The 72,089-nt window shown below is 35.1% G+C and overlaps 1 protein-coding gene across 1 annotated transcript; it reads right to left on the minus strand.

Annotated features, from left to right (window-relative positions):
* Window positions 1–8,466: 8,466 nt before the first annotated feature.
* LOC149090159 (uncharacterized) lies at window positions 8,467–48,774 on the minus strand. The gene is made up of 2 exons (XM_089232418.1): window positions 48,553–48,774; window positions 8,467–11,560 (listed from the first exon to the last, which is right to left on the minus strand). Exons 1-2 carry the CDS (start codon window positions 48,561–48,563, stop codon window positions 11,056–11,058), a joined length of 516 nt encoding a protein of 171 aa, XP_089088544.1. The 5' UTR covers window positions 48,564–48,774; the 3' UTR covers window positions 8,467–11,055.
* Window positions 48,775–72,089: the final 23,315 nt, after the last annotated feature.

A 72,089-nucleotide genomic window follows, 5' to 3' on the forward strand; every position in this document is an offset into this window, starting at 1 on the left:
TAAAAAAAACCAAAGAGGGTGATTATATAAGTAGTTCCCGTACTCTCTCTGAGTAGTTCTTCTAAAAAACTCCTTATCCGAATACAGCTAAATTTTTAAATATCTTAATGAGACCATGGGAGGGAGGTTTATAAAAAAAAAGTTCAATTTTTTATCACCAGGTGAAAAATTGGCGGTATTTTATTGGATTTTGTATTTTCCCATGGACCACAGGTCCAAGTAGAGCTTATTATATATCAAGTTTCGATGGAATGCGTCCTCTAGAACGGAAGCTACCCAGATCCGAGTAGCGTTTTGTATACCGACGGGTGCTGTATTGGTCTGAGCAGTGTCGGTGTACTGAAACTACTCAGACCTATATACTAGAACAAAATAAATTCTGCATTGCATATGAGAGGGGGGGGGGGGAAAGAAGAAAAATCATACAAAAAAAAACTAAATTATGAACTGGTAAATTATTTTGATCAACCAATTCACACTGAAATCTTTTAGATAACTGATACAATCAGTTTTTAAGAACAAAGACTGAATGAATGAACAACAGGGGCTCTGCCACCGGACTTATCCCGTTGCCGAAATGTCTTCCAGCCCAGCTTTGTGTTCTGGCTGGCGTATTGTATTCAAACTTGGTATATACGCTATATAGACAATGGGAAAATGTAAAATGCAATAAAAACGGGCCACTTTATCACCTGGTGGTCGAAAATTAAACTTTTTTTCCTTATTTCATAAGTCTCTCTACTACGGTCGCACTAAGATATCCTAAGAATTTGGCTGCATTCGGATTAGCAATTTTTCAGAAAATCTTCTCAGAGTACGGGAACTACTTTAACTATAATCACCCTGTATATAAAATTTCTTGACAAAGAAGCAGCGGATGTCCAACTACTAAAAAAAACGGAATACGGAACCTTAATGTTTATATCGGGTGCCGTGGATGAGGTATTATAATAGCTCATATAGACATTACAACAGGCATATAAGAGAGTAAATGGACGATAATTTAATAAAAAAATTGATTTGTTGTACATTCTTTGTTTTTATGCGCACACCGGTGTAAACATTATGCGCCAAAATACCAGCTGTTATGTTTTTACTTTTGCCGCGACATCAGTTCTTGTATATAAGCATCAAAAATCACATTAACTGGTATTTTGGTGCATAAAATTCGCACCTGCACAAAAAACAAAAAGACTGGATCTCTTATAAAGCAAATAATGGAAAAAAGTGTAGAGAACACTATATAAATAATTCATAACTACATACATATTTGCAATAATATGCTAATCTTTTTCTTTAATGTAAAATACCAATTCGAAGTCCCATGGGCACTAAATTGCTGCTCGGGAGATGTTAATGGTGCTCCCTGGGGTAGGATGCATTTTCTTTTTCATTGAGGAAATAAATACTCCCTCTGAGGAACCCCGTATGGCGAATATGATTATGATCCCCGTATGAATATGATTCGCCATACTTGCGTTCCCCAGAGGGAGTATAATTCCGGGCCCCTGGAGAATAGTTCTCCAGAGGGAGTATAATTTCCGGACAGGGGTAAAATGCTCATATCACTATGGAAGTCTTTAAAAACGAAATTAAACATGACTATATGTGAATAACTGGATTTCAATGGAGCTAAATCGGAACATAATTATTGCTGAACAATATATATTTACAGCCTAATCTGTATAGTACAACCAAATATTATTACTGCATTCTCACGGTACACTATAATAGATATTTTAAACTGGTACATTTAGTCTCGAAAAATCTCATTCGAAGAATTTCGGCAAATCTCTTCTTATAAAGACTATTTTTATTGTGGGTATGTTTCCATATAAGTGAGATGTATGTTGGTATATTATTCGATGTGAAATCATGTTGTAAACGACGTGAAGTCACTCGTATCAGGAAGGTCTAATGAATCGTAAAATGGCGATGGTGATTTTCTTCAATGACTAGCGAGTTACTTTCATGTACGTATATAGCTCGTATTGCTCCGCTTTAATCTAGTGGCATCCTCAATATAATCGTTCCACCCCTTTCTTTGTTCATTGTTCGTATCTCCCGATGTTCGGTATGTTGTAAATGATTTCCCGAGAAAAAAAAATGAAATGAAATCACTCTCGAGTCGCATGTAACAATCGATCCATCATCATTTTCCGAATCGGTAATTTGACGATTCGTGCGGAAAATGAGTTGCTTATTATTATCGCTTGGAATGACTCCAAATTAAATTATCTAGCTGTTTATATTATTATTATTACTTTGGAGTCTTGTCAGCGAACGTGTCATGTAATATGGTTGGTGCAACACACACACACACACACGTTCCGATTTATCTGGATGAGAAATGTTTGTAGTCTGTGTGTGTATGTGTTATCCTCTTTTATTGATTATTTTCACGAAACAACATTTAATGGGCTTTCGATCATTCAAACATTTTATGTTTTTTGAACATTTTTGAGCTGTATAAAGAGCGACGCATTCAATTTTCCGCGTTTGCGTTCGTGGTATTCGAGAGACGAGGGTGTTTTTTTTGTTATTTCTTCTCTCTCTCTCAACCTAGTTCTGTCTGTTCATTTCACTGACAGCATTGAAGTAACTTCTTCGACTCGTTCTCAGTTGGTGGCTCGCGTACCCGGATCTGAACTGACCCGTTCTGGCATGGGAACAAATAAAAACCAAAATTGAGGGGAGTTTTTTGAAAACTTTCAAAGTTGAGTTTCATTCCTGAGAATTGTTTGTGTTTTCTTTTACTCAATGTTTAATAACCTGACATTTCACGTGATCCATTTTTGAATGAAAAGCAACTACTTGGCACTACATACTAGTCCAAAAGTCTTATCGGACGTGTGAATACTTCTGGATTTTTTACCCTATATTTTTCGTTCTGTATTTCTTCTCTATATACAAGGCCTATATATGTATAGAGGTCGGTTTTAATTTATGGAGAACATGGATCCTTGACATTCATAACTCGTTCGGTAATGACAAGGAACAATCTTGAATGAGGATATAACTTTTGATGTGAATTATGAATCACTTAGAACCTAGGAGATTTCATCGATTCCAATCTCAAATGTAAATCACATATACACCATATCCATTCTAAACTTCGATATCTAATTTACATAATTTGCTACCTCTAACCACAGCAAGAGAAAATTCATATTTTTTTGGAATAAAATCTGAAACGAAAGCAACATACAAAAATTTTTTAACACACGGATTATGCAGGGTGCGTATCAAACAGAGCGTATGGCATTCTACTGGTGAACCGTTGATCCTAGAGGCATACGTACAATTAGAAAAGAGTTTCCGAATAACGTGTAGTAGTCAGATGTCTCATTCATGCTTCAAGGGCTTATATAGTTATTAAAATAAAAATTAACGTTTTGTACAGTTCCCGTGTGCCCCAAAACCCAATTAGAAAGTTTTTGCCGTATCTCTTCTGATGACAACTGAAAAAATTCCACATTTCTAAGTGCAATTCATTGATATATTCGAATTCAAAAAATAGAGAAAAGCTGGGGGGGGGGGACAGCATTAAACAGAAACTTACATTGCAGTAATTACCACTACGCATTTTTTTTACATTTTCTTTTGCAAAATCTCAAAGTAAACAATGATGGTGATAATCTTTTACTGATTTTCTTCAGTGTATTCTATCAATTTGAGAATACGCTTCGTGTAGGCCTGATTTAAGGTATGCGACTACCTTTTTTGTCATTTTCTATGAAATGGTACTTGAGTGAACTGTAATAAAATTTTTAGATAGAAAGTGTTTCAAAATGTTGAAAAGTATTGTAAATTTTTTATTACCTATGTTATTTTGAATAAAAAGTCATTTTTATGTCAAATTTTAAGCATAATTCATGTAATTCAAGTATTCGAAACGCGGTTGCAAAATATTCTATGAATGAAATATTTTTTGTTACTTTCACGGCACATTTAGCTAGTGATGAAAGTTATGGACGAAAAATTAAAAGATTATATGTTAACCTCATAGATAGATAGAACCGCTCACAACCCCTGAATGATGCAGAGCAACTTATTTCCGTTTCCTCAATAGTGCATTTTCACAGGACACTAGAATAGATATTTTAAACTGTTGCAGTTTTTTAGTCTCGAAAAATCTCATTTTAAGTGCATTCGAAGAATTTCGGCAAATCTCTTCTTATAGAGACTATTTTTATTGTGGGTGTGTTTCCATATAAGTGAGATAGATATATGTCGGTATATCATTCCATGTGAAATCATGTTGTAAACGACGTGAAGTCATTCGTATCAGGAAGGTCTAATGAATCGTAAAATGGCGATGGTGATTTTCTTCAATGACTCGCGAGTTACTTTTATGTAAAGCATAATTGCATATTCTCCTCGATGATGTATGGTGTACCTACGTATGAAAGAATAATTTTATTTGAACCCGTATGGATATTACTAATACCAATTACAACTTATGGTCTTCCCCATCCACATAAGAAAGGGACTGAGATGGCTCCAGTCCAAGTCGAATATCTTACAGTAATTACGCCTATTGCTATGAGCATACTTTGTATCTTAGGCTAGATCTGAAGCCCCGTTCACGCGAGAAATAGAAAAAGCGGGTTTAAAACCCTTTTCAATAATTTTCACCATTTACTACTCTTCATTTCTTTCGATATGAAGGAAAAACTCGTCAAAAGCGGGTGTTAGAACTCCCAATGCTACCGTAATATTTGCACATGTCAACGGGGCTTGAGTTTCCCAATTTTTTTTCCCATGCCCTCTACTGGAATTTTTGTCGTTCTCATCGGCCCTAAACTGTATTTGTGTGACTTTCAATGTGTGTTACGTTCACTTGTTCGTGATATAGCATCATATGTGAGAGTGAAATTTTATAAACTATTTTTTTGGTGCTTGATTATTTTAGAAATATGTGACGTCCATATTTGTTATGAGCATCTTTTTCTCAACCACCTCGCTGAGCATTTCACCTGTTGTAGCGTTGTATTTTGTATTTTAATTTATTAGAATAGTCCAGTGGTAAGTATTTTAGCTCAAATCTCTCACCATTTCATTTATGTCAATTGGTAGAATTATATATATGCATAGAAAAATGCACATAATGCAAATTTAATTTTTGTCGAAACACCAATACCAGTGCCATAGGCAGCTGTAATATGCGGTGTAGTGAAAAACATTGCAAAAGTTCTATTTTTTATATATGAAAAACTGAAAACAAATTAATTATGTGAACTGGAAGAAGAAAGCAGAAAATATGAACATTGAAAATTTCCAAAAGAAATTAATCGAATTCAAAAATGAAAAAAGTCATAGCCAATGTCTAGGGCTCTCATCGGGAGAGGGAACACCCTGACATTGGCCTAACACAGAACGTTTCTGAGAGCATTCCTTGGCCTCCACAGCCTAAATAGATGCTCGATCCTCCGACGTTCTACTGTAGTACCCATTGAATTCAAAAATCAAAAGAAAAAAGCCAAAACGAATGTTTTTTGTCAAGTTGTCACACCAATAACTATAGCTGTTCACTTTAAATATAACCGCCATAGCTAGGCCTTGCACATGGTATGTATTTGCATCTTCTGCATCTATATTATATATTTTTATATTGTGACTGCAACTTTGCTTCTATCTTCAACTTGACAAAAACATTAGTTTTGGCTTTTTCCTTTTGATTTTTGAATTCAATGGAACTACAGCAGAACGTCGGGGGATCGAGCATCTATTTAGGCTATGGAGGAAAAAGGAATGCTCTCAGAAACGTTCTGGGTTAAGCCAATGTCAGGGTGTTCCCAACTGATGAAAGTCCTAGACATTGGCTATGACTTTTTCCATTTTTGAATTCTTATTTGAATTTTTCATTTTTGAATTTTTCGATTAATATTTTTTGCTTTTTCTTTCCAGTTCACATGATTAATTTGTTTTCAGTTTTTCATATATGAAAAATGGAAGTTTCAGTATATATATATAAATTTTTGAAAGCTGTTCAGGACTTTTCACCCACCCTGTATTTCATTATTAATATTATTTAAGACTGAATCCTTGTAATGAGATGATGACTTAAGCAAAAACTTTTATCACGAATAGTAATTAATTGAATTGGATATAACAGAATAATATTGAATATAACAGCCTTTTTTTCACACTCAGATGATTCCTCTTTGACGATGGCTCATATTTTTACATCGCAGTCGAAGGCCAAGTGAAACAAAACCAATAACTACGATAAAAAATGTTTCTTATTTTCTCGCCCCCAGTATCGCAGGCATTTTCGAACTAAACGTCCGAGAGTGATCAGTACTACGGCCCGAATCGGACGCATTTGTGGGCTCTCTAATTAATCATATTTAAGTTGCATTCATGTATGAACATAAAAGGAGAGATACAACCAATTACGCTCATGATTAAGACATGATGATGAATTTAGACATGATATAAATTTTTATGATTAAGACAACCATAATTTTGTTTTATGGGCATTGTATTATATATTATTAACGATTATATCTTATCTTAATTATATTCGATATATTCTTTTATATTGGATTGCTGTATTTTAGTTATATTTAACATTAATATTTTTTATGAGTATCTTTTTTAAGTCACCTCGTTGAACAATTTTCCTGTGGTGACATTTGTGTTTGCGTTTGTATTTATATGAGGTTAGCAATATGCATATTCCTCTCGATAGGCTTTTAACACTTTATTTGGCTACGTTGCTCTCACAAGCAACATAGTTCTCTTATATTTTTCAAAGTAAACGCATTCTATATTTTGAGCTCGTTTCTAAGAAATGAATTTATGTTTCTAAGCAATTACTAAACATTCGATTTTTACTTGTGAGCTATTCATGGAGTTTCTATAATAACCAGCAGATTGCCCAAAGGCGTATGTCTCCTATTTCTTGGCAAATCAAGCAAGAACGATTTTTACCCTTGAACTTTAGAGAGAAAGACTGCGTGGAGGAGACATTGCTGTGCACTCTTCCACAATGACAAAAAAAATGCAAGTTAGTGAACAATAAATTGCATTTTTATACTATTCAAATCTGTGTAAATCATATAAATACAGTGTGTTCCCTGAAGTACAACATTCTATGGTGTTTTTTCTTTAATTTACAATTTTTTTTTTTGTCATGTAATAGCACTCAATCTACCTCATTTGTTTAATATATATATAGCCTCTCAAAATTTTTTCCTCTGGATATTTCAATACTTGCCAATTAAATGGTTTAAATGGTGCTTAGGAACCATATTGAGAAAAGTTAGAATAGCTCTTATGAAAATCATCAAATTTCTCAATAGAAAGTTTTTTTTGTGCAGTCGATGCTCGTTATAACGACCATTCGTTATTGCAACCGGTATGATATGTCCCAAATCATTTCCTATTCATCCAGTCTGACTTTTTATTCTATGTATTTCATCCTATACATCCCTTACAGAGTAGGCCTATATAAATTGAAATATGTTCTAATATATGCCAGAAGCTTGGGTGATAAGAACTTTTCTGAAATTATGGTAGCTGTGGTGGGCCTGGATCAGTTGTTCTTAGCCACACCCCAAAATCAGCATCATCATCATCATCAACTTCGTGACATAGATCTGTGGTTTTTTTTAACATAATGAAACTAAGGCGCAATGAGTGCAATTATAACAGGACTTTAAGGAGATTTGTACAACCCATCTTGGAAACCCCTGCCACTCAGGTCGCATCCCCACAGCTTAAGAACTACTTCTAAGGAGACAACACAGCTGTGGGAAACAGTTGGACTGGGTTTACGGAAATTTCGCCTCCGTCATTTGTCCTCGGCACATTCCGCCTACCCTGACCATGTGACTGACCAAGTGAGTGAGTGAGCGAGTGAGTCATCGTATGAGTGAATGACCATAAGACCGATAAAGTGGGTGCGGAGAATGACCGTATAAGTGACCAGGTGAATGCATACCGTCAATCACTCACTAATACAGATCAATCCACACACTCATTTGGTAACTCATGCGGTCGCTCACTTGATAACGAATATGGTCACTCGGTCATTTTCATTCGGTCACTCACTCATACCGTCATTCGTCCAACCACTTAGTCAGGACAAGCGTAATATCGGAGGCGAAATTTCCATATCTCGTTGGACTGATGGGCGATGCTGTGACGGGAATGTTTCGACGTAGAACCGGGACACGATTGGCTCTTGTTTTACAACCAGACATTTCTTAACTATTCTCAAAGAAATTTCATTTTTTTGAAGGAAAAAAAAATGAAGTTTCTTCGAAAGAGAGATATGATGCAGGACAAATACGATGATACGGGAAAGATATGATGACAATTTTCACCATATCTTTCTTTCCTGCAACGATTTCATTTGGTGGATACGTTACTATCAAACCGATGCCAATTAACGCGAACGGTAGCATCTGACAATAAATTAATCAAATGAATAAGTAACAACATCAAAGGCCACAATTGAAAAAAAAATATATTTATACATTTCTCATGTTTAACAAGATATTACATGAATTTCAGAACAATATCTTTTTGGGGGGAAAAAAATTCCGCAGTGTGTTAAATCGTTGGTCATAGTAACTGCGCCGGATCGATTGTCTGATCACTAAAAAAATGAAAGCTCGTTAGTCCTTCTTGAAGCGACCCGTTTCCGACTCTGGAATGTCTAAAATTCATTTTTGTGGTTGCTGTGGGCGGGTCGCAAAATGCTCCAAATATCAAGGTTGAAAATTTACTTTCCACGCACAGTCATCGAGAAAGTCCATCGTAGAGCAGTTCTGCACTTGTTTTGATCGTTACTGTATTAATATTCATTGGAAAAGATGGGATCATGTGGGAAATAATTGATCTAAGATTCCTGGACAGATCCACTATCCATAGATCTATGGATTTGTTTTCGAGATATTCTCACGGTAACTTAAGAAAACAAACGAGTATGTGCTTGATTGTAATTTTATAGACATCAGAGAAAATTGTTATCAGTGCTTTTTTGTGGTGATGATTCATACTGTTTACATGTTACAGTAAATGTGGTAGATCGGTTATTATGCATTATCGCCAATCGTCTGGGTAAGTTTGATAAATCTATCATTTTCACTGGACATTATGCATAATATCCAAGCATAGTTGGCAAGTTTGAAAAATGCTAAAAACAGTATTCACCATCAATTAACTATAACATCCAAGAGTCGTTAGCAAATTTGATGAATGCTAAAAAAAATTATCACTTTTACTGGTGGTTATACATAATACCCAAGTCTACGTGGTAAATTTGATAACGCCTTTAAATTTATCGCTTTCACCGGTGATTATGCATAATACCGTGGTGCAACAAGTTAACTTGATGAATATGAAAAAAATTCCCAAATGATTCTAGTACGTTTGATAAATATAGTCGGACCCCAATACAACGAAATCCCATTTAATGAATTTTATGGTTTAACGATTAAAATCATGATTTCACGGTAAAAAAAATTCGTTAAATAGAAGAATTTGTTAAATGGGAGTTCGGTATATCGGGATAAGATCGCAAAATTTCCTAAATTAGAGTTCATTATATCGAGGAAGGATTGTTAAAATTGGTAAATCGGAGTTCGCTATATCGAGGTCCGATTTCAGAATTCGTCAAGTAGGAGTTATTCCGGGGGATGTTCTGAAAAATTCGTTAAATCAGAGTTCATTATATCTGATTCAGACTCTAGCTCACACATACGGTCATCTGAATCAGTAGTTCTCAATCTGGAACTGTTTCATGCCCATGGGAAAGACACATCTAAGTACGTAAATATATGCCCTACGAGTGAATATGTAAGTAAAGAGAAAGAAAGAGTAAAACCCCTCTTAACGGTCACCCCATTTAGTGGCCAAATAATAATTTCCCTTTGTATAATAAAAGTATGCATTTCAAACCCCTCTTTTACGGAGGGATTTTTTTTCCCGGCGGTATCAAAAAAAAGCTACGCTCTTACTTCCAGCTAAGAATGTGACTGCGAAACATCATTGACCAGAAGATTCCCATGTTGTTGAGAGTGCTTTGCATAGACCCCCCCCCCCCTTACAGTCCTACAATCAGAAGGGGGCTCACTGAAAGATCAGAGCACTCTCGAATTCTACCCCTCACTAGAAATGTGCGTGGCCCTCCTCCTCCTAACGAGATCATGGCCCGCCACTCAGTCTCAGTGAAGAGATTTTCATTGTGATGCTTTTTATGTGTTTTTTATGTGTAGTGCCGCTATCTACATTTCGAACTATGAGTAAAATGTAATGCCTGAAAATTGTACCGTTATGAGTCTATTACTCTGTTTGGCGAGACTTTTCGCCTCTCGAAGTTTGGAACCACAGAAAACCAACTTTAGCCAACCACCACTATTGCGAAGGTGGGGTTCGAACCCGGAGTGTGTCATTATCACCACTCAACCACCACTGCGCGTGACCTTCGAGCTCCAGAGAGAGACCAATTTTGTTAAAATTTCTGCATACTATCAATTTAGTATCGATTGAATTCAATTCTTTAAGTACAAAGAGTTTCGCTCCTGGATGGGGGGGGGGGGCAGCTGAATATGACAAGGGGAGCATCAGTTGAAAATATAGTCCACAGAGAGCCATCGACTAAAAAAGGTTAAGAAACACTGATTTAAATAATAGATCTTATCCCGATTTATCATATTTACTAAAATACGAGATCGCGATTATGCATAATAACTAGCAAATATGCGGAAATAAGTAGTTTATCATATTTACCAACGACGCTTTGGTGTTTTGCATAATCGCTGGCGAAAGTGATAAATTTAGCGAAATTGATCAAACTTACCATAATGATCGGTGATTATGCATAGTAACTTGGTTTATCACATTTACCGTAATATTTATGATATCACTCATTTGGGGGGGGGGATAAAAAAAACAACAAAATAATTGTCCACGATCAATTTTCAGTTTCTTGAAAAACCACTAGTTGCAATGAATGACTAAATATGAAACACAAAACTGTTTCCGCGATCTCTTTTCTTTTTGTTCTTCTAATTATTGTTATAATCATTATAAAAATTGTCATATGAAATTATAGGACGGGTTCTTGAAATACACTCCGATCGGTTTGGCGTTCGACATGAACTTCAGCGGCAACCTTATCACGTTGGCGACTGCGTGTGGCAACAGTTCGATCACGTTCGTCGGCTTCGGTGCGTAGCCGGGATCCAGGGACGATCCCGAGGCCAGGATCCCGAACGGCTTGGCGTTCGAGAACAGCCTCAGGGGCAGCTTGAATATCTGCGAGGACGGCGTCAGGATCGGTCTGGACGGCGCTGCAACTGGGCCGAGGAACTGATGGACGGTATTCATGGCTGGCGGAAGGGCCATGAACGGGTTGATGTAGTGGATCGGCGACGAAGGGCCCATGAACCTCCTCTCGGCTCTCTTCACTGAGTTTTCGCGATTGTGGTATTTCTTGCGGTGTTGGACCGGGGCTGATGAAGCCACCGACATGAAGCTCACCACCAGGAACAGAATCCATACTTTCTGGGTGTAGGCTCGAATACCGCTAATGGTTTGTGATCTGCAAAGAAAATAAAAAAAAATCCTGTTTTAAAATTTTAAAATTTCTAAACAATTTGAACTTGCTGAAATTATCGAAATTATTATGAGTAAGGCTGGTATTTCACAATAAAATTTTTGGAAAGGTTCTTTTATAAAGTTTCACAAATGCAATCAATAAACGTATCGGTTACATTTTAGCTAATGCTTATTGGTTATTATACTGTAAAAGAACTTTTATAAAACTTTTCTAGTGTAATGCCTTCGGCCGGGATTAAACTATAAAAGTTTGATAAAAGATCTTCTGCAAAATTTGGCAGAAAACAACCAAGAGGCCTATTGAGTTACATTTGCTCGAATATAACCGATACGCTTATTGGATGCATTTTTCAAGCTTGATTAAAGAACTTTAATAACATTTTCATAGTGTGATCCTTGCCTTAGGCCGGTATTACACTATAAAAGTTTGGTAAAAGTCCTTTTATAAAACTTGAAAAATGCAGCAAATAAGGTCACCGGTTGTATTTTCTAGAATGTAACCAATAACCTTATTGGTTAGATTTTTCAAGTTTTATAAAAGGGATTTTATCAAACTTTTATAGTGTAATACCGGCCTTAGAAACGTTGTTAGTAATTCCACTTAGGCAGAGGTGTATCTATGGTTTTGCCGCCTATGGGCCACACAAATTTTGCCACCCTTTTCCCATGGTGCTATAATTCGCTCGTTCCCCCCCCCCCCCGTAAATATGCCTCTGTCTCTTGGTGGCTCTTTTTTTTCACTCATATGCTTGCTTACTCTCTCGGCCCCTCAAATGCTCACACACTCCATACGTCACTCATTTGGTCATTCACATGCTTACACACTCCATACGTCACTCATTTGGTCATTCACATGCTTACACACTGTTTTGGTCATTCACATGCTTGCACACTGTTTTGGTCACTCACATGTTTCCCCGTTCCATAAATTATTCGGTCACTCACATGTTTCCCCGTTCCATGAATTACTCTTTCGGTCACTCACATGTTTCCCCGTTCCATGAATTACTCTTTCGGTCACTCACATGTTTCCCCGTTCCATAAATTACTCTTTCGGTCACTCACAGGTTTCCCTGTTCTATAAATTACTCTTTCGGTCACTCACATGTTTCCCCGTTCCATAAATTACTCTTTCGGTCACTCACTGACCTGGTTCCTTGCTCTTTCAGCCACTGATTTGGTCACTGCCATGCTCAGACACACACTCTATAGCTTACTCTTTTGGTCATTCACATGCTCACACATTCTCACACATGATTGCACACGCTCTAGGTGTTTTTTTGATTACTCACTGACTGTTCCTTGCTGGGTCACTCACTGACCATGTCCTTTGCTTTGTAAGTCACTGTTTTGGCCATTCATAAGATCGCACTTGCTTTAGGTCACTCTTTTGATCATTTGCATGTTTGTGAAAGCGCTTGCAGAGATTCAAGCGCTTTGATGTTATTAAGCACTCTAGGTCACTATTTTGGTCATTCGCATATTTGTAAGCACTCTAGGTCACTATTTTGGTCATTTGCATGCTTTCACACTCTAAGCCAGAGTCAAACTCGCCCGGCCGCAACTGTATTAGTCACTCTTTTGGTCATTCACATGTTTGCTCGTACTCTAGATCCCTGTTTCGGTTATTCACAAGCTTGCACACGCTCTAGGTCACTTACTTGACCAGGTCATTCCATTTGACCTGTCATTCCAGGTCACTCACAAGTTTGCTCGTACTCTAGATCCCTGTTTCGGTTATTCACAAGCTTGCACACGCTCTAGGTCACTTACTTGACCAGGTCATTCCTTTTGGTCATTCACATGCTTACTCACGCTCTAAGTCAGTCTTTTTGCTCACTCACGTGCTTGCAAACTCTCTAGGTCAATTTCTTGGCCACTCATTGACCTAGTCCCTAGCTATCTGGACAGAGGTGGATTTATTGAGGGTTATATATAAATTTTGCGGCCCTTCTCCCTTTCTACTAATTTTATTGGCAACTCCTTCCTCAAATTTTTCACCAATCTGAACTTGCCACCCGGGGCTATAGCCCGCCTCTAAATACGCCACTGTATACGATCCCTCAAAAAATTACGACACTCTAAGAAACCGCTAGTCATTCAAAAACTTTTTATAATTGTGGAAGTACATTTCTGGAGTCAGCGGTTGCAGTCCTGTGGACAAACAATTTGAATCAACCAGTACCTCATGAAATAACATACACAAAAGTGCTACGCTATTTTGTTATTGTTTACGACTATGGAAATAGAGGCTTTGTCCGCTATGGAAATGGTCCTGTTTTGCATGAAGGTGTAATACAAGGTATATGTCAATGAGATGAGAAGGAATTGTTCTAACGAAAATGGACACAAAAAGGGTCGCACGATTTCACTCGTAAACAGCAGGTGTTTCTTATATATTATCCACAAGAAACAAAATATATATACGCATCTATTTTCTTCTCCGATCACGATTCTTTAATGTATTTTTCACTTCTCATGGCCGAAAGATCGTGATAAAGTAATTGTCGTAAGAACGACGCCCTCACAATCTACAGAAAGTGGAATCGAGTTGCAAATAAGATTGTTGGTGCAATCGGTGAACAACATAAATGTTATTGCTTTTTGAGGCCATCCGTACGCAATTTTAGTATTAACTATCGCTGGTATAAGTGATTCGATTTTACTGACCAGCTATTCTACAACAATTGCGATCGTCCAACAATGCAGTGAATCCTAAAAGCAGTGTACTTCAACCGCTGGTTCGCGTACTGGTGCCGGTCCGCGAAATATTTCACCTCAACCTTTTCCAGTCCTATGTGAAATCCACCTCGACATAGGATCCACATCGGCACAACATAATACTTCATTCAAGATATACAGAAGACTGGATGTTGTGAAGATATTTATTATTTTAGATGTTAATTTTTTAAGGAAGGAAAAAACTCATCTCTGCCTCTACCGGGGTTCGACTCCCGGTAGTCTTCTGTATACCTTGTATTAACAAGTGGAGAGCGACATTCATGTCATAATACTTCATTGTTATAACGACCCCTTACGATTAAGGAAGGCCCTGAATTTGGCTTCACAGCAGAACTCATGAGCTATTAAAAAAAAAACTGAAAAGGACAAACATCCAGGGAGTGTTTGTTCTTTTGAGTTACCAATAATACAGCGTTAAAATAATCACATAGCTTCCAAATTATAAAAAACAGTTGCCATTTTAGCGTCGTAAAATAAGACAGGTAAAAGTGGCAGAGATTCACTGCCCTTTACTTTAAACTATTGATTACTGATATGAGAATTTTGTATTATATTTTGTTTATTTTACTCGTTTTATTTTACCTTATTAAAACAATAACTGTTAAAAATTTTGAGGTTTACTTGATAATTTAACTAATATTATCGCTTTCAAATTATTTGTTAAAATCATATTATATTGTTTTATTATGTGGTACATTAACTGGAATCCGCTCACCAATTTTGATTGAAGAATTATAACAGTTGAGTTTTTATTTGATAGGTGGCAGCAAAGATTCCAGTTAAATGATGTTTTTACATTTAATACTATAATACTATACTCTGTCTAGTTATTTCCAATATTTTCTAAAAGTAATATTTTTTTGGTGATAAAATTTTACTTTTACCCGTTTATTGGATATAGACAAAATTATCTAAAAAAGCCACTATTTTTTTATAGTGAATAAATTAACAAAAATTGGACGTGTAGAAACTGATAATACTTCCGCGTATACAGTTTCTTTTGACGAGCAGAAAAAAATTCCCTGTATTGTATACTGCAATTTTTAAATCAAACTCAAACGTATAAATCTGAATGCTTCGAGAATTCCAAACCACACCCACGCATTGCAAACAAAATAACATCCATCATAACCAAAAATTCCGCGCGCACACACACACATTATGCAATCCCGCATGAACTCATACATTACAAAAGGAAACGGGGATTAACCACATGCGGAAATACAAATCCCATACAGTAAAAAAAACAAGAAATAAAAACCCTTAGGAAGCATACTCTGAAGGTCTTTGACCAATATGAATACATAAATTTTAATTATACCTCCACATTGCATAATAATCTGTCTGAAATCTCATGAGTAAACTAATACTACAGCATCCTTAGAAATTATACACGGAACTTATACAGCAATAATAATAATAATATCAGCCTATATATATATGTTATATGCTAGAAATAAAATAATGAGATAATTTTCCGTAATTTTGTTTCGTTCTCTTATAATTATCGGACTAATTTTCCTAAAAATACCTATAGTCAGTTCGTTAACATCAACCGGATACACTTCCCGAACAAATATGTGTATATTTACATTATAATAATACTGTAGTAGTAGAGAGTAGTAATAATAAAATAATAATCCTAAGCCGAAACAAAAGCTGTTCCGATTTTTTGAATATTCGAAATCTTGGATCACGCAAATTTGATGATGATAGGCAACGATATCGTTTGAAGACGCCCCATTTTGCATCCCTAATTAATAGATATTAAATGGCTATTAATATCTGAAGAAAAGTGGTGGGGGGTGGGGGAGGAAGTTGTAGGGGGTACTATTAGAGCCATCTTTGGTCAACCGGTTCGTTTACGACCCGTTCGAACCGTGTTCAAGAAAAAGGCTTGAAACTCTTTTCCTTTAGGTTCTTCTGCAGAAAAAACCGCATTAAGTAGATTTTTATACATACGTCGTTATTATTTAAGAGTTTTGGGGAGTTGTAAAGTTCGGTCTAATCGCCCTATCATTTAATACTTGCCCCCCTCCTAAATTGGAGAGCGATAAAGAGCTAGTCGATAGATTTTTGTCATTCCAGAGCCTAAGTCATCGGCCTATCAAGTCTTATGATCTTTATTGTTATTATTTTGTTCCTTTTTTTTTGTAGAGTATGAGAGATAGTATAAATGTATATGAAGCTGTCACGGCGACAAGTTTTACATTGGTTCTTGTGTGGGCCGTGACCCCTACCCGGTAGGTATTAGGCTCTTTAACCCCTTTGTGTGTTTAGGCTTTTTTTGTTAGCTTCTGTCTTGTGTGGAATTCAGTGATTTTTTTTTGTCTTTAATTTATGTTTGACGTTCGATGAATTTATTTCCTGTGTTTATAGGTCATGGAATGTAAACTGATGCTGTTTATTGTATGTGTTAATGGGTTGTCCATGGAGACTGATGAACTTTAAGAAAATCTATGGTTTTTTATGAATTAGGCTTCTTATGTCTTCGAAATAAATTCTTTTTTTTATGTCGGTCTGTTTTTCCACGATGTACTTTACGCAAAATGAGTCAATAAATATCACGGAATGCTGTATATTATACGGTCATAGAAGAATGACTTACATGTTAATCGTTGGAAATATAGAGATGACAGCATACTTAGAATAGTTCCCTTAAGAACTACACATATTTCTTTTTTTTTTCTTTTTTTTTTTTGCAGCTTGAATAAGGAACGTTTTCAATGATTTGTAATCACGATAACTGTAGCTGTTCTGGTTGATAAATTATCAAATTATTGCATTATTCATTATTAATTATTGTATTACTAGTAATTTTGAAAGAATGTGCGTTCCGCAGTAACTGTACTACATTGTAAGTAAAACAAATACATTATCGCTCTAGACCTTTTTTTTACAAAGTAAAATCTACAGGATAGAATAGTTTTCTTGAAATTTCTGCCATTCTTATAATAGGCTAAACAGGTGTTTCTTCGAATATGCAACTCGGCTTCTTCAGACCAAGAATCAAGAGAAAATACAACTTGCTGCCAATAAGAACCAAAACCATTCTTCATATACATGAGGTCGGGCCAATCGTGTCTTATGATCTTTTATTGTTATTATTTTGTTACTTTTTTGTGGAATCACAGTTGGTATAAATGGGTATGAAACTGTAAAGGTGACAAGTTTTACATTGGTTTTTGTGTGGGTCGTGACACGTACCCGGTAGGTATTAGGCTCTTTTAAACCCCCCTCCCCCGTGTGTGTGTGTTTATACTCTTTCGTCATTTCTGTCTTGTATGGAATTTAGAGATTTTTTGTCTTTATGTTTGACGTCCGAATTGTTGCTGTTTATTATATGTTTATGTGATATGTTCCAGTGGGGTTCAATCTAATGAACTTCACGAAAATGTACGGTTTTTTCTATTGAATTAGGCTATTTATGTGTGGGACAGCCTGTTAAAGCTATAGAGTGTTCTATTGCTATACAAAATTTATGTGATTTTCCTCAATAGTCATGCGTTCTGAGTACACCGAAAAAGAAGGGTTGCTTGGTGGTTATTATATGCCCGTACTGTGGCAGGTCCGTCATTTAGGGCGGCGGGGAGACCATTGCCCCCCCCCCCTTGCCTTACGAAAATACACTAAAAATGATATATATATATACATTGAGTACATGTGTTCCCCCCCCCCCGGAAAAAGTTGAAATGACGGCCCTGTACTGGGGGTTATAAGTATAAGAACTGGAAAAATTTTTTACATACATTTGATAAAAGAAAAAAAATCAAAACACAAAATAATCACAATATAAATTCGAGGTGAATTAGCAGAACAAATAAAAATTAATAAAAAAAGTAAAGATAGAAATATATCATGAAATTAACACGAATACGCATGGCATGTCTATTATATTGAAGGAAATAAAAAGTATATATAATACATGGTGGCTGGATATGAGAGTGCAACTGAAGTTAGATATTAAAACGCAAATTTTAATGGGTAATCCAAGCGCCTGTGTGGTGCAGTGGTAGGATGCTCGTCTTCCACGTGTTGGTTCTGAGTGTGACAGAGCCTGGGCGTCTCTCGGTTCCTAGCACTACCACCATGATGGTTAGCGTGAAGGTATACAGGTTCGAATCCAGGGAAGATCGTCAAAACAAGTTATTTAACTACCGAACCTGGGGGTGACCACCGATAGATGGCGCCTTCATTTCCCACCCAACTACCACTGGTTGAAAATTTCCGTATGTGGTGATATACTGTATGAACGGAGTTGGTGCACTGTAAAGTAGTGGGTAAGCCGTTATATACGCATGCGAGATAATGTGCAAAATAAATTTCAATATCATTCATTGTGAAAATGTATTCTTTGAGTTTGCTTTTGAAATAAGGTAGACTTGCAATTATTTTCATTTGATATGGTATTGAACTGAAAAGCCTTGTCGTTAGGAAAATAAAATATTTCTGGAAAATATTTTTGTGTAAATGTGCATATTTTGTAAAACAAAAAAAAAAGTGAGTTGGATTACATGGATTTACTAAGATGAGCATGCGCAAATGGTCCCGTTTTTTGTACGTAAGTGGTTGCAGTTTTGAATAAATGTAATCGACGAACCGTTAAAACGTCAACATTTCAAAATCTCCAAATCAATTCATCATATTTAATAGAAGGATTAATAAGTTTCAAATAAATAAGAATCTGTATCTGGCAAGTTAGAAATTTTAACACTATTTTGAATGTAAGAATTCTCAAGTGTTATTTTTAGTCCTTTGAATTCACCTATAAATATTTTGGACTTAATGATTGAAAAACAACAGTGAAGAAACCGAATCCGTGCGATATTCGGTATAGGAGGAAGGAATATTGGGAAAAAAATACATTTAGGTCGGAAAAAATTATTTTACGGAAGTCTCTCTCTGAAAATGTACTGCCGGAGGCTACTAAAGCACAGCTTGTTGGAAGAACATAACTAAAGAAGATTAAATTTTGCCTTTCTTGTCTTCGGAGGTTCTTCAGGAGAAGAAAAAAAGACCTCTTTAAGTCACTGAAGGATTCAATGTCAAGAAAAAAATTTGCATTTAAACATCTTTAGTACTTCCTTAGTTTGGAAAAAATCATAGTGAAGGGTCAGGAAGTAGTTACTCACAGTTGAGATAGCACAGAAGAATTGACTATCCATTACGGAGAAAATCTTCCTCGGAGTTTGCCACTGAACGATGATGATGAATATACTGCATTTTATTCGTTATCAGTGAGTGATACATACACCATGATACATTGCAATACACGAGGAATGCTTGAAGAGACCATCCATAATCATCTCTTCATTCTCTCTTAAATTACGAGTTCCAAATTACGACGAAAAAGACGTTTCTTCATTATTTTTCCATCGGTTTCCCAAATTCATCAATTTATTTTATTTCTGCGAAATACGTATTAAAATAGAAGATTTTATGTATTATACACACCACGCGCGTATCGGATTACATTAAAAAAAAATGTGTACGATGCTATCTATATAACGTTGACAAAAATTCAATTTCCGTTCATTCTTCTTAGTTTTTGACACGGACAAGATCAGTGACCGCTTATGGCCAGACTATTCAATCCCATTGCCATACAACGTATTTGTATTTTTATTCGTGAAAAAACGTGATAGCAAAAAAAAAATTAATTTGGAGAAACCACAATGACAAAAACACTAAAATGTCTTTTTACAGGCATGTAAAAAAATCCAGTTTTTTGATATAATAGTATTTGTCAGATTACAGTATGTTTTTTGCTATAAATTCTATTTTTTTATGACAAGAAGAGAATCATAACCAAGAAGGTTTCGGTTTCATGCTTGGTATGAAACGTGCGTTTATTTCTGCGCACCATGTGCCGTCTCGGTGAACCATAGCGGTATATATAGCGCCCTTCCTACCGAGATACATTAGTCTGATGGTGTTCAGACCAAAAAAAATTAAAAATAAATAAAATAGAAAATGGATTCACACTTCATAAATACACCAACATAAAGCGTCAATAACATAAGGAAATGAAAAGTGCGGAAATAAAAGATCTCGCGTTTTCGTCGAGAACCGTTGACCGCACATCAATGTGGTTTTTTTTTAAAGTACTGCAATGTTTTTTGACGCTCGAATAACCAAATCCCATTCACAGACGTAGTGAAAATAAGTGAAAAAGATCTAAAGATCTGTTATGTGAAAAAAAGAGAAGAAAAACACAAATTGTTGATATATGACTATATAATAACAATAAAGAGTGTGTGTATATAGTCGTATACTTTCATAAGAGCCTTCACGAGGGAATGATTTGCTCTATTTCAACTGATAGAGAGAAGCAAATATCAATAAAAGCGGTTCTCGTACAAAAAAAAAGGAGAGAAAAGTGTAAATAGTGATCATTTTCTGTATGAACATGGACATGTTCAGTGATTCGACCTTTGGGTATTGGCCCAATGATTCCACTTTTCCCATTAGTTTCACCTTCCGAGTTTTCGAGAAATCATGCTTTGGTTATGATTGCATAAAACACTGGTATTAAAAACGTGTTAATGGTTTCCTATCTCAAGTCTTTTGTAAAGATTATTTGGTTGTAAGCTTATATACATTTGACGCTCGTTATAAGGAACCCCCACCCCCCTTCGTTCCACGCACAACAAACGTTATGTTGGGAGGTCGTTGTATCGAACGTTTTAAAAAATCATGAGTAATTTTTTACTCTCCTCCGGAAAATTGCATTGGTAAGATGCGGTTTATATCTCATCAACCGTCCGTCGTAGAGGTATAAAAATGCTCACAAGGCGTTCAAAAACTATCCTGTGCCAGTTTTGAGAGTGAAAATACAGTGTGAACAAAATAAAAAAAATCTAAAATTTTATACAGTCCCCTTGTGCTCTAACTTTCAATTAGAAAGTTGTTGCCCTGCATTTCCTGAGCCGACAGAAAAAATTCCATGTCTCTAAGGCCGGTATTACACTATAAAAGTTTGGTAAAAGTCCTTTTATAAAACTTGAAAAATGCAGCCAATAAAGTCACCGATTGCATTTTCTATAATGTAACCAATAACCTTATTGGTTAGATTTTTCAAGTTTTATAAAAGGGATTTTATCAAACTTTTACAGTGTAATACCGGCCTAAGTGCAATATTCACTGAGATATTTTAATTGTCGTTATAACCGACGGTCGTTATAACGAGCGTTGACTGTTATAAGATAGTATGAAGGGTTATATCGTGCACCTGACGCTAGAAGCATGATTGTGCAATGTCCTTGGGGGGGGGGGGGGAGAAAAGAGAACATTGGAAATGACGTTTGAATATTTTCTCTACCCATGTTACTTTATGGAAGTTATTTCCCTAAAATGTTTTGTAACGTGTTTCAATAGGGATACACATTCGCGTTCTGGCAAATCTTAGATACCTAAATAAGGTATAAAACCAGCTGATAAAAAAAAGGGAAAATCAATTCAATTTTTAATTGTTTCAGAGTCAAAATTTTTTTTAATGTTTAAATTTATATTGATATTGAAGTAGTCATAAGTTGGACAATCTAAAAATATGTGTTTCCTCGTTTCAAGCTCATTAAGACTACGATAACTACAATTTTTCAATGAGTTAATACAAATGTCTTGATTTGTTTTCAATCTGACTCTAGGGTTGCCAAAAAGCAAATTGGACTAAAACTCTTTTAAAACAAATTTGGCAGTTATTTATTAGATAGTCCTCAATACCAAAAGAGTTTTTTTTATGGTTCTGTAGAATACTGGTCCATAGCAGATTTGGGTGGTTATAAAAGGTTAACAAAACTTGAAAAATACAACCAATAAGCCTATAGGTTGACTTCGATGGAATGTAACCGATATGCCTCTATTCGATATTTTTTTTTTCGAGTTTTATATAAGAACTTTCATCAAACCTTTATAGAGTAATACCGGCTTAAGGCCGGGATTACACTTTAAAGTCTGATAAAAGAATTTTTTGGTAAGACTTGAAAAATACAACAAATACACTTTTCAGGGTACTAGCTTAGCATGTTCTTTCCCAACTTTTCTCTGGTTTTTGAATTCAAATACCCAAGCAAATATTGCAGTTAAAAACATTGGAATTTTTTTGTTGTGCTCAGAAGAGACGGGACAACAACTTTCTAATTGAAAGTTAGAGGACAGTTTGACCGTATAAAAATTTAGCTATTTTATTTTTGTGACACAGTGCATCTACCCTCTCAAAATTGGTACAGAGTAATTTTTGAACACATTTTGAGCATTTTTTAAATTGGAACTACACCTCTATGAACGGTTGATGAAAATTAAGGACGAATTAGGACTTACGGGACACCCCGTACATTTGAATTTTTAAGGCAAATACATGGTAAAAAAAAAAGTTCCATTTATTTTCTCAATTTCTTTATTTTATATTTTAGAAAGTTTCATCTTTTACTGTCATTTCAATAGTATAAAATACGGCTAAATAAGTTAAATAATTTTTTTATGTGGAAAGAGTTGATTCCTTGTTGATGTCATTTCTTTTAGAGCTGTTGAAATTTCACGCGCTCAAATTTATAAAATCGCTCGAAATTGATTGAGTTGAAAATGAAATTGAAGGTTAAAGCTAATCGGTTTTGTTAAGCAAGATTTCATATGTTTACAGATAACATTAGAATCAAGACAACTGTATATGTGCCAATTTCAATTCAAGATATGCTAACAGGAACTTTTCCGTATTAAAAAAAAATACATTTTTATGGGAGTGAACCATTATACAAATACCACAACAGGCAAAATGCCCAACGAGGTGGCTGAGAAAATTAGTATTTATTTTTTTTTTATTGTGAACCATACAAACAATTTCAATTTTACTCTCAACGGTAATTTAATGGATGTGTCCTAATCATATACAGACAAATTCTGATTTTTTTTTTTGGATGAACATTTTCATATTTTACTTCATGCTCAGAACATATTCTTTAGAACCGGAGGTAATTTTTATTCCTTTCGGACATTCTTCGCGAAACACCCTATGTACTCATATTCGAGTGATTATTCACATTAACATTCAACACTCCACGAGACCACACGTAGAATAAATAAAATTTCACAAGGGACATCTTGTAATATTCTCATCCCTTTATAAACTTACATACCGGGGCATATTTATAATAAGATGAAATATTCGAAGATACAGGCAACACACATGCGGAGCTGAATAATGAATTTTCCAGACATTACCATAGTTTTGCTATAAATTTTTTTACAAGGGATTATACATCCGTTTTCTTTCTTTCTTTCTTATACGTATTTTTTTTTTGTAAGTTGTTTATCTTTGAACGGATAAATACGTCCAGAGAATCGAATAAAAATGGACTTATGTAAAGCTTAAAAGAAAATAAAGAGAAGATTATATAACAAATGCTTAGGCATTATTTTCTATGGTGGGGGGGAAGGAGAAACACCTGCTAAGATGTGTGAAAATATTATCGCAAATAACACGTCACAAAAACTGAACTTTGATGTGTTTTTTCAAGGTCTCTTCGATATTTCTTTTTTTTTCATTTATTGCTGAACACTTCTTAAGAAATGGCATCGTTAAAACGAGTAGGGAAAAAGATTATCGTTGTATACTACACAGTCAATGAACGGAATTCGATCACGACGTTCGCCGAGACGATATCGTGATCAGTTTCACTACGGGATTTAAGATGTAGAGAAGAAACGTATAATAATTTTTTTCTATTTTCTTTTTTGGTGTGTGCATAATAAGATAGGTTTGGCAGCATGTAATCCTGTTTTACATGACTAGATATGACCTCGATGTTAGAGTGTGTCCGAATCCGTATGAAGATATCATAACGATAATGATGATTGTTCAAGGTCGTTCTGCGACTTTGTGATTTCGCCAAAGGCACGCATGGATATGGATGATGACGATGATGATTATTTTCGGATCATTTACATAATTTTTCCTCTTTTTTTTTTTTCACCGGTGCTTTCTCTTACGGTTGTAATGATGCGTAGTAGTGGTAGTAGAGTAGTGTTTAGTAATGAGAGATGTTTATCTCCCCTCGTTTTTTTGTATCATGGTTATACAATTATGGAATTTGCTGGAAGTAACCGTTTGATAAAATTTGGTCCGTAGCTGCGTGCAGTTCAGATCATGAACTGTTGCCTTTCTTAATGATAGAAATACCAACCACCGTATTGAGTATGGCGTACGCGCGAAAAGTAATTTTAACAGAAATGAGCTTGTTATGTGTCCCGAATTTCTGGCGCAATTATACTTTGATTATAGTGATATGCACAAATTCGAAAATTCTCACCTCTTCATTGACATGTCACCAATTTTCCGTACCTTACTGACGAATAGTTATGGTGGTAGACAGTTCAGAACAGAGGTGATAATTATAGACACCCCCCCCCCCCCCGTAAATTCATAAGAATACAGAGCAGCAGTAGTTTTTGGATGCTATGAAAACTATTCTTGTTTAAATAAAATTCTGTTTTCGCAATTAATTGAGCAAAATAACAGAAAGAAACAAAAACATAACCATTGTACTTTAACGTATCATACTTTTAGAATACTTTTCTTGCCACTTTTCCATAAAATGGTAGTACAGTAAACTTCAATCACACTTTTTTTGATAGAAAGTGTCAAGAAATTGTGAAAACAATAATAAGTTTTGGACTTTTGAACCTTCACTCGTATATCTCGGGGTGCCGTAGATGAGACTTTAACAGCTCATATCCCCCCCCCCCTCCTATCATCGCTATGGAAATTGAATGCAGGAATGCATTGAAGCTATGGTTGGTAAAAGTATAAATCTTGGACTAAATTCATATAATAAGCAAAACACTATTGCAAAACATTCTATGAATGAAATGTGTTGTTATTTCCACTGTACATTCAGCTAGTGGTGATGCAGGTTATGAGCTCAAATTTAATGTATGGTATGCTCATCAAAGTAAAGGGGAAAAAGTACCTGAGGCGACCACCGATAGGTGGCGTATTAATGTTCCCTCGTTGTGAAAGTCCCCCCCCCCCTCTCCCCATCCAAGATGGATTCCCAGAGATTGACATTGCTTTCTCTAGACTAGAGACACAGATTTCTAACAAAGCTCTATCGGTAGTAAATTTCCGTATGACGATATAAAAATAGTTGGTGAGCGATAGAAAATATATATAAAAAAGAAGTTGACGTCCAGAGCTTATTTAAGGTACGCCTACACATGGCTTACTCTCTTTAATAGCTAGGAATAAATATGCCGGACTTTTGCTTTTCCTTTCTTCCTTTTTTTTCTTCTCTTCTTGTTCCTGCCACGTAGAACTCAGTTGAAATTGCAGTTACACAGCCTTCACTATACTAAATCTGAGAGACGCAACGCAAGTGCCTCCAATGTGTCGACCACCGGTGAGTCATCACAAGTTTGACGTTCGTCTAGTGCGTGTTGCTCGACTTGAAATATTTTCTAGCATATCCTATATGAGTTCATCGATGGGAAATTTCAGTAGACCACTCAAGTTTTGTGTCAGACATGTAACATACCCGATTTGAACAGCGAAAAATACTTCCTTTGGTTTTTTTCGAAATCTGTCTTTTTTTCCTGCAGCTTTCACCATGGTTTCTACTCGACGAAACCTTATACAGTAGAATCCGGCATATACTAGACCAGGGTTGTGTTAGAATACTGGAAAACAGTTAAGGGGGAAAACCCCATCAAAGACTCCCCGTACTCAGACGTGCACAAGGCCCGATTTTCGCATGGCAAGCGGGACATCTGCTGATGGTTGATGATTTGGACTCTATGATTTTGCAAGCAGCCTGAAAATTGAAACAACCCACAGGGTGCTTCAAAATTCACGCACGTCATAGTTTACGAATGTTTTTTTTTTTTAATGAATATGAACTTTTTTAACAGAAAATTACGAATTCGATTTGTGGATTGAAACATTACCTGTAATAAAATTTTAAAACAACTTTGAATTTACTGTAAATGTTGAAAAGGTTGGCCTCTTTTTTTTCCTGGACGCATAGACACATTTTTCTACCAGATTGCTCGAGACAAAGTCTGCGAGAATTAATGTGTGATATTACATTAAGGATGTTAGTCTCGATTTCATCAATCGTATGCTGATTATTGCATGCCATATTTTTAGGATGTCTCGAAATTTCGTATCGGTACACCACAAAAACCTCATATTGTTCATGAACAGCCCTTAGATGAGGAAAAAAAAAGATGGTGTTAAGTGTGCGCCTGTATTTTTCCTTCGGATTTTTGGGCCTATTTTTTCCAATTCCACTATCGTTCCCAAAGTCTACATAGACATTATTACTCAATTCATGTCACTGATAAACAGCGATCAATAGTAATCCTGGATATAACAAGATATTGCCACACGTCAAAAGAAAGTTTTCATGTTTTAACTGAATTTTTTGTCAATCGTGTCATTACGCGTTGACTTAGGTCGCCTCTTCAACCGGACTTGTAACCCCAGGACTTTTTCTTTGGGGCATGCGTTAAAAATGTGGTATACTACAATAATCCACACATACGATTGATGAACTCAAGACTAACGTCCTTAATCACAGGAGCCCAGCAATTTCTGCTCTTACTTGAGTCCACTCGTATCAAAGTTGAGCTCTATACAAGCACTAAAATGTTTTTTTCTCCCACACCCAAAGGGAGCCAGCTAAGAACTGATTACTGGACAGACCAGACTGGCACACGGCCGGATTATAGACAGTCCACACCAATATGTTAACGTGATATTGTTATCACATCATATTTCCTATATTTGTACCGCATTTTAATATCATTATCCGTTGTTACGAAACGAAATCATTACACGAATTTATGATTTTCCTTCAGTATGTTGGTTACTCCACATCCAGAAAAACGTTAAAGCAGATAAAGGTCGTTAATTTACCGCGCAGCATCCCTAGACAGTCTAATCACGTTAAGAAGTAAAATAAAATAAAGAGAAGAATTTTCCAGAATATCTGCATGATACGTACAGTGCATACGTATATATATTACGTATCCGTACATATTTCTCCTCCTCCTCAATGGGTGAATTGTGAACGTAACGCTGATTTGTGTTGCACGAGGTCGTGATCTCGCTGGATGCTTAGTCAGACCTTCCTTTAGTGTTGAGAGAGAGAGATATATACTGTATTGGAACCAGAAAAGTGGAACCGGGAGGGCAAAGACTATATTACCTGAGAGAGAGATCCATTAAAACTCTTCAGTGCCATCAAGCAGATTGGCGTCTTTTACGTACGCTTTTAACCCCTTCCTCCTTCTTCTTTCATCAACAGGTTCGTTGTTTCACGTCTGAAGAGTAGTCAGTTCAATGTCGGGGTGAAGGACATGCCTTGTGGCAAGGCTATTTGATAGAGAGAGAGAGAGAGGCTACTACTTTCTTACTAGATGGTCGCCATCTCTCATTCCATAATTCTAACCTCTTAAAAGGTTCTATTTTTTTTTTCTTCTCTCTTTTTTTCCTTTCCCTCATTCCTAAATCAGAGATTCATTTATCTCTCATTCTCTTTTTTATCATTTCCTTTCTGTTTGTTTTTCTGTCATAGAACTTATCCTACAGTATTAATTTCGACTTCGATTCTTAGACCACGATTAATCAAAATTATTTTGTTGATTTATACTCTTGTATCCGGACTTCTTGTTGCTCTGTTACGCAAATTTATGCAGATACATACATATACTCGTTTGATAAAATTCCGGATACGCCCATCTTTCGGGAACACTTCGATATCTCCTTGATATGGGAAGAGGGGTGTGCCCGGTCCTTCAACAGAACTTACCTATACACACCCACCTATACGGCACGGAACTTACCTATACAGACGAACCTCGATTATCCGGGCGCGGATTAACCGCGGGTACAGAAATTTTAATTTCATGTTAAGCTCTCTGAAATCAAACATTTCCATTCCACTGATTTGGATTTCTTCATTCTTTTACAGAACTCCCCCTTCCCCATTCTCAGAGCTGCATGTCAACGCGTTGAAAAGTCACCCCCCCCCCCCATATGGCCCAAGAACCGGACATTGTCTTGGGATGATCGGCATTTGAAGGCAATTATAGCCAATTACAGGCGATGCCGGGATAAGGCTTCTCATGTAAGCTATAGGAGGTGTTGGTTGAAATGTATTTTTTTTTCAACAGGAAAAACAAGACACTAGGATTCTGTCATTAGTGAAGCCCAGTATAACAGTAGTGTGGCTACGTAACTGCGTAAATGAGTGTATTTTTTTTTTCTCACCGGAAATATGATAGTCATTTTAAACAGGTTATTTTGTTATACAGGTTTACAGGTCAATTTTGTTATTTTAAATTATTTTTCCCGCCCGGTGGTTTAACCGCGTTTTTCGGTTATCCGCGTGCTTCTTTCCTACCATTACCCCGAATAATCGAGATCCTACTGTAATTATTTTATTAAAGCTATTATCGTGATGAAATCGACGGTCGATGATGATTATTAGGGATGATTCATTCATTCATTCATATGATGAAATCGACATTTTCAGCAATTTGAGGGTGTCTTACTGCATTGAAAGTATTTTAAATTGCGAAAGATCTTGTGAAATCAGGATTTTCAAACATGAGAAGAAAGGATAAATTTGTGTAGTGTGAGCTATACCAGTGTGATGGGCGAACGTTTTTTAGTAGCTGGACAAAAAAAAGAGAAAACATTTTGACAGGAAAAATATATTCTATTTTAGAACTCAATAAGGACTCAGAAAATATATTTTACTATTAGTATTTTAAAATCGGCGGCGGGGCGTAGTTTGCCCATCACTAAGGCATACCATCTATACCAGGGGTTTATACTCCTGCCGAAAGATGTCGTTACAAGTACAATTTTTTATCAAATGATTAACAATATTATCACTGAAGTCTACCAACCTGTGCTTTTGCGCGTTAATATAATCAAAACTTTGCTCTTTAAGTAATTTTTAACATTATTTATTTCTTTTCAACTTAGATTAATTATTTTTTATAATTTTGCGATTGGACCATGGACCTCACAGTAAGAAAACGTGGAACCCTGGGGATCCAGGCGCACCCGATTGGGAACCGTTGAGGTAAACTTAGAGAAAATTTCACGCATCTCTCTCGCTCTCTCATACAGTGGTTTTTGAGTGGATTCGAGGCTTGAAAAAGGGACACCAGCCACTAGAGGGGGAGGGACGTCCGAGTTGAAGTATCGGGGCAGGGGGGTTAAAAACTTACAGTTAATTGTACTAAACATTGACATTTGGAAACGCTCGATTCCTGAGAACCTCGATGCCAGTAAAAATGACCCAGTGCATAATTACTATTAACAGAGATATCAGTGATAACGTTCTTGCTGGAAATGCAGCTAGCTATAGCACACTTATCAATAGCTTAGTGCAGTTTCTTGTCATGAGGAAAAATTGGGAAAAAACAGCAAAAATCATTATAGATGAGTGTTAAACGGTTCCCCCGTATTCAATGCTGATTTCTCCAAACTTTCCTCCGTTTTTTGAATTTGAACATTCCAGCGTATGTTGCACTTTGAGAACGTGGAATTTTTTTGTCGTTGGCCTCAGTAGAGACAGGGCATCAACTTTTTAGTTGGGATTTTGGGCACAGGGCATTCATATAATAAGTTCATTTTTTTTACTTTAATAACTATATAACCCCTTCGAACATGAATGAAATATCTGAGTACTGCACATTATTTGGATACTTTTCTAATTGGAAGTATACTTTTAGGATCGAGCAAAGTATCATACGCCCTGTATATAGAACATTGTAACTAGACATCTAAACAATATTCCCGTAAGTATGACATCTTGAGCATCTCATGAAATCTACGAATGCTCCAGCATGCACGTAAATAGACTCAATTCCCATATTGAACACAGAATTCGTTCAAAATGAAAGGTTTTACAGCTCCAGTCCGGAAACTTTCTGTACAGACGATGTATACGGTTAGAGTTCGTGGAAACTAATTTGGGAAAATTCCTTCCAAGTTACCCTCCACCTACAGCGTTGATCAACAGTAAGTATGTTTAACCAAAAAAAAAGCTGTTATTTTACCTACAACAACAACAAAAAAAAACCAGCAATAACCGCCACCGTCCACGAACTAGAAGACAATGTTGCGAAACGCGGTCTTTATGGAATGGAACTTACCCACCCCCAAACGGCCTAACGAGGTATGACAGAGGCAATAGTCCAAGGTGATGTTTAGCTCGGCACATAAATGTACCTTTATCCCAGTGTTTAACGTCATCGGTTGGAGCATTTTGGTTGATGACCGTAATTTCCAAAAAAATAAATAAAATAAAATAAAATATCTTTTTAAAGGTTGAAGGTGGGAAATATAAGTCTAGCCTATTTTTTATTTACTTCTCTCATATATGATGTGTCTGCTCATCTCATCCCAAGGCGTCTGTCAGGCGAATCTCCTCCATTCAAAATCACTATATATATATTTTTTTCCTCTTCACATTTTCTCTCTTATATTCTTCTTCAAACTTCAGTAAGAGTTAGGCCGCCTTTTAATACGTTCTTCAATAAGAAGAAATAAAATAAGTTTGGGTTATTCCACCGCAGAAGAGGAAAAAGGGCATTTCTCGCATCACACCTTTTCTTATAGCGTAGGTATAGGCTCTCTCTCTCATACATGGAATTGCTTCCGGCGGAAAAAAGTCCAACTAGATGGAGCTCACCTATAATTGCTCGGAAAAATCTTCGGTTCTTTTTCTTTCTTTTGGATTCATCCGAAAAGATGGTTGCTTTTTCTTATCCCCTAAGATTTTTTTAAAGGAAGTTTTTATTTTTGGGGGAAGGGAGAGGAATGTTGTGAATTTTTTCTTTCTGCTTATAGGTTTGTGGGATGCACTTGAAATATCTCGCGTGAGTTTTTCTTGCCGAAGGGATTACACTATAAAAATGGATGGAATCCGGATAATAACCGAAAAAGAAAAACCTTATGTTATTTTTCTTCTTCTTCTTCTTCTTTCTATTTAATGTGTGCTGAATGCGTAACTCGAAGGTTATTTCGTAACCCCACCCTGCGGGGCCGTGTTTTCACCCTTTTCGTATTCATGGGGCCCCGGACCTCGTCGACCAGCCCATACATAACTAGTATTATTATTTTAAGGGGGGAGGGCCTCTTATTGGGATCGATCACGGGAGGTCAATGCTTCAGAGACCAGGAAACTACCGTAACTCATGACTAAAAGAAGTGTTGCGATGTTCGCGGCAATCTGCCTTTGCACAGTTAATGATGAGGTTGAGAGCAACAGTGTAGGAAATGCCTTGTCTCGGTTACTTAAGGTGGCGACATTCTCCGGCTGGTGTTATTTCGGCAGGTGATTTAATGAGCGGAAGTGACTGGTAAACTTTGGAATTTCTTTTTTTTTTGAAATTTTTGAAATTATTTTAAAATTTTGAAATTTCGAATTATATGAAATTCTGGCTATTAATCAGAATGGTATTGAAGGTTAGTAACTTAAATAAAGTTATTTAAAAAAAAAATTGAAATTTAGTTTTTTAATAATTTAATTTTAACTTGAATGAAGTTATTTTAAAATTTTGAAATTTCGGAAGTTCCTAATTTTGGAATATTTTGAAATTTTGAACACTGTTATAAAATTTAGAAATTATTCTGAAATTTATAATATATATTTAAATATATATATTTGATTTTTTAATATTCTTTCAATTTTAAATTTTTTTTCCAATTTTTGTAATCTTTTTTTGTTAATTTTAAAATGATTTTATAATTTTAAAAAAAGGATTTACGAATTTTAGAAAATCTCAAGTTATTAGTTTAAAACCTTTCACGTTATTGTGAAATTTCAGAAATCATTAAAAAAATTTTTTTTCGTGATTATTCTTCAATTCTGCAAATTGTTTCGAAAATTTTGGAAATGACTTCCAAATTATGATTTTAGCAAGTCGGAAATTATTTCAATGATTTTGGAATTTCTGAAATTATTTCAAAAATTCTAACGAAATAGTTGTCTGTCATGATTAAAGCATAACATTTATCGGGCAATGACCAATGAAATCAATGATCCATATGGTTTAGAGTTTTAAATAACCACCAGATTTTTCGTTCATACAAATATGTTTTTTTCCATGTTCTTCCCATGTTTTTTGAATTCCTGAATCTCCACGAAAATATTAATAATTTTGATCGAACTTTTCACAGAAAAATCCTTCGCAAACACACAAATAACTGAAAAAATTTCCAGACATATAAACCTTGGTTAAATAAATACAAATGCCAGGCCAAAACTGGCAAAATGTCTAACGAGCTAGCTGAGGAAAAAAGAAGCCCGTAACAAATATGGATGTCATATGTGTTTTTTTAAATACAGCAACCAATTACAATGCAATCATGAAAACTAAAAACTATATATACATGATAAAATATAATATATTACCCACATAAAAAATGTTTATGGTTGTCGTATTCTAAGTGTGGATAGCTTCTCGATTTACTCCAACATGCTTATCGTAGTTCTTTTTAAACGTGTCAATTGTGTTAGAATTTATTACCCCCGGGAATAAGCTATTTCATGTATTAAGTATGCATAAGTATAAGTGTGCCGTATATACAAACAGCTTTTCTTCAATCATGGAGTTATCAAGTTTTTAAAAGCTCATATATTAATCTGTTTTTCTGCAAACTTTTCAGCTCCATAAACGAATTTGGAAAAATATACGCCACCTACGGATACGCCTTTTGATGCGTATCAAGAATTTTTAACGATCTCGCGTAGGAGGGTGCCGAAATACCTCAAACCAACCACGTACAATGACCACAGACACGAGGAAAGGTGATCGCCCAGACAAGTTTCTCATGAAAAGTGACTTGACCGTATCCAAGATGCCCACCCGCAGTGACTAAGAGTCTCGGAAGTAGATAGGTAGCCCCCGAGTTGATGAATTTATGTCCCATACACCTGTCAGGTAGAGAATCTAAGGAAACGGCTCAGCACGTAGGCAGCCTGTTTTATATCCTCTACACAGGCTACTATTAAAAAAGAGAAGACTCTAGCTCTCTAAAAAAGAAATATTATATATATTTCGTACGAACATGTGTTGAGAAAGAAACGCCATTATCTCGGAAATGATATATTCTTCCTTGAGAGAATGACTTCCCATGTTTTTTGAATTTCTGAATCTCCACGTGGTGCAACGAATCGATTCAACACAGAATCGTTTTTAAATAACTACAAATTTGCTATTGATAACAGTGAGGAAAAAAAAAAGAAAGATGACGTATATATGGCAGAATTATCATAAACATCATATTAAGAATTGCATACAATCATCTTCTTGAACTTTGAATACCATCACGTTTTTTTTTGTTAGAATCATTTATGGAATAACATCCTTTTCGTTCGTGAAAAACTATTGCCACTTTTAAATTTCCTACAAATGGTTATTGTTATTATAGGCCTAGAGCAGCGATCCTCAACCTATGGTCCTCGGACCAGAGGCATTCCGTGACGATGGCAAGGGGTGTCCACAGGTAGACTTGATATTTAACTGTAATTAAATTAAACTCATGCGTAGTATTGTTAATATTCGTATGAGTTCAAATAAAAATTAGACTTTAATAGTAAGGTGATCATATCTAACCGCAAAAAATTGCAATGCAAGACAAATTTGCGGATGACGGACGAGTGAAGAGCTGCAGCAAATCACAATAAGCAAACATGTATTTCACTGGAAAAAACATTCTTATGACTAAGTGATCAATACTTCATTGAGAAAAATACGAGAAACTGAGATCATGGTCATATCCAAAGGGGATCAACATAACTCTAGACCTGGTGAAAGGGTTTTTCTTTTTTTGATATAGAAATAAAATTTTGTTCAATTTTTGTCGATAGAAAGCGCTGCATGGAAGGAAATCACTGGAAATATGCGAATCGGAGCCCTATAAAATGCAGGGTGTACGATTTTATCAGCTCATTTCTGAATTTTTCCGTTACTGGCACTTACATAAGGTTTTCATTGTGATGATGACATTGGTGGATGAAGCACTGTCAGTGAAGTTGTTCAAGCTCAGCCACGAATCGCCACCTGAAGTTTCATGAGCGCTTCGGACACAGAATAGACTGAAGAAAGGTTCGGGTTAATAATTGTGTGATTTTCTTCAGTGCAGTGTCCTCTATTGATATAAATTTGAACTACCGGTAATTTCTTTTCTCTTTCGAAAAAAAAAATCCCCCCCCCACTTTGCGAGAATAACTTTTCCGCAAATCGCATTCATGTGTGTATGCCCATTACTTTAATTTTTTGTGAATTTTAAAATTACATACGTATTGATGGAACATCCTAAATTCAAACTTCGCGTACTATGCCGAATTTTCTGTTTAAGAAATTTTCAATAAATTATTCGGTAATTTAAAAAAAATCTTTGAAATGTTCCAGATTTTAAGCACTGATGGTCCGCAGATTTTCCTCTAGAGCAAGTCTTTAACCATTTCCAAGTTGCAAGCAATCATAAAGAAGAATACTACTTTCAAACAGAAACGTAAGAGAATGCAATTTTTTAATATGCAATATAATCACAGTCGTCGATCCATAACTCTCAAGCATGAAAAATCAGAGCACTTTCTGGGTGCTTGCGTGAGCCCGCACAATGCTCGCATGCAGCACATGGGTGGAGATTACTATTCAAGAGAAACAGATGTGTTCCATAGCTATAGAAAGAGGTCACATCAAATGTAGCTCCTGTCGCTAGAAACATCAATTGCCATCTTCAACAGAGAATGCAGAAAATGGCCTTCACCGTCAATCAAGCCAAAAAAAAAAATTCTAATTGCGAAGAAAATGCCCCAATTAATTAATTAACCCCCCAAAAAAATTACAATCACATTATACTATGTGAGAATAAACCCTCCATCTCAAACGGTAAGAAAAACAATCATAATCTTATACGTCATTCAAACTAAAAGAAAGAAAAAAAAAAGATCATGAAATGGTCATTGAATGCGTTATCGTATTGCGTGTGAAATTATTAACACAAATCGGCTATTCTTATAAAAAGAGAAGGGGGTATACGCATATCCATCATATCCATCGCGTACTATTTAGGTCGCAAAACAACCGCATTCATGGTTATGACAATCTGATGGCAGACTGGCGCCTAAGTCATACCTGAGGCGAATTTCGTGACGTTAATAGAATCTAATAAAAAGGGGGGAGCAATGAACAGCTAAATCACCCGCCCCCCCCCCCCATCCCGCGTTCATGTTTCTTCGACATGAACATATACTGAGGCATTTTTCTTTTCGGTTCTGTAGAGGGTCAGAGATTATATTTTGTAGGGTCATAAGATGGATTGCGACTCCCAGTGACCCTTCATCGACGCTTATGAATATATAAAAGAAAAAACTTTTTTTTTGTATGTGTGGAGGAGGAGGAGGTTTGTTGTTGGATGTCTCGACTGGACTTGAAGAGGGTCATTCATCAACTGCAACTCCGAGCACCATGGATGTGATTCCCGTAATCACGGTCATATCCATATGATTGTCGTGCGCCAAATTATGGGCGTGGGTGTGAATCCGTTTTTATGTGCGTGAGCGTGAATATAATGGCGCGTTATTGAATTATCTCCTAATGGTTTGTGGTGTCCTGTATACTGTATATATATATATATATGTATGCCGTGGGTCAGTTGGTGGTCTTGTGAACGATTGATCACTCTCATACGCTATTATCTCTCCTTTAAGACGTCATTTTTATCTCTATTTTCTTGGCGCATCTCATGCATGTCTTATTGGTGATGATGTTACCGCTTCACTCCAGGATCTAAAAGTCTCAATAGTAGGGAATGAGGACGATGGTTGTGTGTGTGTTCATATTAAAGGACAAGGGGGGGGGGGGGTCGCAAATAAGTCTTTAACACGTTCATATCGAATACTGTGGTCGTTGGTGGGGGGGTCATTCGTCCAAAATAGGACTGATGTCATCATTAATGTTTAGCATCAAAGGAGACGGTATTGAGAATGATTGTTTTGCGAAATGGCGTATTATAATGGAGCCATATCTTCGGGTATGAATTCACGTGGAAACTATTTTCATGAACTCTGTATAACTATATCCCATTTGTCTGCATTTAATTTTTTCGTTTGCATACACCACGGATGACCCGAGTCATCTCTTCATTTCTGACCTTCTCCCCCCTTGATCTTTCTCACAATTCTCGCTTACCAACTGATAATTTACGTACCATCTAATAGTCACTAGCATATATTAAATTAATATATGTATAAGCAACAAGTAATTTGTTATTTTCAGAAATTTTGAAGTGTTAAGTAATGTAAATGACGTATTCTGCAGGTAGAGTCTCAATCAGATAAACGCTTGAACGGGTAAAAAAATCATTCTTCACCAAAATTTCTCTCATAGAGACAAGGTTCAAGTTCCCCGCTTAATATGATGATTTCAACGACTTTTCCCCGCGTATTCGAATAAGTATATGATATACGTTTTTATATTGCGCTGCTGTATTTTGGTAATGCTGTATTAGACATCCATTTTTTTTCATGGGCATCTTTTTTCAGCTACTTTCGCTGTGGCCTTTGTATTTGTATGCTTCACACGTCAACTGTTAATACACATCAACCACTACGCACATAATACTTTCATTGAATAAAACATTTAGAATTAATGTAAAATATGTTACTTAGGTTAAGATAAATACATCTGAGTTGTATTTTCGTTGTCTTCAATACGTGCATTTAAATATTTTATTTTTGTTCTTTATTTAGCTAATAGAGGGCGTTAACTTTCCTACTTAAAGTAAAAATCTTAAGTTTGAGATCATTGTAATTAAATATATTCTATTTTTTCATTTTTGTTGTCTGATTTATTTGAGAAGCTGTATTAAAATTAATCCTTCACCAGTTATCAATATACAAAATATACTAACGTTGTAAAATTACAATTGAATTGTTCCCCGCATAATCGGATACCCTCTCCGCTTGATCAGATATTGTATGTTGGAATCATTAATATCCGATTGAGCGGGGCTGGCTGCACTGTATATCTGTAACCACAGCCCTCAGTGGAAACCTTCTACCCGAAACTACACCAAACGCTTTTCACACTTGATGCCTTTACGGAACTCTTGGAAAAATTACTGTTCCAGGGAGAGCCTCTACAATCCTATATATTTACCATCATTATTTACTACTGCTACTTATTACTATTTCCCGTGGATTATCCCCCCCCCCCTCCCTTGCGTTTCCTTGAATAATCCTAAGGTTTCGCGAAACCTTGGCTGATAAACGCTAACAAACACATTTGATAGTACAGTAAAACCTCTCTTTTACGGACACCGGTGGGACAAAAAAAAATCATCTGTGAAAGGGGGGGGGGAATAACCGTTAATCAGGGGTTTGAAAAGCATACTTTTATTATACACAGGGAAATTATTATTATACATCTGAGGGGATGTCAAGTGTTCTGCTTTGTATTCCTATAGCCCTATTCTGAGAAGCGGTTCGACCTACGGTTGGAAAACGGTGGACAATTTGCTGATGTGAAACTTAGCATGTTTTTATTATACTTCATTTACAGAACAGTTGGTTGAAACCACATTGATATTAAAAGAAATATTTTATTTTTCAAATACAAAAGGCGTTATGTTAACGTGCCTGCCCACTTATAAATAGAATGAATACTAAACATCGATATATGCAGTTGAGAATTTTTTAAACCTCCATGGTCCAGTGTATATTTGAATATACATAGCAAATACACATGCATAGCCAAAACAAAAAATCTATTATACCAATTTCTTTCCCCATTTTTTATGGTATTTTGGAAAGAGAGAGCGAGAGTATATCTTTTACTGTTATTTCAGTACAAAATACAACTATATGTACAAGTACAATATTTTTCATTTTGTTACCTAGAAAGAGTTGACCCCCTATCGGTGTCATTTTTTTTCAGATCTGGTGAAATTTTACAGGTTCAGAGATTAATAAAATAGCAGCGAATTGCGGGAATTGGAAATAAAAGTGAGGGGAAACAACTATTCAACTCTGCTAAGCAAGAACCCGGCCTCCTAGAAGGTGAAGAGAGGAAGCTGTCTTGCACAACAGCTCTGTGTGTGAGCGGTCATCAATTAATCAATCTGCTAAGCAAGATTCAGTGAAAACAATACAATCAGGGCAAACTGTACGTACAATTTACATTCAAAATTAACCAATTTAGTCGATTAAAAAATCCGCTCTAATTAATTAAACTGATGTGTTGATGTCTCGTTTCAATAAAAAATATGCTAACAGCACCAACACGCATTCGTTTTTGTAAAAATAGAGTTTTTCAATACGTTTTTATGAGGGGGAACCATATAGGGTTCAAAAAAAATTTTTTTTTTTGGTACAGAAAGAAAAATCGATTAAAATTTCTGCCGGTAAAGGGCGCTGCACGAAAGGAAATCCCTAAATAATATGCAAATAAGAGTCCTATAATATAATGTGCAGGGCGTACGATTAATAGGTCATCTCTCGGTTCCCTTCGTTACTGTCACTTACATAAGGTTTTCATTGCGATGTTGACATTAGTGGATAAAGCAGTAATAGCCAATTCGTTACCTAAGCCACAAATAAAGTACCACGAATGCTTCAGACACAGAAGAGATTGAAGAAAGATTGAGGTTCAATCGTATAATCAACGTCCTCTATCGACAAAAATTTGAACTATTTTGTTTTCTGTCCATAAAGTATCCTCCCCTTCGTGAGAATAACGCTTTCGCAAGAAACATTTAAATACACCAATTCCTTTAATTTTTAAAATATTTACGATTTTATGGAGTGCCCTGTGTATTACCGATAAGTTTGGGGAGAGGAACCTGAACTATAAAATTCGCATGTGAAGACAGTTTATTTTCTTCCTTTAATTGAATCCTGCACGTCTTTAAAAAAAAAGCCAGGATATTATCCTTTACCAGGATATCTTTTTCTGCCCACATAATACGCGATCACCATTTTATGTACAAAATAAAGTGCCTACACTTCTGTAGATTCCGGTAGCCTCTCGTATGGCATGAGGCGTGCCCGGGGGGGCCAACTTTTACCACCTCTATCGCGTGCGTGTGAAATATTATTTTATCTTCTCTTTTATCATGTTTCCTTGGTACATGAGCGAAACAGATGAGAGTAAAAGGAAATTATTATTACCACACCGAGCTCTCATCGTATCGTAACCATTATATCTTATATGATACGTGAGGGCACTTTGTTCCTCTTTTTTTTTGGATGAGATGCGATGAGAGACGATCTGTATTTACGCGATTTCTCTGTATCATCTGTTTATTTTTTTTCTGGTCGTGAGGTCATTCGCACGCGTCTCAAATGCGTCTCTGTGCTTTTTCTTTAAGAACCCGAGACTGTTTATCCATGAAAGTTAATGTCCGGCAATTAGATAGAAATGTTTCTCCCTCGTAAAAACTGTCATTCGCTAATGAAATATAATACCGACTGCGACAACTGATGGGACGAACGCAACTGCCATTTTACTATCTCTTTCCAAGATTTCCATTTTGAATGGCCCTTGAAAGGACGCTGTACGGAAAGATGTCCAGAGCCGCCTTTTTAAGGGTTGTACGGTTAGTGTCACCGCACCGGGCCATAGTCTTTTAACCAAATCATAGCCTGCCGCTCTCTGTGTGAACGAAGAAATATAAGCAGGTGGTCAAAGACCTGGGACATGCTGGGAAAATACAGTGTGACTCATAAATTCCGAAATAGTTTAAAAGTTCATAAAGATTGTGGAAATTGGCATATTTGAATGCGGTTGGAGGAAAAGTCATTCTCACGAAGAGGGATTTTTTTTTTTGTACAGAAAACAAAAAAGTTAGTTCAAACTTTTGTCGACAGAGGATCAGGGAAACCAGTCCGGTAGAAATGATTGGACCCGGACCTTTCTTCAATTTATTCCGTGTTCGAAACGTTTGTAAGGCTTCGGTCGACTATTCGTGGATGAAGTAGAACAACTTCACCGATGGTGCTTAAACCACCAATGTCAACATCACAATGAAAACCTTATGTGAGCGCCAGTAACAGTAAAATTCAGAAATGAGCTATTAATCGTACACCCTGCATTTTATAGGAACCTGATTTGCTTTATTGCAGCTTCCTCTGTCGACAAAAATGTAAACTAAATTTTTTTCTGTACCAAAAAATTCCCAAATCGTGAGCATAACTTTTTCGCCAACCATTCAAATACACCAATTTTTATGAATTCTTAAACTTAATTATATATAATTAAGTTTATAATTAATTATATATAATTAAGTTTATAATTAATTATATATATATATATAATATTATAATTAATTATAAACTTATACAACGTTTATAATGAATTATAATATTATAATATAATTAATTATATATAAACCCTGTATTATGTATATTTATTTAGGTATAGGAAAGAGGCATTTCTCACACACGACAATATACAATTTTAAATTTAGAATAACTTATTGTTTTAAATGCAAGGTTGAAAATGTTTACGAAGTGTTAATCATGGCTCCCCGTGTCCTGCTGTAAGGCTTCTAAGCTTTGTAAGCCCCCCCCCCCCATACTGAATCTATAGCGTGAAGAATAATATGATGAGAGTCGCCCTGGGCTATAGAATGTCATCAAATCATTACTTTTTTGCAGATTAACTATGAACGTTTATTAAAAACGGCTGAAAATTATATCATAAAAATTTTAAATTTCTATTTTTTGGTGCTCCTTAATTTTAATGAAATTGTATAAAGGGGGAGTCCTGGGTAAGACAGAGGGCCGTAGGAAGAAAATATATATGTACAAGGGGAAAGTAATGAAGCAAATTAATTATATGTCCAAAGGTAGGGGGGGGGGCAGAAAAAGTATTAGCAAACACTAATCTGGCTGGTCAGCTCTTTGCTGAGTTTAATTTAAGACTGCTGTTCCGAATAATTAGCAAATTACCGATAATTATTATTAAAGATACGTAAATTTCGCAAAAATAATTCAAATCATCATTTCACTACACTGCATATTACAGCTGTCTATGGCGCTGGTATTGGTGAGTTTTGACAAAATTTTTTAACTTTCATAATGTTTATTTTGTACATTTTTCTATATATATATATCAAAAATTTCGCATTTACCTGTAAAAATATTTCTCAGATCAAATGTTTTTGCATTCATCTGCGAAAATAATTCCAAAGAAAAATTTGGCATTCATCCTCAAATATATTTTTCAAATGAGAAATTTCGCATTTATTTCGCGACGATTTCAAAAACGAACTGTAAAGGGGCCGTTCAAATATTACGTAAGCAAATTTTTAGCCATTTTTGACCCCCTCCCCCCTTGTCATTAAAAGTCAGCAAATCGGAAATCCCTCCCCCCCCCCATCGATGATGACGTAATAGTTGAACGGCCCCAAACCAGCAACAACTTTTTTTTTATAATTTAATTATGAGACCAAGTATTAAAGTACTTCATGTAAATAAAAAATCTATAATTCAAGTGCTCAACGAAATTACTGCTTATTTCCTTTTCAAAAAAAAAAGTGTAAATTATCAAGATTTCGCTGGAAAGTGGTAAAAATCAAATTTCCGCATCTATTCATCAAAAATGGCAATTTTCGCATTTATCGCATCTATTTCGTGAGCACGAAAATTACGCGTACCCCCTAATTATCATTCATCCAGCGAAAGGCCCGGTGATTATTTTCATACCGGGTCCCGCGTCTGATAATTTTGTCCCTGAAGATTTTTATCTTATTTCGAAAGAGAAGGAAAACCTATTTCTATTCATTCCGCTCTCATTAAGTGATGCCTTAAATTCACTGCTGGGTGCTTGACTAAAAAACAAAAGATATATTTCTTCAATTAATGACTAAAATAAGAGCACACAGGAAAATAATAACCCAGAACCAAAAACCGCTTCATGACCTCATTCTGCTTTTATAGTCAAGGAATTAGATCAGCTCGGCGATACAAATAAGTAAATATTATATTTATGTTTTTATATGTGTCTACTCTAAAAGTGCACAGCGTCAATCAAATAAACTAGGATGTGTATTCTTCGATAAAACCAATAAATTCAGTTTATGAAGCAGCGGTGGAAGCACCAACAAAAAACAACGATCAATCAATCAGCTCCGAAAAATCATTTCTAGAGCATCGATCTCGTAATTACTGTAGGACAATGCTCTCTTTGTTGATGGTCTGTCAATTATCGTTGTTGATGATGACATTATTTTTGCATTATTGTTCCTAATCTGACAACCACTATCTTGGCCAGTTAATTCGAGAAATATACAATCATTAGATAGCTACCAATGATAAAATAGATGTCAGTGTGTAGAATTATTTTTTAGTCTCATATTGATGGAAACATTTTATTATGGCATTAAAATGATATAAATATCTTTACTTCAAATTCTGGAGCTCGCTTGTTTCCAAAAATAAGCAGCATGACCCTCTTGAAGGAGGGCACTGGAACGCAATGGATGGTAGATGAAGTCCAAGACACAACATAAGGTCCTGAGGGCTCTCCTAAGAAGAGGAACGCTGAGAAATTTTTTCAGTGGGGGAGCAAAGGTGAAATGTGTCTGAAAACTCTGTCGAAAAATAAATCATTTTTTACTTTTTTAATCTAAGTTAAATGTTCCCAAACTTTTTTGACTTGAATACGTCTTTTAAATCATCTGACGATACAGGGAGCATTCATTCACAAAAGTTGCGTGATGAAATTATTTAAACGCTCATACCTCAGGAAGTACCCGATAAAAGCAATAGTATCGTTAGATGCACATTGCAAAGACAAATCCAATAATATCTCACTTCGGTTTTAATATCTCTTCCCATTTGGGTAACAGGCCCGTTGCCTCTATTCCTAACAAATTGTTTTCTGCTATATATTTTGTGTAGTTCACAACCAAAGTAAACGACATTAGTTTCGTTTGTTAGCTATTCCAATGGCAAAGCCGATGATAATGAAGTAATTTCATTATGTCAGTACCTACCTCGCTATTCAAGGCACGGAATACTCAATTACGTCAAAACTTGTGGCCCTGTCAATGACACTCCCCGCGTACACCAGGTATAAAATCTCCATATTTCGGAACAGCCAAACTGAGATTTCACATGAGAATATTCAAAATAATGCTGCCAATAACTTTTTATGCGAAATTATGTGAATAAAACAAAAAAAAAAATTATTCTGTTCTTTTCTCAAAGGAGGGTAACTTGCGACAAGCATGCCGCTATTATCAAGTGACTGTACTAAGGTCTGCGAGACGCGAAGAATTTCCACAAATGTTTTCCTAATTTCGAAAAATATATGAAGATAGAGAAAATTTTCGTGCCCCAAAGAAAACAATCTTGGTTGTAAATGAAAGCTTTTCTTCTGATATAAGTACTATGAATTCCGCTTTATGTACCAGATTTGATAAAAATAATGAGTGGCGCGCCTAAAACTTTATTTGTTGGGGAGTAGCACGCGTAAGATTTGTGGTCTTGATAGCGGCACGAGCTCGGGAAAGGTCAGCTACCACTGGGATAGTCCTTCATTAGCTTGAATGCTCCATATTTCAGCCTTTTTACTGCTCTGCAGAGATATATTCACCCACATTAAAAAAAAATTTGCTGAATGGAATAATAAGGGATCTGAACCCATTTCAGATAAGAGACGTTCTAATTTATTTCATTTCTACAAGGTAAAACGGAAACCTCACGCAAGGAACTTCAAAGATGTCTTAAAAGCATTACTAACGGTCCGAAAGGATCGAAAGAGGGGGAATCAATGCTCTATTCATGTCACTGCCGTATTCATTAGCCAACTAACCGATGAATTCCCCAAATACCTTAACATTGATAACACATTCTAAAGCCGAATAGCGGTTCTTTACGCATTCCGCTAAGCTTCAACGCACGCTTTTCAGTAATATCCCAATCACGAACATTGAGTAAACTTCTAATTTACGAAATTTAGGACTTGTGCCATCCTGAGTAATACTTGAAGTTTGAATAAGGAGGAGGGATGGGGACGCTTGAAGAACTTCAAGAATGGGAAATGCATTAGTATGATGAGTTCGAACTTGAAGATTGATTGAACATGGTTTGGTGATTCTAATTTAGGCAATCCGTTAGACGGAGTCGTCTATTGTCCGTGACTTGACGTGGTTCAGAAGTAAAGAATAATAAGAAAGAAAGGAGAGGGAAAAAAAATTCCCCAAGAAAAATCACTTGTCTTTTGTTTTTGGTTCTGTTCAGTGTGAAACATCATTAGCCCATGGTGCTTCCTACCGCAATATTATACGTACGCTATTTTCGCGGAAGCAAAGCGATGATGATCATCGTAGCAACAATCGGTAGTTGATATTATGGTGGAAAAGGAAGCAAACAACTGGGCGTACGGTGAACAAGGAACACACTCAATAGAGAACAGTAGAAAAGGAAGAAACACACGGCTTTTTCGATTCTACCACTAACTAAATGGTATTTCCCACTTGAGAGAATCACGACCATCATCGCCAAATGTGAACCCGGTGATCGGTTGGTGCTGTGCTCTTGAAGCGAGGAACAAGATTCGTGAGATTCTCTGAATGTGTGTGTGTGTGTGTGTGTGTGTGTGTGTGTGTGTGTGTGTGTGTGTGTGTGTGTGTGTGTGTGTGTGTGTGTGTGTGTGTGTGTGTGTGTGTGTGTGTGTGTGTGTGTGTGTGTGTGTGTGTGTGTGCATTTCCTTTTCGCAAATTTAATTTGCTCCAACTGAAATGAGAATTTCCGAGGGGAAAATTTGATGACACGGCTAATTAAAGCAACGAGAACAGAGAAAGGCTGTTGTCTGAAATAATGCAAATGACGCTGATGGAGAGAGGAGCAAAAAAAAAAAACCATCGGTAGTGGAACCGATAGTCTCTTGTATTATGTAATAAACCCTTTAACTATATGAGCGTATCCTCTAAGGAACGCTTTAAAAGGCGTGACAAGAAACTCACATTCCGATACTTTAACGGTGCTACTATTTTTTTTTTCTTTCTGCTTGTCTATTAGAAGACCGGTCAGACCGTGACAGTTTATTTGGAATTTCTTCAAGAATAAGAGGGTTGAAAGTACATTCATGTTGAAGCGTGTCATTCCCGAAGGTAGATATTCCTACAGGATGCTTCACTGTAGAGGTTTCTAAATTATAGCAGAATTACATTTCATTTATAGAGGTTATTCTCTCCCCTCCCCCTGTGTTGTGAGTGATTAAGATATGCAATATCATTGTGAAATTCCATTCTTTTTCATGGGTATTATGGATGAGTAAAAATCACTACAGTAAACCCCCCCCCCTCTTTTTTGCGGACACTGGCGGGACGAAAAAAATTCGTGCGTAAAAGAGGGGTGACCGTAAAAAAATAAAAAACGGGTTTCTTATTGAAGCCTATGAATTAAAAATTATTATTTGGCCGTAAAAGAGGGGCAAACATTGAGAGCGGTTTCACTGTACTAAATAAAATTATACACGTATGCTCAGACAATATACAACTGACATCAACTATCATTAAACATATGTATAATACCCGTAATCGTAACTTTATCCCGCTGCTGCTTGAACTAATTATACCGCTGAATAATATTAATTCAACAAACCTATGCTGCTGGAGTATGCTGCCTATCTCTCTAAGGCTGAGTTTACGCTATAAAAGTTTGATAAAAGTTCATTTATAAAACTTGAAAAATGCAACCAACAAGGTTATCGGTTACATTCAAACAAATGCAACCAATAGAAGTTGCTTCTTCTTCCCTTATTGGTTGCTTTTTTCAGGTTTTATAAATGAACTTTTGTCAAACATTTCTAGCGTAATCCCGGCCTAAGAGAAATCGATTGCCTGCTCCAGACCCATCTTGGAGTTTATTTATCACAACTACAAGCAAATAATTTTCTCTCATGATTCATGTTGACAATTTTTTCTTCTGTTATTTTGATGTTATATGCAGTTTTGTTTGAAATATAAATCAATTTTTTCTCATCAAAATAATATCAATTTATGCTATTTTTTTGGACTTGATAATTTTCCCGATTGCTTTCCCTTCGTCAGGAACTCGTCAGGTCGTAAATTTGCTCTTTTAACCGAGGATAAACTCTACGTGTATACCTGGACTGGGTCACCATTCAGTTAAGATGTTAGGATGATGTACGTGTATATGTTCCCCGCTCTTTAATGATTACTTATGTCTATAATTAGTCAGCTTTTGAAATATTCTGCACATGTTTCATGTACGGAAACAAAATTGATTTGAATGAATAACGGTAGAATTCAACAATAGGGTATGAGAAATACATAGAAAAATCTTTAAAAAAATGACAACATCCATTAACCAGTCACACGTATTTAAAGTGTACTACGTCCCTGTGTGCCAAATATTTTGCGCCTCCTCAACCACCTCCTCTAAAAATGTTCTAAAAAGATTAGCAGAAAATGTGCCCTCAAATTTTTTTTAAGTTTGTAGTTATGTCTAAATACGACCGTGCGATAATTTATAATTTTTGTATCAATTACTCAAAGAATACTTGAATTTTTAAGATTATTATACTAATATTATTATATATTCTGCATTATTTATACTATATTTTACTATTTGAAATTTTTAGTCTATTTGGCATCCAACTAAAGCGGATCTATTATTTAAACACTAAACGTTATCAAGCGCAGACTAAAGAATAGAGAATTAGCAAATTAATTTACCCTCTTGAAAACGTCTCCAAAACCAAAAAAAAAAAATCTTTCAATTTTATCACAAAAATTGGTTTTGTAAAATGCAGACAAAATATACAAATATCGCCTTCAAAATTTCAAAAGTTCACTTCACTGAAATCTTGACTTCATCATGGTCGCATCGAAATTTTATCTCAACTCAAATTAGATCATTCCTAAATACTTAACGTGGGGAACGCATTAAATATTTCATTCACGTTATTTTCCTCTCGCGCTTAAAGGAAAACCGTAAGATTGAAAAGAGCCTTGACATTGAACTTGACATTATTCAAGGAGGGGAAAAATCTCATTTATGAAAAGAGAAGAAATCGCATTGTAGAGAGTGGAAAAAAACGATATCTTAAAATCAAAATTGATAAAATCAGTTATGACATGGCAGAATATAAATACGCCTCAATACGTAAACGATCATCCGATGAAATTCAGTTTTTAAATCAAAATACGGTGACAGGTGAATTCGAAACTTGAATGTATGGAACGTCACTTTATAAAATATTCAGAGCGTGTTTATGATATGTTAAAGTACTGTATATTAATTATAAGCATGTTAAACGAACGTCTTCATGAATATTCAGATGAGATATTACATTAATGCGTTACGCGCGCGACACGTAATTGCAAAAGAAAGAGAAAATATCACCAACATTTATAATGTTGAAAATTTTGAAAAAAAATTATTACAATGGTGATAAATTTTTTCAATCTGTTATTTACAGCCGTTATGATACGCTCATTTATGCTTTAAATTATAGAGAATTAAAACCCAATAATTACGCTTAAATTCACTAATACCGTCGTAATTTACACAAATCTCTGATCGTTATCGGCCGATTTATTTCACAGAATATGATACTCTTTGAAAATATTTTATTAAAAATATTTCAAGTAACAATAGTTTGAAAATTTGATTGTTTCAAAAATTGATTCTAATACTAACAACTAGTAATTAAAAAACAAATAAATAAATTTTAATGATGCAATTTTATTTTTTGCATTGAGAGAAAAATGATTACAATATTAATGGTATTATAATTTTTACTTATGATTTAAAAGTTTACCAAAAGCACTTCCTTATTCCAAATTTTGTTTCACAAAACGAATGCATCAATGAATAAAGTCAGTTATAAATTAATATGGCATTTTCAATGCTTTATTATGAATATATTCAATGAAAATGGATGAAATGATTTTTTTTATCATATCATTTTTTTGGTTAAGTTTCGTTCAATTTCAAATTATTATTTATTCGGTCAAATTTTCCAAACCAAAGAATTCTCTTCGTACTTCTAAAAAAACATACACCAATGAATATTTAATGCAATTCATTTTTACTTACATGCAATATTTATACAACTATAATCTCTTCTTAAATAAATACCTGTCTAAATTTTCTATGTACAGAAAAACGTCTCTAACAAAAAAGAAAAAAAAATGTGTAGAAAATTTTCAAATATTTTAGTACTTACTTTACAGCCATATTAGAAAATATATTTGAAGAGTTATTTCGATATTCGTCAATAGGAACTATGTCAGAAAGGAAGTAATTTTCGAAAAAAAAAAGAACAATCCGCTAATGAACTGTTAAAATCTTCGATATCATTGAAAATAGTGATTGTTGCGTGCAATAATAGTAACAATAATCCAATGTTTCTCACTATGGGATTGAGATTTTTCTGAGCATCAAGATTCCCATGCCTGCATCTTTCTATCTCGCTCTTGCTCTTCTTTGCGATTCGCGCCCGCCTTTCTCTTGTTTTCATTGGTCGAGTGTATCATGTGACCGAGTGCGCCTTTTCTGACTGGTCGATGCGCGCAGCATCTTTAAGCTCGTGGCTATGAGACTTTTCTTACCTGCTAAAGAAAGTGTCAGTCGGTACTCGACCACCGCGGAAGGAACAGCTAAAAGGATCGGATCATCGTATCACGGAAACAACATCAGAATTTGCAGCGAAAATTTTTGAATATCATTATTTAGATATTGGCAACAGAGCATAGTTTTTAGCATTATGAAAATGACGTTTTAAAATTTTTCTTTATCCTTTTCACACCCTGGTACCACAAATGTATGGGTTGATTTTTCTCACTGTACATTTTTTTTTCTTTTCACCTCAGGGAGTTAATCCTTGATTTAAAAGATGGTGAACGTTTTGAGCTAGAAGTACTGCGAAAGGCTTTTATCAGAGTGCAGCACTTGGCTTCCAAGAGAAAGAGCCTTCAGGAAAATAAATACATAAAATTTAGCAATAAAATTTTGGAAATAATTACATGGGAAGATACCCTGCATTATCTTAGCTGAAAAAAATTTGAATGAAAGGAATTATTTTTTCACCAAAACCAAAAAAACTGAAAATTTTAAAAATAGAGTTTTGTGACATTTATGTTTTTAATGCATTTTTTGAGTATCAAAAGTAGAAAAACCATTTTGAAAATTCCAAAACAATTAATGCTCGGGTCTGAAAGTGTTGTAATAAATTATCGAAAAAAATAGTTGTTTTATTAATGTGCAAAATAAAATGCACACGTAATGTATAATAAAATAGTAATACAAGATAAAATTTATCATTTTCACGCTGTATTATTATTTTGATATTTACTATCAAATTAATAATACAGCTGGGAAATGATCTAATGATTATAATAATTGTAAAAATAATTATTAATTAGTATAACAATTATCAAGTGCAATAATAATTATTGAACATAGGAATTTCATTCTATTGCATTGTTTTAGAGTTTAAAATTTTTTTACATATATTTTATAAACATATTCGTTAAAAAACTTCGTTTCTCTAAAAATATTTATTTCACTTTTGAAAAAAACTCATTTGTCACTTCTTTGGTAAACAATGACTTTTTTCGAACATCGAAAGTGTCTGTTGTCAGCAATGTCTTTTCAAACAATGAAAGCTTCTATCTGCTTTTAAAAATTGCTTGAATGATTTTGATAAATTCTTTAATTTCATGAATTTATTTGATATGTTATTTATAGAGAGTGTAACAGAAATCTCATATTTACAACGAGAATTTTTTTAATGTGTAGATTGCATTGTTTAAGAATTTTCTTCATTATTTAAATTTAAACGTTTATAAAAAAATGCAGTTGTAATACTTAAAGCTATAAATTTCTGCACCGAAAATTTAGTTTGGTAATGAAATTCTAGTTGATTACTAATGAATATATTAAAAAATGTCTCATTTTTAAAATTTAATTTAGTTATCAAATTCAATATTATTTTTAAGAACAAATTATCCTTAATGAATTTAGTTTTTATAATTAGCAAATTTGTAGATTTTGACTGTTATTTTGGTTCTTGTGTAAAAATTGATAAAATAAAGAAAATTCGAGAGATTTCAGATTAAGATAACTTGTTTACTTTGTTGAGAAGTTTTTTTTTAAACAGGGATTTATGCGTGATCGATGGAGATTTAATAACGCCAAATATAATAATAAAAAGTAAAAATTTTTGTGCCTAAAATTCGGTTTTAATAATATCTTTTCTCATTTTGAAAATTTAATTACTTGTCCCGCTAAAAATTAAACAATATGTTGTACACACTTCGTTAGTAAGATCATACATTACTGACCACAGTTTCAATGTATCATCACTGTTTGAGAAGTTATTGTTAATAAGAGGAACCTTCATTGTATAGGAAGTCACTGTTCCCAAGAGTAACTTTCAGTCTTTAGAAAAATATTGTTGCTAACTAAAATCTTAATTGTTCAGGTAGAAATTGTTGCAAACAAAAATTTTGATTACTTAGATAAAAAATTGTTACTGACAAAGATTGTGATTGTTACGGAAGCTTAGTGCAACAAGTTTGTGTATGTGTGTGTGTGCTTACAAGTTATTACACTAAGAAGTATCAATTTTTTAATCGAAAATTTTGCATCAAAAATAGCTCGTGTTTTTAAAATTTAATTTAGTTATCTCTGATTCAGTATTAATTTTTTTCAACAAGTTACCTCTAATGAATTTAACCTTTATCTCAAATCGAAATTTTTATTTATGATTTTTTTTTACTATCATGTAAAAGTATATAAAATGAAACAAATTCCCGAAATTCCAGATTGAGATAACTTGTGTAATTTATTAAGGAATTTTTTTCGAAACAGACACTTACAAGTGATTGATGGAGATTTGATAACAATATTTATGCGATAATATGGGTCGCATTTCCTAATCTCAGATGTTAGCGATCTGATATCTCAAATCTGTTGTAAAATGCTGTTAAAATCGGACTAAATAGAATTAAATTACGGAACTCGGATTATAAAAGTGTCAAAACATAATGGATTACACTATCACTATAGCAAATGCTCCATCAAAAGGTGACATTGCGTCGTGTAATAGAAGGAAAGAGAAGAGGTTTTTCGCCACAGAATGATTGAAAACATTTTTAGACAAAAGATCAGAATTGATCTAGACGAGCTGGTCATCCATTTAAAAAAAAAAATTGACAACCTGTAATTAAAGCATAAGTAATGATGTAATTACATTGCTGGTTTTCTGAGCCTATCCATTCATCAGCTTGATCATAACATGGATGAAACACGATCTAAGAAAAGACGTGCTATGCCTCTCAGTTGTCTTTTTTTGTTTTGTTTCTTGTATAAGAAAATATTTCTTTCAATATAATACAGATTTCGAATGATGCTGTTTCAACATTGCCTGTATTTTTTACGATTTCTTTTGTGTTGTAGGATAATGAAGGATAGAAGACAAATAACATGTCTATAATTGGCATGACAATTGCATATGATGTATCTTCGTGTTGATTACACAAGCAATTGAAAAGAATTTTCTTGAGTAAACAGCCCTTAATTTATTGCCGCATTTATCATTTACGGGATTTAATGTAGGGTATTATTCCTTATTTGCTCTGTGATATGGCTATTGCTTATTGACACGACATTAATTAGTTTAAATGATGACGTCTGCAATTGGTTTGATTCATTGTTATATTCAAATCAAAACAGCTTAATACTGGGTATTTACATTTTTTTATTATTAAATATTTCATTCATACTCACATTTAATATATTGCACATGAAATATTCATTTTTGTGACACAGACTAAATTTTTGGTTTCGATTTTACCCCTGTCTTTTTTTGTACTTTCTAATGATGTTTTATGATTTATTTATACACCTCATTCCATATAAATTAACACTAAACAACATATTTTGACAAAGTTTCTGCGTCCTAAACGAAAACAGTCATTTCTTGTGTGATTCGGTGTGCTGAACACGAATTAGACCATAAAAAAAGCTGGATTGGTTATGGTTTTCTCTGGAATTGCGCATTTAGTACAAACATATAACTACACAATACGATACATAAATATACAGATTATATTAATATAATGTATCAGCTAACAAAAATACAATATATTTAAATAATATACAGATAGCAAAATAAATATGCTGATAAAAAAACAATATAAATATACAAAAAACAACACAAATGCATAGAAACTTTACCAATATATATGGAGGGCTCAGGAGTGCAAATCAATTTTCTGAAAATGACTTTCATATTGCCAGTTAATCTTCTTCTTTACTGTTAAAACTTTCAGTTGTCAAAGTATTCAAGTCGCTATTTTTATATTACAACAGCAGATAGCGCCGCTCATACTGACCACGAAATAAAATGATATTTTTATCTAATTTTTAGTGTTTACTGATCTACGATGATTGGTTTCTGATCCGTCCATATAGAGGCACAACATCAATATTCATAGGAGCACAATCAGAATACATAGAAACGTAAATGTATTGCAGCATAATATTTCGTTCATCGGTATCTGACACATACTTCGTTCCGCATTACGCTTGTACTGGACATAAGGAGCATCGTTTGCAATTGCCCAACAGTAGTCAGCCAACATCGAGGTTGACCATTTTTCCTGGAAACGTTGTTCTATGATCCTTACCACTTTTTCACCACTCAATAACACTCGTAAAGCGCTTTTCAACTGTTAGCAGGGAGCACCTGAAAAACGAGTGCCAATTAGAACTTTTTCATGGTGACATTCGTGTTCAACAGGTCGAAATCATTCGCAATTGTATATTTTCATGTCGAACACACTTTCATTGTTGGCCACTGATATCGATCGCGTGAAGCATGTATTTTTTTTTTTACATTTTACATGGTGATATATCTCCAAATCGAGAGCCAATAAAACTTTTTCGTGTGATGAGTTTTACATTTCCAAGAGAGCAAGCCATTAACTATCGATTGGTGTATTATTTTCCGTAAGCATGGATTCAATGCATGGCTCATACCGCTTTCCAGCCAGAGGAATTATCATTAATGCAGTGTATACGTACACATCTTTTTTTTCAATTCAACTTATGCTCAAGCTCTCTTTTATTTGATGCATAATAAACATTTTTTATAGCTAACTACTGTACTTCCATCGACGTAAACCTTGTTGCATAACAACCCTATAAGAGTTATTTGTTATAAACTGAACTTTCATTAAAACGAACAACCTTCAGCTCCTATTAGTCCGTTATAACGAGATTCCGCTGCATTTTCATGTCGAACGCAATTTTTATTGTTTTCCAGCGTTATTAAAGGATCATTATCAAGGAAAAATTGTAAACTGAAGAAGTTATAGAAATTAATCCCTCCGCTTATACCCTGTTGGTAAGAAATTGGGGTGATCTCTATCTGACGAATCGGCGTTAAATATGGTAACTTTGTCTTAACCTAACCGCGCGTTAGAAAAGGGAAAAGAAGAAGTAAAAATAACTAGAAGAAAAGGAAGAAAAACCAGTGAAAGGAAAACAGTATAATAGATAAGTGGATAAGTATGTTTTTTTCAACCTCACCCTATCTGTTCTCTTTCGCTCTTATATGTATATTGTAGAAGGATACATCATAATGTGGAGGAAAAAATCGCAATAGGAGTATAGAAATAAAGGCAGATAAAAAATAAAAAACTGTTTCTTAGAGCTACAACAAAGCTTCGCTTTGACGAGGAGGAAGGAAATAAAACAGAGAACTTGTCTGAATTTATTCCATTGGACACAATACTACGTCCTTGATCGTAAAGTGGTTAAAATAGAAGCTTACCGCTTCATGGTAACCTTCTAATTTTTTTGCGTGAAAGTTTAAAAATTAATTATATCGATATTTTCATCGATACTATATCGTCATTAATTATTGAATTTCTCTTCTTTCTTTCGATAATACAGTGCACAGGCATGATAATTTACATGAATATGTTAATAATGTATTTCATTACATTTTTTATTCTATGTATGGAGAAGTTTTCAATTTTATACAACACTAAATAATTTGTAATAAATTTTCATGTTCTTGGGATATCTACAAAAACCAAGAACGATATTTACTTAGTGTTATGAAATTGAATTATTTTTTTTCAATACATCATATTCTCATTGTGCGTGTGTGAATGACTATTTTATTTCTATTATTTACAGGTTTTAACTTTTCGCCAGAAAAAGTGATAACAATTTGAAACCACGCTTAGCGTCTATCAAAAATACGAAAATAATTAAAATCCTGGGAAAGAAAGTCGATAAACATTTAAAATGTTTCAGAAATAATTCTCTTTCTAATTTTAGAGATTTAGAAGATAATTAAAACAGGCATTAAGTAAGTTCAAAATCATTAGGTATCAAATATACAAACATCAACTCTAATTGGTGTCCTAACAAAATTTTGTTCATATAATTTCCAAATTCATTCTGTTTTAATTAAACTGTTTTGATTACTTTAAATAGGAAAAAAAATATAGTTTCTTTTTAATCGTTAAATGCTGATTCAGACACGTGAAATTTGATCATTTGAATATTAGGTAGAAGACGTGTTATTCTAGCGTTTACTTCTTTCTCCAGTGCGAATGGATGAAATAAAATAAAATTTCCTGTGAAAAGTCAATGTCCTTGTGTGATAAGTAATCTTTTTTTTTGCTTTCCTTTTTGTAATGAAATATTGAAAAAAAATGGAAAAATCGTGTAAGAGACAGCTGCATGAAATATCCTATTTCTTTTGTCACTGCTTCGCGACCATTTTTCTCCGTCACAGTAAAAAAAAATTGTACTTATTGTTTCCCCAATATAAAAGAAAAATGCTTCAAACTCACAAAATCTTTTTTTTCTTTCACTTTAAATCTCTGAAGATATCCCATTGATACGCACGATCGATTTCCTCAGTTATATACTGAGTAACTTTTTACCGAATCGATTTTTAAAATGATTGGAAGAAGTACAGGAAGAAGCAGTCGCAAAGAAAATTGTCATCATCATTATACTGGACGCGATGATAATTGGATTTCCCAAGTGTATCTCTATTTTTTCTTCCTTTCATCATCGTTGTCGCTTCCAATAATCATTACATCCGTGAGCTTTTAATGGGTGCGTTTTAATTTCCCCGTTTTTCATTATCATTATTATTCGGTGTAACGAAACCGAGATACTCTTCACAGCACAGTAGAATCTCGACTATCTGGAGTATTCGGTATAGTCACTTGGCGCTCTGACGTAGCCAAGTCATCGGAGCTGTCGCCAAACTTTGCTAAGTTTGTTGCTTATTTATAGATATTTACAGGGGCATTCGTTAATTTCCAGTTTCACGTAACATAATGACTACTTACAAGCGAAAAATTTCACACATAATGAATTATAAATAAGAACTATTTACATAATTTTCGTATCATTATTTATATCTTCGGGCTTCCTTTTTATGTAATAAGTTTTTAAAACATGCAGTACATAACATTTACACTATCATTTATGTTAAGTAATCACCTGTACAAAAGTTCACAAAATATGAATAGGAGCGGTGTTTGGTATTAAAATGGTGTTTTTAATGGTATAATTCGGGTAGGAAGTGAGCATTTATAGAACTCCGGCCGATCCGGCTTTTCTATTATCCAGCCCGCCCTTTCAGAAGAGGCATTAGGCCGGATAGGTTGGATTCTACAATGTGTAAACATACTGAGAACATTATTTTTCTAACTTTTTTTTTCTTAGACAGTTTTACCGTAAAATTTCACTGTCTTAGTATTTGTATAATGCATGAAACATCTACCTATAAAACTATGGGATTAAGGGATTACATTGGAAATTACCTTTTTTTCTGTTCTACTACAACCAAGAAATGTGGGTTTTTAGAGAGAGCTAAAATGTGTGCTGTAAGGTACAGCATTGGTCTTTTTTCCTAGTCTTTTGAAGTCTTTTTTCCTAGTCTTTATTATAGCTCGTAAATAGTGACACAAATGAAGATTTCCAATCACTGATACCGCAGCGAAGTTTTATTAGAATGTCACGGATTAAATTTCTTACAGAAAAATAAATAAAATTGCAAAACTTTATTTTTGAAGTTTATAAAACAGGATTTTTAAAAAAATTAAAAAGTGAAGAAAGAAAGGATTTATTATCCCCCCGTACCTTTGTTTTCAAAACTAATAGCCAAAACATTTTCCAGTTAACTTTGATACAAATTTTTGTGTCAAGGGAGCATTTTTTGGAATTAAAAGGCCAATTTTAAGGAGTGCCATAGTACTTTTAAATTTTTTTTGTAACAAAGGAATTTGATTTTTTATGACTTTTCAAAACTGAAATTTTCAGAAATTTTATCCTGATTTTCGATATAGATTTTTTTTATTAATGGCCATGAAACAGAAATAATTTTATTTAATAGAAAAAAAAAGTTTTCTCCCAATTTTTCCTGTCACGTGACGTTCATGAGGTTTTCACAAAACCATAATCACTTATTATTTTCGTTAAATTGAGTAAATTAATTTACATTAATTAAATTGGTTGTAAAATTGGAAATTTACATTGATTAAAAAGTTAGTTAATTTGAAATTTACAGTAGTTTAATATAGAAAAACATGCTAAATTGAGGTACAATTTTTTTGAAACTTTTCAAATATGTTATTTAAGTAACCAGCCATCATATAGAAAAAAAGTTGCGCAATTAGGTTGAGAGTTTGAAGAGAGGTGAGAAGAAATTGGATTAGCGAATATTCAATTCAAAGAGAAAGCCACAAATTTGGTTAATTTATACTTGTATCAATTTTCTATTAGTATAATATAAAAATTTCAATTTGGACATTTCTGCTAATGTGGAAATGACACTATTGCAAATGCATTATGCCGATCATTTTTAATACTTCATTCCAATTTTAGAATCAGTCATAAGACTTTTATTCCTTCCTTAAGAGTTTTATTCCTACGGACATTCATCGTGAAACACCCTGTATGTAGTGAAGCTCACACACAATTTAGGAATTTATATTATTCCCACAGTTTCCATTCTCTTTCGGAAATAGGCATAGCATGTTAAACCATGTGTGACAGGCAGGAGATGAGCACCAACAAGATGTTTCAAGACATATCTCTTCTTTACCTTGACGCTTATAGCGTTAAGAAAAATGATTTCAATTTTATTTATTATTATTATTTTAGCATGTTTCCGCGCTTTAAATCCCTGGATAAATGAGGCCGATCCAATCTGCTGACACAAAAGACAGTAAAATAATAATAATGTAATAATAATAACAGTAATAATAGGAAAAAACTGAGAATACAGCTACATCAGTGATCTCAAAAAAAAAGAAACAATAGAGAAGATCGAATGAGATAAGTGAGGCCCAACGACAGTCCATTTCCTTTTTTCGCACTGTCTTGTAAGTAATCTCTGTCTTTGCGCTTCTATGACCACACAAACGTCTTCTTATACATAAAGACCATGCGTAGGATTATACCTCACACATTACCGTGGGTAAAAATGTATTAATAAATCACTACTTTCTAAATTCCAAGGACAGTTTTCAGACGTAATTCGATTTGTGGAGTTTTGAAATTTACGTTCGCTGTCAATTTTCATTGCTTTCTTATTCATTCCGAACGAGTCTGTACCTCTCGTTACAAGGCAGTATGGACCATGATTTAGAGGCGTTTGAAGCAATATATTCATCTTAAGTACCTAATTATAATGTCGAGACGCCGGCTTAGATGCTGGTTGAGAATCCCGATTGCTGCAACAAAAAGCCAAGGGTGGTCAATTCCCCCTTACGCAGAATGGCTACGATCGTTTCCAACAACTACTTAATGCTCCGGGAAACACATTTCATGATGATATATGACTTGGAAAAAAAAACATTACGTAAACTTTAGTTCATTTAGTTTCAAGGAACATGCAAAATGAACGAATGTATATTCAGTACTTTCTAGGAAAATAATTTTTTTTGATGTACAGGGTTTTAGCGAGAAATTATTTCCCCACTTTTCAGAGAGCTCTGGAGTGCGTTCTACTTCTCCGAATGAGACAAAATTTGTATTGTAGGCCTACTACAGGTAATTAATTCAAATCAACGGCCCAGTTCAAAAAAGCACTAACTCTGGACTCTATATCTGCATTTTATAGATTCACTTGGTATGGAACTGAATGGGAATCAACACAGATTTAATTACAGTAAGCGTCGTATAAGCAGAGTCGGGAGAGTTGCTCAAAAATGCAATTTTCTTAGTTGTTTCGTTTTGGGCAGTCGAAATAATGGGCTTGTCATTAATTAATTTTTTTTTTAATTTACAAAAATCCGTTATTAGGTGGCGCTGAAGCACAAATACAACAAACTTGGCTGATTCGAACTCGGTTAATTCGAATTTTCTGATAACACGAATTTTAGGAATTACCCCTGAAATTCTTATATAGTTTAATGTTGAAATTACTTGGTGGATTCGATTTTTTCCTCTCATATTTTGGATAATTACCAGTTTGATTCAGTTATATCATTTGCAAAGTGCATATTTTCTCAGAATTTGTGGCTAAATTTTGCCCACCCCTTCTTTTATTCCGTTGTTTAATTTATCTTTTCCCGAATATAACATATAGCCAACATTAAAAAAATTACAATCGACAAAATATTTGTGTTGTGGCTTTAAACAACAAGTAAGAAGCAATGTTTTCATTACCAGTTCCGCACACTATAGCTTTTGCATAATTGCTATTACATTGTGCTAATTTGCAGCTGAATTTTTACCTGTTTTTAATTAGCACCTGCTAAGAGCATACGTTGACTTTCCGTCATTTGTGTTTATAGTATTTTATCAATGCTTTTAATTCCAATGCAAGAGCACGAACTCCAATTTTACGTTTTTCACTGTATTCCAGACGTCAATTTTTTTTCTTAATGATAGGGGGTGACGGTTATATTAGAGATGGACATATTAAAGAGCGTGGAATAATGTAAGATATACGAGCACAACCAGCAACACGGGATTTCAGATTCCAAACGGACACCAGTTACCAAACATTAACAAACTTCAAACTGAAGTTTCACGAAAAAGTAGCCAAATGTAGTACAAAAAATTTGATAGAATATATTACAATTTTTGCTGCTATCTAGTGAGCACAAGGCGAACCAAAACTTCAATTTCTAGTGTCCGTATTGGGGTTTTAACCCAATGGAACGAATGATGAAAAATGGTGTCCGTGACCGTACCTGAGTATGATCGGGGTTATATAACAGGGTTTCGAAATAAAATGTTTAAATAGGCTTTTTGCCGGGAAATTTTTATTTGGCCGTAAAAGAGGGGGGTGACCGTTAAGAGGGGGTTTATATTGTATCACAGAAATGATCCAACAATAATGTGGATTTTCCAACTGAAAATCGCGCAACTCGGGGTAGTTTAAGTCGGGGTATTACTACTGTACTCTAAACATTATGGCATAGTTTGAATCGATCATCTCGTCCAAGCTCATGTCTACATCAAGATCGTAATTCGCAAATACACGATCAAATGTCGCGTAGACCATTCTAGATACAAATTCCATTCCTCTTAAACAAATATCATTATCCCGAAAGTCGTGCATTACTAATGCACTGTATCGAAACCGATAAACCCAAATGCACAGATGTTCCTAGCACTGGAAACCCACTAATATACATACTATATGGATATTGTTTCATGGGCATATGGTGGAGCAAATCGCTTACAAATCGTTTCTAATAGCCGGTGAAGAGAACCTTATCTCTTTTTTTCCCCTCCTCTCCTTTTTCCCATACAAGTATATTTATGAACTTAATAATACTCTCCAATGCATCCAGATCTCGATCCGTGTGTATTTCTTCTCGAGAATATGTTATTTTCTGAGCCGTGGTTATAAATATCCTCTAGGTTTTGGACTCTCGTGATGATCTTGGGTCTGGGATACGGATAAAGAAAAATCTACCATTTTCTGTAAATACAATACAAATACTGAGACTACCAGAGAGAGCCGGAATCAGCAATTACTCTATAAGAACTCACAGGGATTTAACACTTTATCTCAAGGGTGTTCAACCTTTAGAAGAGTGCGGAATATTTCATCGGTTTGAAAACGTGTCGCGGACCGCTTAATTGGAACAGTGCCTCGGGTCACTAAAGTGATCTCTAAATATTCCGCTGGTCACTTAAGGCGATATAGGAATGTGCCGCTGGACGATTGAGTGATCTAGAACTGTGCCGTGATGATTTGTAAGTATGATGCGGGTAGCTTGAGTACTTTTGAACTGCACCGCAGTGATCTTCAAATATGGCTAATATGTCGTGGATCATCACTTAAGTGATCTGTAAATATGCCGCTAATCATTTAAGCCATACGAGAATGTGCCGCTGTGATCTGTAAATAAGCTGTGGGTAGCTTGAGTGTTTTTGAATTATAACGCAGTGATCTATAAATATGCCACGAGTTACTTAACCTTTTAAACGGCATAGCAGAAATCTTTAAGCCCTTTCAAAATTTCTCATAACTTTTTTTTAATGAAGTCTTCCGTTGAGAAATTAACTTTACAAAATATCTGGGCTTGTCAATGCTAAAAAATGAGGCTTTTTTAAGGAGGCGAGATATCTCGTCAACGCCGCTGAAATGGTTTTGAGTGATCTAGAAATGTGTGTCACTTTATATATTTTTACAAAATTAGTTTTTAGGTTGGGCTACATTAGATGATTTCGAGGGCCACATTGGGCTTTCGGGGTCATGGATTGAGCATGTATGTCTTATTCAAGGGGTGCACAAACTTTTCCAGTCCACGGGCCAAATCAAATATATATATAAATTTCTAGTCCGCGAACGGCAGAATTACCACATATTTGATTTGATATTTCGCCAAATATATATCTTGGCGAGATATCTCTTTATATATATATATTAATCGTAATTTCGGTTGGTCAAACTTATTTATAAAATGTCATGTTTTTGCCTTTATTTGAACGATGCTTATTCTAATTTTTGAAGTCAAGGATTGAGATTATTTTCATGACATAAACTAATGTCGTTGTGTGACAATTTTTCAGCTTAAATTAGCATCTTTACTTAACTTTGACATTTTTTTTGCTGTGATTTGCAACTTTCTTCGACTTTGATAAATCTTTTCCTGGAATTGGCACCTTTACTTGCCTTTTACAATTGTTTAGCTGTATTTAGCACCTTACTTGCTTTAAACATTTTTTTCTGCTTAAATTGATAACTTTACTAGCCTTTGACAAATTTTGCTACTGAAATTGGCACCTTCATTTGTATTTGATAACTATTGTGGCGATAAATGACGGTATTCCGTATGGATCCCGGTTTTTCGTATTTTTATGAAAGAAATGTTGTCAACGGAGGTATTTATTGTGTTTTTTAGATTGATACTTTTTCTACCGGGGAACACCTATCGTGGGCCGGATAGAACCACTTGGTGGGCCGCATTTAGCCCGCGGGCCGGAGTTTGTGCACCCCCTACTTTATATGAACAGTGCCATTATATGTTATCTCAAAACTCTTCAAGTTGCTATTAGCGCCGCGCCCAAAGATTGTTTTAGGATACATGATTTTGTATATTGAAGATGAAAGTAAATGTTATTTCTTTTCCTGTTTGTTTGTTTCAAAGATTGTTTATTATTATAATTGAAAGGGGTCGGGACCTTTTCCGGGTTGATAGTTTAGTGAGATTTCTGGTAACGACTTCCAAAGGGTAATCTTCCTTATCGGTTTCCGTTCTTTCCTCGTTGGGTGGTCATCTTGAATCAAATACTTGACAGTTCATCTTATTTTTTTTGTTGATGACGATGACCATTGCAGCAGTAAGTGTATATTACGAGAAAACCCCATACTTGCCCTTGTATGCTTAATATTCATCATGGATTCGGAGCTCGTAAGTGCATATCGTTGTATTCGCGCAACCTATGATCTAAAAACATTTTATTTTTTTGCTCTCTTTCTTTCTCCTCTTCATAAACTCATGAATACGTTTCATGGGGATGTCTCTAAATGTGTGTTCTTTTTTTACGATTTTACTATTGCGATCTACTATGAATTAAAAGTATCAGTCATTGAACCTTTCTTCTTTTATGAATGATATACGAATATTGTATGGTATCGTTCTCCCTATCATCGTAAAAAGAACCCTTTTCTTGCGATTATTATTTTCCTATCTGTATATATTATTATTATTATCGTAAATAGTCTTTGATATTCTCACTCATTTGGTTTCTGTTCGAAAAATGTCGGTTTTAATGCGTGGTCTGTGCGTAATGAATGATCATATTGTGTTCATTTTTTACGAAGTTTCATGCCTGAGAACATGAAAGAAATTATTTCGGATTTATGTTGTTTAATAATTTCATGGTATATTATATTTTTCATCATCTTGTATATCTAAATTTTAAAATAAAATTTTCTGCTGTAAGAACCATAAGTAAGCTGTAAACTGCATCAGTACTCAAAGTGACAATCAATTCAAAACATCGTTTAGTATCGGATTACCTTTAAAAAATGCATTGTGGGAAAAAAATATAAATTTTTTTTTAAATTATTATTTTCATTTTTTATAAAAAAACAACCCGATTCCTTGATTCCAAAATGTGCCTTGTTTTAGAGGAGAGAAAGAGGAATTCTATGATTGTATCTTGTTTTGTTTGCATAACGCTTAGAACCGAATCTACGCCCACTTTAGTGTTGCGTTTTACAACAAGCAGGGCTAGACATACCTCCAAAGACTTACATGCCCGCCGGTCGGGTATGTGACTTAAAATAATAGATGTCTGAATCAAAATTTTGCATACCCGAAAATTAAATACCCCCTGTATTAACTTGAGCAAGAAAAAGAAAATTTGAAACAAATTGTTTTATTTCCATTAAAAAATTTCGTAAGACATGTAATATTTTTTTAATCGAAATTTTGAAAGAAACGCGAAAATTAAAAAGAAATGTGGTCACCTATAAAAATATCTAAAATTAAATCAAACCGCTAATTAGAATTTTCCGCGCTGTTGTCGTTGAAAAGAAGTCACCAAATTACAATTCATCTCGCGCATACAATCACAGCCGATATACAGTACGGGAGTGGACTTGGGCAGTCCCGCAGCCTAAGATAAGGCTAGCCAGATCATGTGACTGAGAAAATGGGACAAATCCTAATAAATACCGAAACCAAACTCAAATTCTCTGATGAAAACCAGGATATCTCGAAAAAGATTTTTTAGAGGACATTATAGCATCTAATCGTGAGGCAATGGATAAAATCGCCTATTTAGCTTAGTACGGTTTAGCTCAGTGTTCTTCAGCCTTTTTCTCATTGCAGACCACTGCAATTAAGTGAAACTTTTTCGCAAAACGACATAAATTGGAGAAGTAATTTGCGAACCGGTAAAAAAAAATATTAAAAGGAGAATTCCCTAAACTTCTGACTTTTTATGTTTCATATTTAAAATTTGCTATTATAATTACGAGAAACCACGGATATTAAACAGATGTAAAAATGAAAATGAACAGCACGTTTTACAAAACTGTACCTTTATACACTGAAGAGCCAAAAAAACTGGTCACCTGCCTAATATCGTGTATGGCGCGAGCACGCAGAAGTGCCGCAACACCACGTGGCATGGACTCGACTAATGTCTGAAGTAGTGCTGGAGGTAATTGACACCATGAATCCTGCAGGGCTGTCCATAAATCCGTAGGAGTAAGAGGGGGGTGGAGATCTCTTCTGAACAGCACGTTGCAAGGCATCCCAGATATGTTCAATAATGTTCATGTCTGGGGATTTAGGTGGCCAGCGGAAGTATCTAAAGTCAGAAGAGTGTTCCTGGAGCCACTTTGTAGCAATTCTGGACGTGTGGGGGTGTCGCATTGTCCTGCTGAAATTGTCCAAGTCCGTCGGAATGCACAATGGACATGAATGGTGCAGGTGATCAGACAGGATGCTTACGTACCTGTCACCGTCGTATCTAGACGTATCAGGGGTCCCATATCACGCCAACTTAACACGCCCCATACCATCACCGAGCCTCCACCAGCTTGAACAGTCCCCTGTTGACATGTAGGGTCCATGGATTCATGAGGTTGTCTCCATACCCGTACACGTCCATCAGCTCGAAGCCATTAGAACCGAGACTCGTCAGACCAGGCAACGTGTTTCCAGTCCTCAACAGTTCAATGTCGGCGTTGTCGGGCCAAGGCGAGGCGTAAAGCTTTGTGTCGTGCAGTCATCAAGGGTACACGAGTGGGCCTTCGGCTCCGAAAGCCCATATCGATGATGTTTCGTTGAATGGTTTGCACACTGACACTTGTTGATGGTCCAGCATTGAAATCTGCAGCAATTTGCGAAAGGGTTGCACGTCTGTCACGTTTAATGATTCTCGTCAGTCCCGTTCTTTCATGATCTTTTTCCGGCCGCGATGTCGTAAATTTAATTTTTTACCGGATTCCCGATATTCACGGTACACTCGTGAAATGGTCGTACGTGAAAATCCAAATTTCATCGCTACCTCGGAGATGCTATGTCCCATCTCTCGTGCGCCGACTATAACACCACGTTCAAACTCACTTAAATCTCGATAACCTGCCATTGTAGCAGATCTAACAACTATGCCAGACACTTGTTGTGTTATATAGGCGTTGCCGACCGCAGCGCCGTACTCTGATTGGTTCCATATCTCTTTATTTGCATAAGCATGCCTGTACCAGTTTTTTTGGCTCTTCAGTTTATTTATGCTGAATGAATGAACACCAGGGGATCTGCCACCGGACTTATCCCGTTGCCGAGATCTCTTCCAGCCCAGCTTCGTGGCAGAGTCTGGGACAAAGTGCGTGCACCTAACAGTCTGAGTGTGTAGCTACTGTTGTGTTTGATATTTCAGTGCTGCCATCTATACTTCAAATTGTGAGTGAAGTGTAATGATAGAATATTTGTAACGTTGTAGGCCTGTTGCTCTCTGTGGCGAGATTTTTTAACGGGGAGATCGACTCGCATTCGCGCCTTGAAGTTGGAAACCACATTTATATTTATGCTGCAAACCAGTGTAAATTTTATGCCCCAAAATACCGGTTAATATGCTTCTTGTTGCTTACAAAAAGTAATTCAGAAACAAATATAACAACATATTGATTGGTATTTTGGCGTATAAATATATGACCGCATGCAGCTTGAAAACAAATGATATATGGCATTATAACACATTCTCTTCGTTTTCATTGCGAATACCGGTTTGAAACCTAACAACCAACTTTACATGCCAGATCGGAATTTTTTCATGCCCGGGCATGTCATGTCAAGCAATAGATTTGTCCAGCCCTGAAATCATGTAATCTGAAAATAATAACTTTTAAGCGGTTTTACCGAAAATGCTATTTTTAACATTTACTTGAGTTTGAAACAGAATTTCTGGAAGTCTATTGACTGTATCATTGCAAAATTTTATATGATATTTTGCGGTCTATTGTTAAGGTTATCAACCAAATTCCAAGGTCTATTACATATATTTGTCTAATTACAGCGTTTTATATACGATAAGTTGAATGAAATTTAAAAAAAAATTCGCAGGTACATCAACAAATTTGGATGCAACTCATGTGCATACCATACAATCCTTTCAATTTTAGTTCGCAACATGCATCATCACTAGATAAATGTATTGTGAAAATAATAAGAAATTTCATTCATAGAATTTTTCAATGGTGTTTCGAATATTAAATGAATTTTGGTTAAAACTCAACATAACGATGACTTTTCATAGGAAAAGGCATAGGTAGTTCAAAATGTATTATTGTTTTCACTATGTTGAGGCACTTTCTATCAAAAAATGTTATTAAAGTTCACTCCAGTGCAGGGCCGTAGCGTACCTTCTCGGGGCCCTGGGGCAGACTTTTTCTTGGAGGGCCCCCTTGAAAGTGTTATTATTATGCAAAATAAATGTAAATTTTTTATGGGGGGGGCCCATTTGGTTCGGGTCCCTGAGGCAGTGCCCCGGCTGCCCCAGCCTAGTTACTGCCCTGCTCCAGTGCCATTTTATTGAAAAGTGCTAAGAAAGTAGAAAAATAATCGGATACCTTGAGAATCTCGTCCGTATGATGCTCTTAATTCCCCCCTCCCAATCTATTATTATCTTGAACAGCAATTCACTAATTACATACTGCTGAGAAAAGATATTTGACACATTAAATGAATTTTCATACATTAGCTTTACATATTAATTTTTTCAAGGAAGAATACGATTGACGTTTAAATATTCGACCTAGAATTAGTTATAATATTGCTTTTCTTTCCTCAAAAGTAGATCGAATACCTCATATTACATATGAGTACTTCAAACATGTTTCCGAATGCACGTTCATTTTGACATTAATTATTGGGCACAAGATACAGATTTTCTTTTCTGAGACCACGTGTAATCCCTAACAAATCAATCCCACAATCTTGCCTATGATTTTCAGGTCTTCGACATGTATCAACCTCATTCGATGTAAAGGGATGAGCAATAAAATGTAAATGTTTTAGTTCATTTTTTCCTATTGGTTCATTGTTTTCAATTGGTGTAGCTTATTTCAGATTCTATTGATCGTTTTTGTTTGATAATATCCTTGTAATATCAGATAGGTATATATATTTTGAAGTTTTTGTTCTTATAAAATTTATAACTATGTGAAATAGAAATGTAAATAAAAAAATATTCTGAATATGAAATGTTTATACCAGCATTATTGTTTTCTGAAGGAGTTGGTATTTTTCATATGAAATGGAATTGGAGAAATCACGATATTCCATGCTATTTATATGCATTTTCATATGCGAGATTTCCAAAGTGCCATGAGTAATTGGAAATTCACGGTGATTCTGAAACACTTATAGTTTTGAATGTATGATTGGGCCATCAGTCTTGCGTAAGTAATGTTGTAAAAGAAGAATGTAAAAAGAAAAAAGAGAAAATTCAGAAAGAGAGAGAGAGAGAAATTTTTAAAATTGTTTTAATGTTCAACGTCTTTACGAGAAAAGCACATATAGTAGAAAAGTCCTTTATCCCTTTATTCGACCGCGTCGCTCTCAAAAGCAACACATGAGTTTCGTATATTTTTTAAATAAAAGCATTTTATATTTTCAGCTCGTTTCGGCATTGATTCTTCTAAGCAACTGCCGAACATTCGATTTTCACTCACGAGCTAATCATGCAGTTTCTATAATTACCAGGTTCAAACGTACACGTCTCCTATTTCTTGACAAGATAAAAACAATTTTTGATCCAAAAGCATTTTGGATCCCTCCAAGCATTTTGGAGGGAAATGTCAAGCGTGGAACACATTGCTGTGCATTCTTCAACAATGATAGAAAAGTAAGTTGGCAAGCAATAAATGACATTTTTATACTATTCTAATCTATGTAAATCATGTGTATTCCCTGAATTGCAAAATCCCATATTTTTCCAAGTACCGACAGTATTTTTTTTTGTTTTGTTTTGTACACATTCAGGGTACCTCATTTGTCTAATACAACCCCTCAAAATTTTTCTCTTCTGGATATTTCAATGCTTGCCAATTAAAAATTGAAGGGTTAAGACAAAAAAAAGTATAAAATATTGTAATATTTTTATTCGTGTGGTTATTGAACATTATTTTTTTAATAAGACTCGAGTAAAAATAGAACAAGAAAGACGTTCACACACTTGAAGCTGTTATGTAATTAGTAAAAGAAGAAGAGATGGAAAAAATATGAGGAAAGATGTAACGTCTGGAGTCACGTCTTATTATTATTATTTTTTTTTCGGCTGAGCTAATTGGATTAAGAAGAGAACTCCTCAACTTCGTCGTAATTCCACTTAATGCTTTCAGCGTCCAATTTCTGAATCCGCCTTCAGGCCACAAGGAAATCCTTCTCCTACTAGCACCGCTCTCCAAAAACGAAGAAATATGAATATTATCCTGTTAAGTTCTATTTTTGTTTTTCCCAACTCCTCCGAACCAGAGATGAAATGATTTGATGGTTGACTTTGAAGAAGACGAAAAACCGAAGTAATCAATCATACGAGTCAAAAGATAACATTTTCTAATTATCTCCCGATTATTAAATCAGAATAGAGATGTCAAGGTAGATTTTTATCCTGTAGTATCCTGCACAAGATTTTCAGCATCATGGGTGCACAATTTCCGACCTACTCGAAAATTTCATCTGACTCGTGACGTAATTGATTTCTTTTTTTGTATTAAAATATGATACAAGATAGTGTTTCCTAACATTTCTCATGTGAATACTCTGTAGTGGGGGGTCAATGCTCCGTGGACCGTTTGTAGCGTCAGAAGGTGAATTTCGATGCGCCCACCTCCCATAAAATCCAAAATGAATCTTATGGTGTTAATTATATTTTATATTTATTTTTTTCCTTGTAATTTGCATGTCATAAAAATTGAAGAAATTACAATTTAACAACACAAAATGCGGCAATGTAATGGTAGTAAATGAAAATGATCCCGCTGACCCCTTACAAATTACTCATCGATCCCCGTGGGTCACGGACCACAGGTTGAGAAACACTGATACAAGATGTGAAGTTGCGTAATTATCCAGTCACCACTCTATTTCGGCAACTTTTTTTGTTTTTGTTTCTAATACATTGAAGAAAGAGAAAGACAAAAGAAAATTTATCAACTCTGACATTTTTTTTGTTATTAGTAACAGTATAAAAATGTAAAATTTAATATGTGCCACAAAATTTACATTTTACGCAACCGCAAAAGCTCAATTTATATCCATTTTATTTTATGTTTATAGGCAACGCTTCTTGTAACGACACCTCCTCCCTCAACCCCATTGTTCCACGGAAAACCAATGTTGTATTGAGAGATCGTTTTGTATAGAAAGTTTGAAAAAAAAATATCATCTTAAGGGAATTTGAAATTTAGTCGGAATGTGTGTGTATGTGTGCCAATATATAATCATTAATATTATTAATTAATAATTAAGCCAATATAGTAACTAATTGGATGCACGTACTTTATACCGAATTCTTAAACATCAAAGGTTAAAATCGACTTTACACTCAAGGGGGGATGGATTTTGTCGATTTTTTGCAAAAAGAAATGGTATGAGCACAGCTTTTCTTTCTTTCTTTCAAACCTTCAGTGACGTTGTGATGGCAATTTACTGACCAATGAGTTGTGCCGGAAGTCTTTATGTGTGTGCCCGGTTAGTACAGTCAAACCTCGTTAATGAGTCACTCTTGGGAGAGCAAAAATATGACTTAGTAAGCGGAGTGACTTGTTAAACGGAGTAAGTCATAGCTGTGCCAATTCCTGTCTGAGGACAATTGGGACTTCCAAAACGTGACCCGTTAAGCGGAGTGACGTGTTAACCGGGTGACGCACTAACGAGGTTTGACTGTATTAGCCGATCAAAGTGTCACTGCCGCCATAGTAACAAACTTCACGTTAGGTTCACAATACGTGCACGCATATTCCAACATGTGCAGATTCGAAGTACGAAAGCCTGGATAACCAAGCGGAGATCGAGATGTTGTTCGGAAAGAAAATTCACATTAATCTGTGGGGAATCGAACCACAAATCTCTCACTGTCCGAGCGAGTGTTCATACAAATGCTCTAAGGAATGAAAATGTCTGTCCTCTGTAGTTCAATGGTTAGAACACTCGCCCAGACAGTGAGAGATTGGTGGTATGATTCGAACGTTGTATCGGACTCAATGATCAATTTATTTTTATGGGCATCTTTTTATCAGCCACCTCGTTGGGCATTTTGCCTGTTGTGGCGTTGTATTTGTATTTGTATTTGTATTTGTACGTCGTTATATTGGATAACAAACACAGTTGATGCTCCTTATAATGACCCACATCGTTCCATTGAAACTGACGTTATATTGGGAGGTCGAAATATCGAAGGTCTAAAGATATTTAAATAAATCCATATTAGGACAAAAAGTAAAAAATTGTATTATTCATTTTGTTTTGATGTAATAAGTTGCAATGAAAATTTATCTGGTTTAGAAAATAACAATAATAATTATATTATCCGCGGCCTCCTTCACCACTTGTCGTGGCTCTTTTTATCTGATTTTTACTCTCGACCCCTTTATAATGTACCAGGACCACAAAGGAGCCATATGGACCAGGTTGAGAGCAACTGCTCCAGCGTATAAATAATGGTTTGACTCCGTTGTTGGCGCCTTAAGATGAATGTTTGAGGTGTGCGTGTTGTGTCCAACGTGCTGCCACCCAGAGAGTGGATTTATGGTTTTGCCGCCTGTGGGCTGCATAAATTTTGTCACCCTTTACCCATTCAATCCCAATTTTCTTAACCACTCAAAAATCTAATAACTGATTGCACATACAGTGTGTTGTTGTCGACGTTGGTTATAACGAGCTTTTGAAAAACAATTACCTTTTCGTCAGAATTTATATGCGACTAGAATGGAAAACAATCTATTGTTCCTTCTCATGGTGGAATTCACACAGTGGAAATGCATGAATTTAAAATGCTAAGAAAATTGTTATAATTAATTACATGCTCGTACCGAATTCTGCAATTTCAAGGATCAAGGTCGGACACAGTTTTAGCACAAGAGAAACACTGATTTTGTATATTTCTTTGCAGAAAAAAGGAGTGGGGCAAAGCTCAATTCGGACATTGTATTGAATTGAATACATTTTATGGGTCGTTATCTTGGGTGAAAATTAATGTGGGATGAAGAGAAAAAGATTAATAAATTTATCACACCTGTCGTTATAATGGAACAGTCACTATAACGTATGGGCGTCATAACGAGCACCGACTGTATTTGTTTGTTTATTTTTCCTGATATATTTATTCATACTTCACTTTCAGAATGAATCATAAAATTTTTTTTTATTCTTTTCGGATACTTCGAGAAACACCTCATATTTATGTTTGAAAATATTTGGAATTTCTCCATACTTCATAAAATACGGTACGGACACACAAACTGGACTGCCATCTTCAACCCTCACTAAAGACCAGCGGTTCTCAACCTTTGTTGACTCGCGGAGCCCTTTCCAGTATATAATTTCTACGGCGGAGCCCTGTTTGACTCGAGGAGCCCTTTTTTGTACGTAATTTTTATGGCAGAAACTTGTAGGCCTCTCTTATTTACTTATCTATCAAATTTACTGATTCATTTTATTTTCCTCGAGTCGCCGCGGAGCCCCTGGGAGGTGCACACGGAGCCCTTGGGGCTCCACGGAGCACAGGTTGAGAACCGCTGCTAAAGACTATTGCAAATGGATTACAATAGCCTATTCAATTGAATAAATTTATCCAAAACAAGCTCATACTTCTCATCCTATAATATCGAAGAGAATAGAGAAAAATAAGTCTGAGAAACACAAGCGAAAGTCATATGCAAAATAATTCTCTGAACTCTTCAAGGAAATGACAATAAACCACCAAGTATAATAGAAAGTAGAATCACTTAAGGATTATAATAATAATCACACGGGATTTACAAGGATTAAAGACTTAGATATCAGATGCTCCAATGACCTTCTAAGGTAAAAAAAAAAAAAGACATTTTAAAATATTCATGTAACAAAAGTGACACATTCACAGACAGACACACATTACTCGTACATACAAGATACAAACGTATCCTTTGAACCACGCGAACGTGTACGAGGAATGCGTCGGCATGCGTTCGTGCATGATGGCCGAGATAATACGCCATGTTTTTTATGAGCTCAAAAAAATTTACGAAGGAGT

The sequence above is a fragment of the Pholcus phalangioides genome, unplaced genomic scaffold (assembly GCF_987345545.1).
Source record: "Pholcus phalangioides strain wild (caught in Gottingen) unplaced genomic scaffold, Ppha-v1.0 ptg000001l_1, whole genome shotgun sequence".
Lineage (NCBI taxonomy): Eukaryota > Metazoa > Arthropoda > Arachnida > Araneae > Pholcidae > Pholcus > Pholcus phalangioides.